This window comes from Euprymna scolopes, chromosome 22 (assembly GCF_053919585.1).
Source record: "Euprymna scolopes isolate OS-2025 chromosome 22, ASM5391958v1, whole genome shotgun sequence".
Lineage (NCBI taxonomy): Eukaryota > Metazoa > Mollusca > Cephalopoda > Sepiida > Sepiolidae > Euprymna > Euprymna scolopes.
Window position 1 is genome coordinate 113,529,757 of NC_136503.1, and position 72,089 is coordinate 113,601,845.

The following is a 72,089-nucleotide window of genomic DNA, read 5'->3' on the forward strand; positions in this document are numbered from 1 at the left end:
AAGAATCGGAAAAATTGGAGCTTTTTGGGGTATCAGATTTGGTATCGGAATCAGAAAAATGTGTGCCTATTTTCCAATGCCAAAACTGATTCCTTAAATTATCTTTTTTATTTGATTTTGGTTTAAGAAACATCTTCCACTGCTTTTTAGTAATAATAAGATAATGTATATTTATTAATTTAAAATTCCAGTAAGACTAAAATCTCTAGATCATCCCCTCACAAGTGTGTTTTTACGTTTCAGAAAATATAAGCACATTTAAGATGTGCTTTTTTTTATCGTAATCGGGACAAAATAACACTTTTATAGTTAAATATTTAGAGAATCAGAATCGGGAAAAATATTGAAATCATTAGTTGGTTGGTTGGTTGGTTGTTTTTGTTTTACGGCATATCAACCCTTTCCAGGTTATTTAATGCCGAATCCAGTGATTTTGAAGAAAAATTTTTTTAATAGAATATATATTTTTTTCAAGTCAGTTTTTATTTAACCCATAGTTGGGACCATAACAGGTACTACCACTCTGGGTCAGAGTGGACCTGGGAGCAATGGCAATTAAGGGGTGGCTCCACACTCCCCAAAGCCCGCAAGCTGAGGCCTCACCATCGCATATAGTTTAAGGTCATATCCAGGACCTATTGGAATCATCCCATCACTACTGTAAACTAACCTTTAATATATGTCCTGCATGTTTTATCTCAGACACCAGCCACACCTTGATTAACAATCCTATTTCTGGTTCATTTGTGTTCCTTGGTGAACAACTTCCTCTCCATTGTCTTTCTACTAAGCTCACTTCCTGTAACCTTTTATCCTGCTGATCAACTTATTGCTTCTTTTTGTTATCGTTGTTTTTTTTTGTTTTTTTTCTTCCTTGGATAGGGTGAGGAATGTTAATTGTTTCACACCAATTCAATAATCTGCAACGGTATTCATAAAGCTCATCACCTCCCCCACCACCATCAAATAATAATGAAGTTAAGACATGCTTAAAATAAATAGAGTTTTTATTTGTTTACAATTCCGCAAGAAATCGATCCATCTCCATCTGCATCGTGTCACTTAGAAGATATCTGACGAGCGACCGAACAGGAGCGTCGTCAGGTGGCACATCTTGGTCAACTATGCAGGGTTTGTTGGACGGATTCTTCGAGTTGTTGATGATAATGTTGCTAAGGTTGTAATCCAGAAGTTTGTCGATGTTGTCTATGTAGTCGTAGTATTTACTGAACAGTTGATGGGCCCTCCGCGAGATGTAGCTTTGTTCCGGAAGAAACATTGCGGGCGGAATAAAGCCAAAATCAAAATTCTAAAGATAAAAGAAAAAAGTATCTTGCAGCAAAGTAGACACATATCAGATACAGACTGTGACATTATATATCTTTTATGTCGCCAACGATTTCCATTAAAAAAAAAATCACAATTCATTTCATTAATTATATATGTAACGTTATACAGTTTACATACATAGTCGCTCACGCATGTGAAATATTTGAGTGGGCAAGTTGCGCTAGTACATTTTAGAGATTACAGTATGGGTTGAGAAACATAAAATGTAGTCAAGAGATCAAGGGATCAATGATGACTGAGAATCCAGGATCGTAAGAACGGAAGTGAGGATATAAGAAAAGAGAAGTGACGTCATCCATGAAAGTGAGAGAATGTTGCTAAAGAAGTATCTTTCAATTTTGAAAAAATCGATCATGAGTAGGGATGTGACAACAGCATATTCTTTCCATATTTTTGACTCTCGAGTGTGTATCCGTTGATATGTTATATGATTTTATAGAGAGTGATGTGGTTCTCGGTTGATTAACTGTGTCTAACTATGTCTAACTATGTCAGATATATACTCGAGAGTCAAAACGATGAAAAGAATATGCTGTTGTCACAGCCGTAATCATGAGACAACCGTTTTAGTATAGGCTAATGAACTTGTAATTTAAAAATCTGAACACTTAATATTCTCTCTCTCTCTCTCTCTCTCTCTCTCTCTCTCTCTCTCTCTCTCATCACAATCTTGACAGAGGAACAGCCTTTTATTTATGCAAATCGGTTCAGACAAGACATATAGCCATTTAATGTAATGAGCTTAAAATATTACATCAATATCAAAAACTAACCAAAGATAAGTGTTTGATATATAGATTCTGACCCAAAAAATAACCATTCTTCACCCTTTGTCAGAAACATTGCTCATGGAATATGAGGACTAAAGAACAAAATATGAGGAGTTACGAGGCTGTCAAAAGTAAACTCAATGTCCGATTTTTACTCTCTCTCTCTCTCTCTTTCTCTCTCTCTCTCTCTCTCTGCTTGATGTAATAAATCTATTATGTGATAAATAGCGTGCAACTCAATAAACCTATCGTTTTTCTATTTTTGCTTTTGTTTTTTACCTGATGTTTGTTGAATTATTAATTGCCTACTTTTAAAAGGAAATATTGTCTGGCGACCTTTGATTTTCTGCTCTCCAATTTTACAACAAATATGAACAGGTTTGCTATCCTCATATTCCATAGCAGGAGCAGCTGAAAACATGATACGGTTTTGTTCAGTGCCAGAGTCAACACGCTCGATAATTATAAAATGATTATGTCACGCACGCGTACCATTATTTATTGTGTACAAAAGCTGAATCTGGTTTCATTGAAAGCTGAGCTTCGTGTTGAACACTCGATTATTGTTTCATAAGAAGATAAGGGAAGAAAAAAATGTTATTTCGTGCGAAGGAAGGAAAATAGCGAAAAACAAGCAAACACAAATCGGCAGCCATTAAAATCATAAAAGAAAAATCTTTGCCCAGTTTGACTGTAAAGAGAAAAATATTTATTGATAAGTGTGTGTGTTTGTGTGTGTGTGTGTGTGTGTGTGTGTGTGTGTGTGTGTAATGGTTAGGGCTAGGACAACAGCATATTCTTTTTATTGTTTTGACTCTCGAGTGTGTATCCGTTGATATCTTGATGTGGTTCTCGGTGGTCTGTGTCGGATATATACTTGAGAGTCAAAAAAATGAAAAGAATACGCTGTTGTCATAGCTCTAGTTATGGGGGGGGGATGGGGTTAATATTCATGTTCCATTCTTCGATTTATTGATGAGTAGAGTTTTGAATATTATAAGGGTGTGGAGACTCCCCCCCCCCCCAAAAAAAAGGGTTTGATCGAAAAACAAATCTAACTAAAAAGGAAAAAAATATATATATATAATCTTTCAGATTTTTTTTTTTAGATGAGGATTAATAATTCGTATTCTTTGAATTATTCAGACTACTATTCTCATCTTGCATGTTATTCTTAAAACAACAACAAAAATATGTACATGTAATAATATATCGCCAGATCACCAAAGTTAAGCAACGTTGAGCCTGGCCAGTGCCACATGGGTGACAATTTTGGAAGGCGAGGCGTGCTGTATGTACCGCAAGGTAAAATACCAAGTTAAGAAACTGGCGTGGCCTATCCTTCTTTCGGGAGTAGATGGGACTCTCTTAAGCCATGACAGTATTCGGGTGTCGTCCTTGTATAGAGTGGGATGATGTGGTCAGAGTCCGAGTTAGTTGAATAAATCCACGTTGTAGGTAAATTCCAAGGAAAAAACTCTGAATTGTATTCTTTGTCCAAATAATACGTACATTTCCATTTTGAAAAATTATATTTTTCTAAATGAAATTTAAATAAAACAACTGTAGTAATATACCATAATAAATAATCTATATATCTATAAAAGTGAAATTGTCTCTGTGTGTGTTGTCTGTATGTGTACATTTTCCTACCAAACTACTCTGTCAATTTTCAGTCTACTGACTCGAGATTTTACATAAGGGGTATTGAGAGTTGGGAAAATCTTTTTAATCACTTTTTTGGCCAGATATTTGGCTGTCAAGGGATCAAAGTTCAACGATTTAACTTTTGAAAACTCTACCAAACTCCTCTGCCAATTTTGGGTCTAAACACTTGAAATTTCAGATTTAGGTTACTTGAACATGGATAAAACATTTTAGTTTGATTTGAGCCCAAAACAATAAATGTTAAGGGGGTCAAAATTGGGGTCAAAGTTAAAAAAAAATTGACCTCTGCGGTCTCTACCAAATTACTGAGCCAATTTTTGGTTTAAACATGTGAAATTTTACATAAAGTGTATTCAGACATAGGGCAAGCTTTTTAATCGGTTTTTGGCCGAAAATTTGGCTGCCAAGGGGTCAAACTAACAAACTATTTAGCCAATTTTGGGTCTAAACATTTGAATTTTTACATAAAGGGTATTCAGACATGCAGCAAGCTTTTAAGTCAGCTTTTTGACTGCCAAGAGGCAAAAGTTCAAAGAGTTGACCTTTGCAGACTCTACCAAACTCCTCTGCCAATTTTGGATCTAAACAATTGAAACTTTAGATGTAGGTTACCTGGTCATGAGTCAAACCTTTTAATATATATGTACATATATACATAAAGTTATGAACAGTACATAGGGCCCGAGCAAAGCCGGGTTGAACTGCTAGTAAGTAATAAAGTCATAAGTAACAAATATATAGTAATAAATAGTAATGATAATCTACATAAATAAAACAGTAGATGCATGTGTGTGTGGGAAAATATTTAACCAATAAACTCTTAAACTATTGGTTACATTACACTGAAATTAACAGGAAATATTAATTATACACCAAGGATTGTTTATAATGAGTAAAATCTTTGTTTGGATCGAGGAATAATAAATATTTCTATTACTTTTGCGCATGTGCAAATTCATTTATAGCTTGAAGTGTTTTAATTTTAAATCTTGCTCATGTATCTGTTGATAACTCAAATGGTAGGGAATGCAGCTGGAATGCTAAATGTTTTTTGTTTCGATTCTAACTGATGGCACCCAAGTCATCTTTTTTTTTAACTATTGGGTACAATGTAATATTCAATAGGTAATTAGCTCTATAATGATAAATATGAAATCTGCATCAATTTAAATATATTTAAATGTATTTTACACCCCCCCGCTAGTAAGTAATAAAACCTATGCATCTAAGAAATAAGAATCGATTTAAAGATCCTAATTTCATGGTAGAAATGTCTACATTAACTTATATTGTTAATATAGACAAAGTAATAATCAGTTCTAAGTGAAAGTTTTTTTGGAGGTTCAAGGTTCAATCCTCAGTGTGGGCAATACTAAGAAGGCAATTACGAATTACTTAAGACTTCATGGTTGACGGAATGAGAAAAAGTTACCCCCCCCATCAATCAAATAAAGGGTTTCATATAGATTCCCGAGTTTGATAGAAAGCTTAAGTTTAACAAGATGCATCTGAAGAAGGTTACATCGGCCAAAACGTTATGCAAATAACATTCAAATGAGAACAGTTGGATGAATAATCCAAAAATTTAGGATCATACAATCATTTGATAATTTGACTTCAACATTTCACTTGTTTATTCTCTTTCATGTAACTGGATGCCACATAAATACAATTTGGCTGACTGCTACGATACATCTAATATATAAAGTAAAGTTATTATGTTTCTCGATTCTTTATGATCAATAGCTTTGTTCCTACAATAATGTACTTGCAATAACCCTTATCCCTGAGTGGCTTCCGGGCCTTGATAAGTGGTGACCACTGTGTAAAAAAAAAAAAAAAAAAAATCAATGTTTGCCAGTTTTATTTTTTTGGGGAGGAGGTTGTGTGGAACATTGGTTCCTGTTCTTAGCAACAAAAAATATATTTTGATTTAATTTTTTTCAAAAATTTAAGTTTTGTCTACCTTGGAGTTTTTTCTAAAGCAGTGCCATCTTAAATAATAGATAACAGCTGCAGCATAAATGCTTAACATTATAAGAGATATAATCAGTCGAAATGGCTCAGTTTGGACAGCGTCACACTGAAGATCCAAACGTCTTGCTTTCAATCACGGATCTCAGCATCGGCTTTTTTCTTTTCTGTTAGAAATCTATTATTTACTATTAATGCATTATTTATTCATATAAAAAAAATATTTATTCATATAAAAAAAATATTTATTCATATAAAAAAATATTTATTCATATAAAAAAATATTTATTCATATAAAAACAATATTTATTCATATAAAAAAAATATTTATTCATATAAAAAAAATATTTATTCATATAAAAAAAATATTTATTCATATAAAAAAATATTTATTCATATAAAAAAAATATTTATTCATATAAAAAAAATATTTATTCATATAAAAAAAATATTTATTCATATAAAAAAATATTTATTCATATAAAAACAATATTTATTCATATAAAAAAATATTTATTCATATAAAAAAAATATTTATTCATATAAAAAAATATTTATTCATATAAAAAAATATTTATTCATATAAAAAAATATTTATTCATATAAAAAAAATATTTATTCATATAAAAAAAATATTTATTCATATAAAAAAAATATTTATTCATATAAAAAAATATTTATTCATATAAAAAATATTTATTCATATAAAAAAATATTTATTCATATAAAAAAATATTTATTCATATAAAAAAATATTTATTCATATAAAAAAAATATTTATTCATATAAAAAAATATTTATTCATATAAAAAAAATATTTATTCATATAAAAAAATATTTATTCATATAAAAAAAATATTTATTCATATAAAAAAAATTTATTCATATAAAAAAATATTTATTCATATAAAAAAATATTTATTCATATAAAAAAAATATTTATTCATATAAAAAAATATTTATTCATATAAAAAAATATTTATTCATATAAAAAAATATTTATTCATATAAAAAAAATATTTATTCATATAAAAAAAATATTTATTCATATAAAAAAAATATTTATTCATATAAAAAAATATTTATTCATATAAAAAAAATATTTATTCATATAAAAAAATATTTATTCATATAAAAAAATATTTATTCATATAAAAAAATATTTATTCATATAAAAAAATGGAATAACATAAAGAACTAAAACCCATGTATTTTTGTTTCTTTGTGAAGTATGATGTGGAGACACTTTGGTGATTGTCTCATCAGTAGGAGATGTGATTCTAAATGAGCTTTACACTCACTGAAAGATAACCCCATCTGGATATTTATCTGTGGATTTACCCAAAGACAATGTCTATCAAAACAATTTCCGGGCTATTTCTGAAATAAAAGGGGTCATCACAGACAAAAGTCAGGACAGTTTCAAGAAAAGTGCACATCAGAATTGTTGACAGTTTTGCATATCATATCCGAGTGTGCTCATTGAACGGCTATAAAACAAAATCTGTTGAGCATTCATAGCTTAAACTTGGTGGATAAGTCATGCAATTAGCCACCATCACTGCCAAATTACCATTCTGACACCGTTTTGGCCAATACAACTTCTACCCTTTAGATAATTCGTCAAATTCAAAGAATTTGTGCAGAATTTCAAAGTGAGTCTTCTAGAGGTTAAAGTCTCAATCTTCAGCACCGGCGATACTAAGAATAAAATTATGAATTACTTAAGACTTTTAAAAGATACCCCTCACTTTAAAACAACAACAAAAACAAACAATGTCACCCATGAAATCTATAAATATAAACGCGAAAATGTATGTATGTATGTATGTATGTATGTATGTATGTATGTTCGCTTTTTCTGTGTGTCTACAAAAGGATTTTTTCAGAGAAGCGGTCGCTCGCTTCACAACTTTTTAAAACTTTTTATATCACATATAAATCGTAATATCTCACAGTTAACAACGAAGCTCACCTGTCTATTTAATTTGCTCGATTTCAGAAAGATAAATATTCAACATTTGTCGCTCGCCGCATGTGGGTTAGTCTTTTTCCTATAACATCTTGGGGGGAAAAAAAGCGTTCAGCAGTAAATGAAATCCCACAGTCAAACTTGGCCTCATTAACTCATTAAAACGGGCACCTGCTAAATCGAAGTAATTGAATAAATTCAAACGTGTTTCCATTAGCATGTCGCGGTGGGGCAATGGTTAACATCGCACGTTTTTTTTTTTTCACACTTTAATTTACAACTTTGCCTCAAGAGTTCGGGTTCGATCCTCATACTTACTTTTTTTTTAACCTCCCCCCACCCCCGGAGTTTCCACACACACTTCCAAACACCCGGGCAACGCCGGGTACCCCTCGCTAGTTTATAATATAAATCTCACCTATCTATTTAAATGTATGTATGTCGGCCTAAAACTTTTGACAGAGTTTATAATATAAATCTCACCTGTCTATTTAAATGTATGTATGTCTGCCTAAAACTTTTGACAGAGGCAACAGATTTTCACGAGATTGGTATTATTTTGAAGCTCGACCCTTTGGATGACAAATATCGAAAAATTGGCTAAAAAAAATTAATTTCTTCACCCTCAGCTGCGCACTTTTCTACAGGGAAGGGTCACTTTTTTTGACAATATTTTCAAAAGTCATCGCCTCTTTTTGATTGTCTAGAATTGATTTAAATCTTTGCCACTCCCGGTTTGGTGATGGGTGCAACAGCAAAGACGCCACGTTTTATTTTTCACATTGTTTTCCTCCTTCACGGTATGAGTTCGAGCCTGCCTGCCTACTACCACGTTTGTTTGTTTTTTTTTGCACCTCCAAACACCCGGGCACGTTATCTATATATATAAAGGCGTGTGTATGTATGTACGTATGTTCGCTTTTTGTGTATGTCTGTAAAAGGCTTTTTTCCGAGAAGCGGTCGGTCGGATCACAACTTCTTTAAACTTTTTATATCACATATAAATCATAATATCTACGAGTTAACAACGGAGGTCGCCTGTCTATTTAATTTGCTCGACTTTGAAAAGATAAATATTCAATATTTTTCCGTTGCCACATGTGGATTAGGCTTTTTTGTATAATAAAAGCGACACTAATTCTGGCGATATTTTTCCGGTCGCAATCGCCAGAAATGTCCGAAAGCAATCAGCTTTGATCAATGTGGAAATTTTCCTTATATCAGACAATTGCTATTCAATTTGGACAATCCCCTTGTTATGGGGAGCTGGTCCCCACTCCCCAACATCTTGGGAAAATAAAAATAAAAAAAAGCGTTCCTGCAGTAAATGAAATACTACTACCCCGCAGTCAAAGTTGACCTCATTAAGTCATTAAAACGTGCACCTGCCAATTCTAAATACTTAAATAAATTCAAACGTGTTTCTGTTAGTATTTCGTGGTGGCCCAATGGTTAATGTCGCACGTTTTTTTTTCATACTTTTCCAACTTTGCCTCAAGGGTTTGGGTTCGCCCCCCCCCCCCGGGAGTTTTGATTTATCCAAAACCACACACACCTCCAAACACCCGGGCAACACCTGGTACCCCCCCCCGCTAGTCTATAAATATAAAAGCGAAAATGTATGTATGTTCGCTTTTTGTGTATGTCTGTAAAAGGCTTTTTTCGCTGGATATTTTGGTCGGCTCATTCCTTCTTAAAACTTTTTATATCACGTCTAAATGATAATATCTAAGAGTTACGAACAAGGGTCGCATGTGTAGTTAATTTGCTGGACTTTCACGTGCTATTTTTTCCAGAATTTTAGATCGTCGCATGTATCTTTCGCTTTTCAGTATAAAAAAAGCGAAACTAGATTCGAATCGGTACTTCCCGGCACTCGCCCAGGGATTTGTTCCCAGGCGGTCCCCATTAGACTATCGTGTCCAGCGTTAGTTCTTGTGGGTTTTCTTCGAGGAAGCATCTCTCTTGCTTCCTTGGTCTGCTTGCCCCCCTTTTTTGGGGCCACTAACTGTCTCTTTTTTGGATCTTTTGCAGGTTTTGGGTTCTCTTTTCGGGCTGACTTTAGCAGCTGGCCGAGCTATGTAGGGTGTGGTTGTGGGTCAAACCCAATGGAATCACCCTCTAGCTCAAATCAGCGGGTCTAGCTCCGGGAAGAGAATGAGGAAGAGGAGGGTAGCTGGTCCAGGCTCCAGCGCAGCAATGCCTAGCCTGGGGTCCGGTTCTCAGAGGAGGCCTTTGCGGTCAAATATGAGCGCTGGACCAGGGTCCACAACTGTTTCACCCACTCCCTGCAGTCCAGGCTCCGCTACTCCGCCTAGCCTGAGTTCTGCCGTCCATGTCCCTGACACGGTCGTCGGAACAGGCCCCATAAAGAGCCATGCCCTTAAGGCCAGTACGAGTGCTGCTCCCCCCCCCCGCACTCTAGAAGCAGAGTTTAGAGCATTAGGCTACTCTGATAGTTTTGATGTTGCCGTCCCCAGCAGCAATAGGGCTAGGCCAGCTGGGAGAGGTGATCCGGCTCGGTGGGAGAGACCCAGGGCTTCAACTGTCAGCCCCCCGACCCAGAGGAGGAGCGTACCCCCGGGGCCGGAATTGAAACATTTGGGTTCGCTCGAATTCTCGCATTTGAGAACAGCAGCGGCATTTGAGAGCAGCAGCGGCAACAGCAACTATGACAGTTGCGATGACAATATTAGGAGCAGGAAATCAGCCCAGGCGGGAGTTAGATGATCGTGCTCCAAGAAAAGGAAGACGGGGGCCGCTCGCCCTGAGCACAAGAATGGGACAGTTGGTGCCACTGTGACATCACCAGCCGAGAAGCCTTCTGATTGGCCGGTGCTTCCAGGCACCCAGGAATCCCTGGATAACACGATTTTTCCCAGACAACGAACGCCACCACCGTCTATTAGGACACCCCCAAACACGCTGGTGTGACCGGCAAAACAAGAAAGAACTTGGGGGCCCCAGTCTCAGTTGGCACCTGAGGACTACCACCAGTTATACTACACAACGTATAAGGATCTGACGTAGCCAGACTAGAGAGAAGGATAGTATCTCTAGTCACCATTGACATAAAGAAGAAATCGTTGACTGGGGTCTCGAGGGAAGTAATGGCTCAGATGCTGGGGGAGCTTAGTATCGCAGCAACGTACATCTGTAGAAGAGCATAGAATCAGATTACCAAGGGAGTGGTCACGCTTCTTCAGAAGAAGGACGGGTGTGTCGGGGGGCTAGATGACTATAGGCCCATCACGCTCTTAAATGCGGATGTCAAAATTTTGGCCAGAGTTCTTGCGAATCGTTTGCAGGTCGTTATCACTGACTTGGTCGAACCAGATCAGAATTACGCTGTGAAGGGGAGATCGATTCAAAACAATCTGCACTTGATTTGCATGATCATAGAAAACTTAGAAGACGACATCGAAGCCGCGCTGATCAATTTGGATCAGTCCAAGGCGTTTGACAGGGTAGATTATCACTTCTTGGTATCTGTATTGGAGGCTGGCGGTTTTGGGCCTGACATCCGCAGATGGATCTCCATTCTGTATGCTCGGCCGACGTCAGTTGTGCAGGTAAACGGGGTGCGGTGTGATTGTATGCCTTAAGAAATGTAATATAATTTTTATGATAAATAAAGGCACTTCCCGGTGGTCTCCGGAAACCGATGTAAATGTTTGGTCAATGTCGGCTTTTTTTTTTTTTTTAGCATCATATCAAACAATTGCTTTCGTCTGGACACTCCCCTAATAAAAGGGGAGCTGGTTTTCCCCAAAGTTCGGTAAAAACAAACACACCGAGTTATTGACCTCATTAAAAACTGTCCCGCAGAAAATGTTAACTGCTGAATAACTATTGCTTTTGTCGTCGTCGTAACGCTCGCACAAAATGGTAACTTTACTACTTCCACTAGACGTCATTTAGTCGGGCACCTGTCAATTCTCTTCTTAATTAAATAAATTCAAACTTCTTTCAGTAACTCATTCTTGCTGGCCGACCGGTTAACGTGTCATGTTTTTTTCACATTTTATTTTCTAACTTCGCCGCAGGACTTTGAGTTCGATTCGACCTAATTACCAAAACAATTTTTAACCCCCCCCCCCTCCCATGTTTCTTTTTGATTTAAGAGCACACACACCTCGAAACACCCGGGCAATGCCGGTTACCCCTGCTAGTTCATTAATAAAATTCACAAATCCTTTCTAGAACCCAACCATATTTCATACAAAATGTTTTAATCTCTGTCTGACTGAGAATACACAACGTTTCATTTTTGAATGTTCAAAAGTTTCTTTTGTTAAATGATATAGACGGGTGGGGTGACATCATATCATCAGTATGAGGTGGAATTTTGAATAGGTTTCATACTTACCAGACTGTAACGCCCCCAACCCAACCAGATTTCTATATTTGGAGTTATCTCAAAGATAGTATTTATGAAAACAATCTGCAGACTATTCCAGAACTGAAGGAAACCATCACAGCAAAAATCAAGGCAGTGCCAAGAGAGGACTGTGTCAGAGGTATTGACAATTTTGCATGTTGTATTCAGATGGATTTATTACTGAATGGCGATTTCTTTTACACAGGAGTCACCACTTATCAAGGCTGGAAGGTTACTCGAGGATAAGGATTAATGAGTGTAAGTGAGAATTTGGTATGATTTGATTATTTAAGGGGACAGCTCAGTAAGAACTTGTTCCCATTGGACTTGAAGGCAACCATATTGTTGTCAGCAGGCCAGCAGAACAAAGTTCCACAGGCAGGCAGTTTTAGGAAAGAAGCTTTTTGTTCATGGAATCCATGTTTCAATTTAGGCACAGATAGAGAAGGGGGAAACTGTTGATAGTGGTTGTAGCTAGACGAGTGTTGTTTTTGTGAAGGTTTAGCAGGGTAGGACCATGGATTGGAACTCAGATAAGCACTTGCCATGAAAATAATGATCAAACAGAGACAAGCAGAGGCAAGTTCGCAGTGTCTCTTCTGTGGGAAAGAAGTTGCAGGGAAAAGAAAAGGGCATCATCTACTAGATTTCAAAGCCAGTTTTGAACTTTGTCAAGTTAGGATAGGGTACTCCAAGCAGGTCATACCCAAATGTGACAAAAGTACTCTATCGTAGGATATACTTAGCTCTTATACTGGTAGAGCATTGCATCGGCAGTGAGATATCTACTAGAGTAGTAGAATGATCCAACCATTTTTCCGACGACCTTGGCAACAGATTTGATGTATATGCTCCATTTCAGGTCAGAAGTGGAGATCAAACCCAGAAGCTTGTCAAAACATAGTGCTTCCCCAAGACAAGAGCAATTCATTTCAATTGGGGCCAGATGGGGGTCAGAGCATTGATGATGGAAAGAGACAAGTTTGGTTTTAGATTCATTAAAATTAACCAGCCACCTTTTCCTCCGTTGCACCATATGCTCAGGATCAGAAGAGAGGGAATCAGGGAGACCTTGGTCCTTTCTGACCTTTGAAGTGTTGCCATAGATGGTGGTGTCGTCTGCATAAATATCTATGAATGATCTAAGAATGTGATTTGTGAGATCATTGATGACGATCAGTAAGAGAGTTGGACCCAGGATGAAACCCTGAAGATGCCAGCATTGGTACTATGAGCTTCTGATTTCTACCCATCAATCACTACTCTATCAGAAAGAAAGGATTTAATAACTGAGAGGACATTTCCAGCAATTGCGGAGCTGGAAATCTTAAACAAAGACTGATGGACATTCATAATTGACACTTGAAGGACAAGTCAGACGTAGAGTGAAGTTTATTTGTATCATATATAGTTACATTACAGACAGGATTGTGAATTTTACTATGGCATTATTACGGGGATTATCACACTATAATTAAACTGGCATTAATAAATATTTCAGTGCTCTTCCAATATGCGATATAACAAATGTTTTCGAACTTTAACTCTGAACATTCCATAGATCACATTCTGGAAGAGCATCAATATTTTTATTTTATTCAAACTTACCATCTGTGAGTTTCGGTCTTTTGTCTGAACGTAAAAAGAATCGACGCTGTTTCCAAATTCACGAGGAATCATTTCTGGCCTTTAATAAAAACAAAAAAACAAACAAATTAATTTTTTAAAAAGTCACAAAGAAGTGAAGAATAAACCAGAAAAAAACATAAAACAAAAAACAAAAACATTATTTACATTTATCAAAAAATACAAATTAATTGAAATTAAATAAAAAATATAACCAGAAAAAAAAATATAAAACAAAAAACAAAAACATTATTTACATTTATCAAAAAATACAAATTAATTGAAATTAAATTAAAATAAACCAGAAAAAAAACATAAAACAAAAAACAAAACCATTTTTTACATTTATCAAAAAATACAAATTAATTGAAATTAAATTAAAATAAACCAGAAAAAAACATAAAACAAAAAACAAAAAAAAAACATTATTTACATTTTTCAAAAAATACAAATTAATTGAAATTAAATAAAAAATAAACCAGAAAAATAAAAAACAAAAACACAAAAAACAAAAACACTATTTACATTTATCAAAAAATACAAATTAATTGAAATTAAATGGAAAATAAACCAGAAAAATAAAAACATAAAACAAAAACAAAAAAAACATTATTTACATTTATCAAAAAATACAAATTAATTGAAATTAAATGAAAAATAAACCATAAAAATAAAAACATAAAACAAAAACAAAAAAAAACATTATTTACATTTATCAAAAAATACAAATTAATTGAAATTAAATGGAAAATAAACCAGAAAAATAAAAACATAAAAAACAAAAACAAAAACAAAAACATTATTTACATTTATCAAAAAATACAAATTACTTGAAATTAAATAAAAAAATAAACCAGAAAAATAAAAACATAAAACAAAAAAACAAAACCTTATTTACATTTTTTCTCTTTGGAATCTTCATAAACATTTATATTCACATTATCATAAAATTAGAATATTTTAACGTTTTTAGAGACTCTTCTAGTGGAGCTGTGGGAATTGAAACTCCCAGGCTAACTCGATTGTCGCCCTTTAACTCTGGTAACTGGAGAGCAACACAGCCACGTCACTTCCTTTTTCTTATATCTCTCCCTCTTTTCCACTGAACTCTCGACACGTCAAAATGTGACAGAGTGCACTCCTTGCTGGCATGGTCATGCCAACCAACTCTCCTGACTAACCGCAAGTAACGTTACTCTTTTCTAAACGAACTTTTATTCTTACTATCTATATCCTTATAATTTCTCATGTTAATAATTATGTAAATAAATCTGCATTCTTTCACTAATATATATCAGTATGTTTTCATCATCATTATGCGACCCTTTGCTTCTCAATCACGTTACCACTCATTTCATTTAACATGGAGGATGGGATTCCAATTACATAAATAGGCCATCCTGTCCTCCACAGAGCCCCTTCTCCAAAATGATTGTGCCATGTTGGTTCACAGAGGGAGAAACGAAAATCATTTACTTTACAGTTGTTGTAGCTAGACGAGTTCTTGCTGTAAATGTTTTATAGGGAGGAACCATAGATTGAAGTTCAGTCGAGAATCTACCATGAAAATAATGATAGACTAATGACAGAAAGACTAGTAACGTCTTTTCTGTGAGAAAGAGGCTGTAGGGTGGAGAAGAAATCATCCCCTACTAAATTTTGAAGTCGGTTTTGTACTCTCTCAACATAGGAAAGGGAACTCTGAACAGCGTGTGGTAACAGTACTCCATCTTATGACATATTTGACTTTTATATAAGTCAAATATTGCATCAAGAATGAGATTCTTTCGCAAGCGGGAGAAAGATCCAGCAATTTTTCCAGCAACCTTAGCAACAGATTTGATGTAAATCTCCTATTTTAGATCTGGCGTAAAAGTCAGTCTTAGGAGCTTATCAAAGCAGGGTGATTTTTTTTCAAAAAGAGAGCCATTTATTTCAATTTGAGGAAAGTGAAGATCAGGGCATTGGTGGTGAAAAGAAAGAAGCAAATAACCAGTCACTTTTTTTCCACTTTTGTAAGCACATCCGGGTCAGCTCTTGTGCAACACCTTATAAATAGTGCCACATGTGTGCCGACTTTCACCAATGACATTTTCTTTGTCATAAGTAGATCACATTCGTTGTTTTAATGTTGAATATGTTGTGTTATTGTGAACGAGAGGAGGTCGGTATATAAAGCAAAAACAGATTGATGAAGAAATCCTAATAAAAAACAGTTGAATTTACACACACACACACACACACACACACACACACACACACACACACACACACACACACACACACACACACACACACACATACACACACACATGTGCATGTAGCAAAAAACTTGAAAAGAACTATTCTCATTATTGATGAAACCGTTCAGAATGACTATCACCTCAACAGAGCTCAACGTAAAAAGATAGCATAATTTCATGGCCTTAAGAATGATTATGTCATGGTAGAAGCAACTAGCCTAATAAAAAAAAATCTTTAAAACCAAAATTTATTGGCTTATACTGTTGTTGGGATTCTTTTTGTCTCAAGCAAAGGAAAATAAATTTCATTAAATGCTTGATTCATTCTGCTTTGATGATTAACTCTGAATCCCTGATTGATGTGGAGATTCAGTTTACCAAAGAGGTTATTATGGATAATGGTTACCCTATAGTTATTGAGAGTTCAAATATCAGCGTCAAGATCACCAATTTTCATAAGTCAAACTCTTTATCGGTCCTCAAAAATGTGTGATGTACTTTAGTTAAGTAATGTTTATGTGAAATTTGCTAACTAAACTTAGTTAAGTAATGTTTGTGTGAAATTTACTAACTAAATTTAGTTAGGTAATGTTTGTGTACAATTTGCTAACTAAATTTAGTTAAGTAATGTTTATGTAAAATTTGCTAACTAAATTTAGTTAAGTAATGTTTGTGTAAAATTTGCTAACTAAATTTAGTTAAGTAATGTTTGTGTGAAATTTGCTAACTAAATTTAGTTAAGTAATGTTTGTGTGAAATTTGCTAACTAAATTTAGTTAAGTAATGTTTGTGTGAAATTTCCTAACTAAATTTAGTTAAGTAATGTTTGTGTAAAATTTGCTAACTAAACTTAGTTAAGTAATGTTTGTGTGAAATTTACTAACTAAATTTAGTTAGGTAATGTTTGTGTACAATTTGCTAACTAAATTTAGTTAAGTAATGTTTATGTAAAATTTGCTAACTAAATTTAGTTAAGTAATGTTTGTGTGAAATTTGCTAACTAAATTTAGTTAAGTAATGTTTGTGGGAAATTTGCTAACTAAATTTCCACAGCTGTACGTCACTGTTATCAGGCTTCGAACCGTAGAATTGTGTTTTCTACTTGACCCTTATAAAAATCCATGCACAAGGATGTTCTCCCATCCCGCCATATTAGTAATATAATGTATAGATTAAGATGTCTGTGTGATGCCCAATATGTGGGTAGGACGGTGCAAAAATTTGAATCCAGAATCAAACAACACATTACCCCTCCTGTAATACACCAGGATTAACTAAGCCAGGCATGTCAAATATGCAGCCCGTGAGCTGCATGCAGCCCGTAAGAAGCAGTATTGCGGCCCACAGACAATTTTAAGCAACCTGGAAAAATCAAGGAGAAAAACGAAAAAATCAAAATAATAGGGGAGTTCAAAAAGTAGTTAAAATTTCTTATCTATCCTCGCTTTAGGAAAGTCTTTTTTGATACTGAACCCACATATCGAACGCTTACAACGTCACAAACACAACTGTCACAAATTCTTATTACTTCCATTAGTTTCCCTTTCTTACACAGGGTACCTTTCTTAGCCCTACACAGACTTCCGGTGGGGTCATTCACTTCCTTTTCTCCATCACGCCAACATGCTGCCCCAGCGGTAGGTTATCTTTTTTCACTCCCACTTCGACATTCTGCACCGACGCTGTAAGTCCTTCTTTTCTTTCTTTTTTTGGTATTTGTTTCTCTGAGGGCCCACTAAAGCTAAATTACCGGTGATAAGACAAAAACTTGTCCCTTCGAAAAATTAAATTTTTTGCTGCTTGTGGGTTTTGTAAAATTAAGTTTTGTTGCAATTAAAATTATAAATGGTTTCTGCTCACAAAGTTGAATTTATTTTATTTTTCATTAATAAATATTTTTTAGGTATTAATCAGAGAAATAACAGCAACAATGACAGTAACGAAAGCAATTCTATCCACAAAATTATTTTTTCTTTTAAAATTAAAAATTCTAATTGTTTTTATATTTTTAATTCGTTACATTTGTCTTAGTTTTAATTATTTCGTTTTGTTTTTAAATTTTAAATTCGTTCTTATAAAGTTAATAAAAAGTTATTTCATTACATTGGTTTTGTTAGATTTTTTTTCGCCTCGCACTAGTGAAAATTGACAAAACGTAATTTTACAAAACCCACAACCAGCAGAAAATTCAATTTTTCGAAGGGACAAGCTTTTTGCTTTATCACCGGTAAATTAGCTTCAGTGGACCGTCAAAGAAGCAAATACATTTTTTTTCTTTTTTTTTTTTTTTACAGAATTTATTGACTTTCAATTTCTTCACATCGTTATTTGGACTCACATTTTCATTGTCTTGGACTTTTAAGCTTTTCCCGCTTCTCTCTCTTACCCACTTGTCACACTATAACTGTATTTCTCTTTTTTCTTTCCTTTTCAGTTTTTACCTTCTTCTATTCTCAATAAACCTATCGATAAGCAAATTGTCTTCATAAAGTGATAAATCAAAAAAATGTGTCCATGACGTTCTAAGCCTTTGATTGATGGTTTCAATGTAAAGAATAACTTTCCCAAAGCAATGATAGATAAGCAATTTTAACTATTCTTCGAACACACCTCTTATTCTGTATTTATTTTATCTACTTTTACGTTTCCTGTCGTGTAGGCCCTATATCTATATTTCTTTTTACTATTGTGTACTTTTTATTAAAATTGACTTTGATAACTAAAAATATGTATTGGGTAATACTGTGCAGGGGTCAGGTTCCTTTGTGATAACTGCTTTTATTGATATTTTAAATTTTTTGTTGTGTTTGATTTTATTTTGACTTTTTAATTTTCCAGATTTCACATCGTTTTTAAAATGGCTAGTGCTTCTGCGACTAAGAAAAAAAAGAAAGGTAAATGAAGGGCGATTGTTTCAAGAAAATGGGAACTACAGTATTTTTGCACAGAAGTGAATAGAAATATACATTGTTTAATTTGCAATAATCATGTTTCTATGCCAAAGGCGTATAACCTGCAAAGACATTATGAAACGAATCATCTGTCTTATAATAAATATGAAGGCCCCCATGCGCGTTTCAATGCTCAAAGAATTGGTGGTTAACTTGACACAGCAACAGACCTTTTGTACAAAAAGTCAGAAAGTAAATGTTGCTTCCGTTACTGCAAGCTATGAACTCAGTCGATTGATAGCGGATAGCGATTTATGGGAAATCATACACCGAAAGAGATTTTGTGAAACAATGCCTTATAAAAACGACCGAAGTTGTGTGTCCAGAAAAAGCACACTTGTTCAAAAATATTTCCCTCGCCAAGAACACTATTGCTGAATGGATTGATGAAATGTCAAGTGATTTGAATTGTACAGTTTTCAATTACAATTGATGAGACTGTCGATATCACTGGGATAGCACAGCTTGCGGTCTTCATCAGGGTCTGTGACAATAAATTCAACATTTATGAAGAACTGATTGCACTAATCCCTATGCATGACACTACAACAAGCCAGGACATCTTTGAGAACGTTGAACGGATTCTGCATGAATATGATTTAGATTTAAGCAAGCTTATATATATATTATTCCTTATTGGAATTTTTTATTTTTTAGATGAGCATTGTATGTTAATTTTATTTTATTTCGGACTACTAGTCTCATCTTATCTTTTTTATTTGGTGCACAACGTTTCGGCCAACTTCCTCTGGCCTTCGTCAGGTGGTAACCGCGACGGATAGGAACTTCGAATCTCCTAACTGCATTCTCAGCCATCACTGTCATCCGTAGTTGTTGTCGTCTCACCACATTTTTGACCAATTACCTCTGGCACGCTTTGGGTGGGATTGAAACCGCTATCTTCAGACAATGTTTATCTGGAACCGTAGAGATTCAACGTCTCTATCAACTGCGCCACGGGCCCCGAGAGGAAGTTGGCCGAAACGTTGTGCACCAAATAAAAAAGATAAGATGAGACTAGTAGTCCGAAATAAAATAAAATTAACATTAAGCAAGCTTGTATGCTTGTCTACTGATGGTGCAGCGAATATGGTTGGCAGACATAATGCTGTTGCTGCCAAGTTACAAGCAAAAATAAAGAATTTGCATCCAGATTTATCATTTCCACATTTCTACTGTATTATTCATCAACAAAATTTGTGTTCAAAAATTTAAAAATTGGATCATGTGCTTAGTTTAGTCATAAAGACAGTGAACTACATCAGAGGTCGTTCTCTCAACCACCGTCAATTCAACCAGTTGTTAGAAGATATGGATAATCAGTTCACCAATGTTCCATTCTACACAGATGTACGCTGGTTGTCAGGTCACAAAGTGTTGAAATATATAATAGTTATATAAAGATTTTATTTGTTAAGGCAAGAAATAATCACTTTTTTGGAGATGAAAGGTGGAAACACAGATGAAATGAAAGATGAAAGTTGGCTCCATTAGACATTACAGCAAAATTAAACGATCTCAATTTGAAATTACAAGGTAAAAACAAGCTCATCACTCAGTTGTATGATGACGTCAAACGCTTCATTACAAAGTTGAGATTATGGAGTCACAAGTCTCAAATGAAAATTTAATTCATTTTCGTACGTGCAAAGAGCTAAAAAATAGTACTAATACTAAGCTTTGCCAAATATGATAGTCACCTGGAATTATTGTTAAAGGAGTTTCAAAAAAGTTTTCGTGATTTCTCATATTTTGAGCAAGAGTTTGCATTATTCACAGCACCGTTTACTTTGATGCAGTCAGATTCTTTACTCAGAGCAAAGTATTTTGAAGTGGGAATACCTGATATCTTTTCATACCTTCTGAAAAAATTTATAAATTTCAGACAGTTTGTCACACGGATTGTGGTAATGTTTGGTTCCACCTATTTGTGCGAACAATTATTATCCTTCATGAAATTTAATAAAGACTTTTCAGAGAACTAGGTTGACTGACAAACACTTATCTTCTCTTGTAAAGCTCGGAAATACACAGAAACTTGAGCCAGACGTACCAAAGGTTGTCAAGAACAAGAGGTGTCAAACCTCAGGACAAAACACGAAACATGCTTGAGTACTTGATAATAAATGTTCGTTTTGAATTATAATTTATGTGCGTTGCATTTGTTGCATTCAAATACATGTTGGCTATGTATTTGCTTTTTAAATTTTTGTTATATCGAAATAAAGAAAAGATTTATATGTCATGCTAATTTCCTTTTGTTAAACTACAAGTACTTTTAACTTGTCTTTATCCATTTCTGAAATAGAACAGCGTCACAATTTGCACATGAAACATTTTCAAATATTTGTACTGGTGTTTTTGTTTTCTTAATCTTATTCATCCAGAGAAAGTTTCAAAATAAAGATGAAACGTTGATGAACACATAACTCGGTTTCTTCCTTTTTATTTCTCTCTCTCTCTCTCTCTCTCTCTCTCTCTCTCTCTCTCTCTCTCTCTCTCTCTCTCTCTCCCTTTGTTAAACTACAAGTACTTTTAACTTGCATTCTTGAATATGACCAAACTATTGCATGTTTCTAAATTACCGGTAAAAAAAACATATTCAGCAATGATTTTTATTTAACGACTTTGATTAATATTGCAGGGGTGCAGCCCTCATGCCAACACAAACTGATTCCTGTGGCCCTAAGTTGCTTTGAGTTGGACATGCCTGGACTAAGCGATTTAAATTGCTTACTTAACACAGCTGGGTCAGCTATTACTGAACACCTTATAAATAGTGCTGACTGCGTGTTGGCTTACACCAGTGACAGATTCTGTATCATATCACACTCCATCTTAAAGTCTTGAAAACGATTTATATTAAGTTATTAAAACCCTCCTTATGGAAGCAACAGGAATAGCTTCTTGAGCTTAACGTGATCAATTTGGGACTCACCTCCTTTTGGTTTAAATGTGTCACTGGTCTTCATCTCATTACGATATTTTATTTTTTCAACAGTAATCTCCCTTTCACGATATTTACTCTACAGAGTGTAAACAAAATCCGGCTCAGTAGATTTTATTTTTAATTTTCTAAAAGAAATGTTCTTATTCCTTGCTTTAATAGACACACACACACACACACACACACACACACACACACACACACACACACACACACACACACACACACACACACACACACACACACGGGGCAATGTTGGCAGGTGGTTTAGCTGCCCCATACCCAGCATTACAATCTTCAAAGGAAGAAAAAAAAAATATATATATATATACAGTGATGATCATATTTATTGGCACGGTAAAATAAAAGTTAAATTTTGTCTAATAAATTCTAAAAAAGGGATTAAATTAAAGAAAATAACAAAGTATATTATGTATTTTTAACTGGCCTTTCCGGTGCAGCAATCGGATTTTAGAAAAAATAAATAACAAAGGAACAACAAACATAATTGCAAAAAACCCTTGTTCAAAATTATTGGCACGATTTATTTAATAATCAATTGTATAGCCTTTGGCCTTGATTACCTTCCTCAGTCGCTTTTCATAGTTTACAACCAAGTTGTTGCACTCTTCAGTAGTAATTTTAGCCCACTCTTTCTGACAATAATCCTCCAATTGAATAAGATTCTTAGGCTTCCTTTGCATTACCCTCAATTTTAATGTTCTCCATAAATTTTCAATTGGATTAAGGTCTGGGCTTTGTGATGGCCACTCCAAAACATTAATATGATTGTCCTCAAGCCATTTCTTAGTCAGTTTAGCCGAATGCTTTGGGTCATTATCTTGCATGAACCACCAACGACGACCAAGTGAGAGCTCTTTAGCAGAATCTTTCAGGTTTTCATCCAATATTTTAACATAATCTTCCTTTTTTATGCTACCTGTGACCTTAACAAGTCGCCCTGGTCCAGAGGCAGCAAAGGATCCCCAAAACATCAAACTGCCTCCACCGTGCTTCACTGTGGGTATGGTGTTCTTAGGCAGGAAAGCTTCGCCAGATTTTCTGTAAATATAAGACACTTTATTATGGCCAAATAACTCTATTTTCGTTTCGTCAGTCCATAGAACACGTTTCCAGAATGCAACATCTTTATCAATATGACGTTTTGCAAAGGCTAGCCTTGCTTTCAGGTGCATAGGCTTCAATAAGGGAGTCTTTCTCGGACGACATGTTTTTAAACCAGCTCTCTTCAAAACTCTACCAACTGTATGTCGAGATACATTCACTCCAGAGGTGCTCTGTTCATCAACAATCTCCCCAACAGAGATCCTTGGGTTTTGTTTTACTTGTTGAACAATTTTCCGTTCATCTCTTGGGGAAAGAATCCTTTTTCTCCCTCTACCCTCTAAACTCATAACGTGGCCTTGCGATTTGAACTTGTTTATTATGGCTCTAACAGTGGATTTGGGAAGGTTTAGCTTCTTTGAAATCTTATCATAGCCCTCCCCATTGGTATGGCATGCTACAACAAGCTTCCTGACGTCTTCGCTGTGTTCCTTAGTTTTAACCATGGCGATTGAAAATTATAATTTAGTCACTTATAATAGTTTAAATAAATCGCTATCTAAAAATTATCTGAAAAAAATTATTCACTGAATTAGCGTTAAACAAGCATAATATGGCTATAAAAAAGTTCAGAAAGCACGTAAACCGGAAATTGATTGATATTATACTGATACTAAAAGAAAAACAAAGCCGTGCCAATAATTTTGAACAAGGGTTTTTTGCAATTATGTTTGTTGTTCCTTTGTTATTTATTTTTTCTAAAATCCGATTGCTGCATCGGAAAGGCCAGTTAAAAATACATAATATACTTTGTTATTTTCTTTAATTTAATCCCTTTTTTAGAATTTATTAGACAAAATTTAACTTTTATTTTACCGTGCCAATAAATATGATCATCACTGTATATATATATATATATTAGTGATGAGACGATTCCAATATTTTTCCCGATTATGATACAATTACCGATTCCGGTTCCAATTCTTTATAAATCTCTAAATATTAAACTATATAGTTGTAGTTCCACACTTTCAATACTTTTATTGTCGTTGAAATTGCGGCATAATCACGTTGACACACTGGTTCCCGCTGGATCACCGAAGTTAAGCAACGTTGAATCTGGTCAGTACTAAATGGGTGACCATTTAGGACTTCCAGGTGCTGTATGTGCTCTCTGCTTATCTCGGCATTGTTTCCAGTCGTCGTGGACTTCTCCATGCCACTGGACTCAAACAGTGCCGATTCAGGAGAGGTGTGGTTAGAGATGGCGCAATCTCTGCCACACAGTTACATGCGCAACTGCCCCTACAGGGGGTATTCTTTGTCTTTCGAGATTGAACTGAAGCATCGTCGTCGTCATTGAAATTGGTGAACATTTTCACTTTACAGTAGCCACCAAATCCTATTAGATCTGCCAATTTCTTGGAATATTATTCTCTATCCATTAACACTGTAGCATTGCCTTTGCATGCTAATAGTAGTATGATATGATCACTTCATAGTGGCTTGATAGCCAATACTTCTTACAGTCCTGGATATAACCTTAAACTATATCTGATAGTGAGACCCCAGTTTGCGAGCTTTGGGGAATGTAGAGCCACCCTTTAATTGCCATTGCTCCCAGGTCCACTCTGACACGGAGTGGTAGTACCTGTTAGGGTCCCAACTATAGGCTACATAGAAACTGACTTGAAAAAAACAAATATACTCTATTAAAAAATTGTTCTTCAAAATCTTTGGATTCGGCATTAAATAACCTGAAAAGGGTTGATATGCCGTAAAACAAAAACAACCAACGAACCAACCAATACTTCTTCCTTTGAGAGGTTCAGTTTTTGAGGCTTTGAATTCTCGATTACTTCTCTCACTTTCCCCCTTAATTCATCTCCTTGTGCCTTAGGTTTATTCAAGGCTGCCTCCTCTATTAGAGCTATCGGATCTAAGTATAGAATCTGCTTGATGGGTGTGCTGAAGTTGAAACCTTTGTTTAGTACTGATTCCTCTAAGACTTCGTGGCTTAGTGGGGGATGCCCTTTTCTCTACCCTGCAACCTCTCTCCCACAGAAGAGACGTTGCGAGCCTATCCTTGTTTTATCGTTATTTCCATGGCAGGTGCTCGTCTGAACTCCAATCTCTGGTCCCCCCTTGCCAATCCTTCACGAAAAACACCTGTCTAGCTGAATCCACTGTGAAAAATTTCCCCCACTCTTTATCTGTGCCTAAATCAAAACGTAGATTCCATGAACAAAGCTTCTTTCTTAGAACTGCACGCCTGTGGAACTCTGTTCCGTCTGCCTACTTTCCACCTGATTACAACTTGGATGTCTTTAAGTCCAACGTTAACAAATTCCTAATGAACCGCCCTCTTAAGTAAACACTTCATTAAATCTCCACACTAATGTACTGTACTTGCAATAACCCTTATCCCTGAGTGGCTTGACAAGTGGTGACCACCGTGTAAAAAAAAAAAAGAAGTTAGCTGACGTTTATTTTTGTTGACGACTCTTATTGGTGAATAGTGAACATGGAGTCTCATGTCCTTAGCTTTCAGATTTTCCAAATTTATTTATTTATTTTTTTAGATTTAACCTCTTTAAATTCTTTCTCTTATATGATATGTCCAGGTATTCTTGGATGCGGGTTTTGTAATAATAACATGATATACTTTCCAGGAAGGGGGTGAGGTCGTTTGAGATTTCGGTCTAAACCTAAATGTAGATTCCATCAACAAAGCTTCTTTCTTAGAACTGGACGCCTGTGGAACTCTCTTCCGATTGCCTGCTTTCCAGCTGACCACAATCTGCTTGTCTTCAAGTCCAACGTAAACAAATTCTTGATGAACCATCCCCCTAAGTAATCCAATTTATAAAATTCCCACTACTTATGTTTACTACGCTGTAATCACATTGACTAATGTATACCCATTAACCCTTATCCTCGAGTGGCCTCTGGGCCTTGATAAGTGGTGATTCCTATGTAAAAAAAATTGATGTTTATTTCATTGGCTGTTATGGATTCTGTCTCAAATGAGCTCATGACCTACTCGTTTTGCAATCCTTTGTATTCTCCTGGAGCTGACCGGTAGTTTCAACGTTAACCCTGGTGGCACTAGCTTGAGATCACGGCATCAGCATAATATCAGCATGTTAATGAATATTTCAATAAACTGGCAGATCCAATAGGATCTGGTGGCTACTGGAAAGTGAAATAAGAATTCGACTTTATGCCGAGGCAGTGATGCTGAAATTGGTGAAATTGCCTATTCATCAATCAAATTACCTGCTCTAGTTGAGAACCTGATGCACTGGGAGGAAGCTCACGTGCCTCCCACAGTGACTTATCCACAATTCATTGTAGTCTAAATTACACTGTAGAGAACCTACGGTTTATTTTATAAAATTATTTTTATATAATTACTTGAATTAAAGTTTAAAATACAAAAGTCAAGTACAATGGTTCAATTGTGCTCTAAGCAAAAACATTCATTTCAAATGTGCCTTGTTTTACCAATGAACTTACTGTTGATTTTATATGCCGGTCCCTTCTGCTTGTGTAGTGATAAAGCTTCTCAAATAAACTTGTGATGTTAGGCTGTTAACTTTGGTCAAAATTGGACTGTTCTTTCTTTAATAGGATTTCTTCAATTATCGACTTTTGATACTTATTGTATGCATTCCGATACAAAACCTATCTACGAACACTCCCAGGCACATAAAGTACATTTGTAAGAAATAAAAAAAAAAAATTGGCCCAGCCATTTTGGAGTCCATTGAGAACATGCACACAAAAACACACACACACAGAAATAAAGGCTTATAATGATATTTTTTATAAATAAATATTAATTATTTTTACTTACAGACACTAAAGTTCCATGCTTATGCAATCATCAGTGGAAGAAGTGATAATCACAAAGTTATCTTTGACTCTGAAATCTGATATTCAATCCCTTGACTTTTTTTAAAATTTAAATTCACTCCAAACAAAGCAGATTGCTACTGAGATGTTAAGAGCTACTGTAAATTAGCGACCAGATATACAGGGACATCCTAAGTGATGAATTGTGCAACATGATGTTTTTTCACATTACATTTAAATTTTTGCATATTAGTACAGTCAAGGAAATAGGAAACAGTGTGGGAATTCCAAAAGTGAGCAGTTTGAGTGAAGAAACTATTAGAATATGGGGATCTCTACAGTGAAGGGCTGATTATCAAATTGATTGGGAGCACAAGTGCAGTATAATATATTGTAATATATAATAGATCATGCAGATTCACCTTCATTAATACAATATATATAAGTTTTTATTTCTTATATTTTATACTTGCAATGTGTTTTTACTTGCGTTACCATGGTCAAAAGGAAGTTCGTGTTGTATAATATTTCGGAAAATTTCCATTCGTCAGATATATGTTCAAATTTAGTTCAAATGTACAAACATTAGATTACTTTTTAAACAATTTGATAAGCGTTCAGGGGAAATATGGATGCAACTATTCTGAAATGGATCATATGTATCCCCACCTCTGCTAAAAAAGAGGGTACAGAAGTTTCACTTCCATAAAGATCTTATAACGGATTTTGTTTATTACAAACCTTAAGTTGGCATCAGATGCTCCTTTTTGTTCGTCAATGTATTCGATTCTTTGGGTTTCTACATCTTCTTGAGGGTTCACTTCGTTTATGATTTCTTGAGGTTGTTCTTCAAGCCTAGTCTCTTCAGCAGGTGGAGGTGCTTCCTCGGCTGTTGCCTTTTACATTTCAATTAAAAAGAAGAAAAAAACAAGTGAAGCATACATGGTTTCCCGTGAATGCACAGTGAACGAGGCATAAAAAAATGACTAAGTTCAGCATTTGCTCCTCCCCAACCCCATTTAGCCCCCAAAGTCCCCATGGGGGCGTCAAACCCTGGTGAAAATAAACAAACAGTGCAGTTTTAGTCCTTAATATATGTAAATTTGAGTTCTGCACCATGCAAAAAAAGAAATGACTAAGTCCATCATTTGCCCCCCCCCCCAACCCATTTAGCCCCAAAAGTCCCCAAGGCCTTAACATATTTAAATTTGAGTTCAGCAACATGCAAAACTGCTAAATGGACATACACAGAAAATTTTGGACAAATATGGTAAAATAGTCCCAAAAATGGAGTCCTAAAAGAGCCCCTGGGGCACACCCAAGAGTTATCACGAAGTATAGACAAACAAAATTATATAGAAATCTGTTAGTTACAACTTTTTAGAAAGTTTTATAAAAATCCAAGGCATCATTTTTTTTATTTTTTTAATAAGCACAAAAGTGTCAATTTTAGTCATTTTAACCCGAAAGGTATCCCTAGGGGAACAACTGATTTTTCCCAGAAAATCCATTCTGTTACTTTTTTACTCATATCATGTTTAATGTTTGTATTAAATTTGAAAAAATTTCAAGGCATAGTTCTTGAGAAAAGTGCAGACAGACAAATGGACGAACGGACAAGGGTGAATTTACAGGTCCACCCTCCTTTTGTCGGGGGACTAAAACAAAAAAAAAAGAATTTATATCTAAATGAATAAATGCAAACGTTTTTTTTTGTCAATTATCCTTACTATATTAACATCAAAACCACTTTTTTTAATTGCATTTTCACCCCAAACAAGGCACAGTGCCACTTTGATATAGAGGGCTACTATATGGCACATAATTTGCAGGAATACTATATAGGGAGTTGAGCGGCAAGATGTCTGTTTACATTACACTTGAACTTCTGCATGTCCGTACAGTCAGGGAAGCTGGAACCCAGAAGAGAATTCTAAAGTCTAGCAGTCCTAGAAAATAAACTATTAGAGTAGAAGGCTTTATAGCATCAGGGGATCTCTATTGTGTAGGGGTGGGATTTTGCTGCTTTTTTGGGTTTGTTAGGAGTATTTATGTCAAAAGGAGTACAATACGATTATTTGATTCTGGATGCCTCTGTTCAGGCTCGCAAGACAATGGATACCTCTGGTAAGGGTAGTTGCACGTGTAATTGTGAGGAAAGGATTGCATAATCCCTAACCACACCTCTGGCCCTGTCGGTGGGGCATTAGAATATGCCGACTGCCCCCCTGCAGAGGGTAAAAGTCCCTCAATGGGGGTCCTGGATATGACCTTAAACTATATCCAGTGGTGAGGGGCCCAGCTTGTGGGCTTTGGGGAATGTGGAGCCACCCTTTAATTACCATTGCTCCCAGGTCCACTCTGACTCGGAGTGGTCCCAACTATGGGTTGAATAGAAACCGACGTGAAAACAACAAATATATTCTATTATAAAAAATTTTCTTCAAAATCTTTGGATTCGGCATTAAATAACCCAAAAAGGGTTGATATGCCGTAAAACAACCAACCAACCTAACCACACCTCTCCTGAATCGGCACTGATTTAGTGGCAAGAAGAAGTCCAGGACGACTGGAAAAAATGCCGGAATAAGCAGAGAGTACATACCGCACATAGAATTCCTAAAGTTTAGTACTGAGCAAGTTCGACATTGCTTAACTTTGACAGAAACTGGTGCGTCAACGTGATTATGCCATACAGGACTCTACATTGCCAGTGAACTCTACATTTGCGAGTGATTTTTCAAAGTGGCGATTAGAAATAATGAAATGCTTATCTTTTGGCGATTGTATTTCTTTCACTGACAAAGCTCACTCATTACTGAGTGAAAAATATCTTTTCAACATTTTTTTTAATAAAACGAACAAAGTTATATTGTTTAAACAATAAAAGTTTAATAGAACAATATACTCTTTTTTTTAACGAAGGCTGTTTAAAAAAAACATCTTAAAAAATTAGAATGTTTATACTTTCAAGTATCAACATAAAATTTGTTGCATATTTAGAATTACACTTATCAAAAACACGCACGCACACACACACACACACACACACACACAGAAACATCTTTATGATATACATATTCGTAACAGAACGAAAATGTCATATTCTAAAAGTCATGCGGTTTTGGCTAGTAAACAAAAATATTTAGTTGTCAAAGGTCAACTATAGATAAATTTGTTCGTAGAGCCCTGCCGTATATATTTGATTCTATTATACAACTTAACATATTGTAATGCCGATTGATTAGCAGAGAGAACTCTGGAAGTAACAAGGAAACACGTCCCACCCCTTCTTTCTTTCCTGTTACCGTTCACTCAAACATAGACTATCTTCGCCTGAAGATAACTGCTGACAGACCTTCGACAGCCGGAAAAACTTTCTATGTTTCCTTCCTTCACTTGAACACTGCCTAACTTTCCTCCACCCATGCCAAACAAGAAATCCTTCCATTGTTGTTGTGAAAAAGGTTGCTTTTTTTTTTCCTTTTGTGTGACGTTTTTATTACATAATACTAATATATAGAAGTGAGTCTCATTTCTACATTAACATTTAACATCAAAACTGTTTATGTTTATTCAATTTTATGATAAAGCATAAGATTTTTAAATACCGCATATAAACTTTTCTGAATTTTTTAGATGGGGATTGATTATTCGTATTACTTGAATTCTTCGGACTACTATTCTCATCTTGAGTGTCATTTTCACAATGTTTCGGTCGATGTAACCTCCAACCTTCTTCAGGTGTATCTTTTCGAACTCAGGAATATTTCTGTTGGACTCAGGAATTTAGATGGAATTTTGAACAAAACCCTTTATTTACTTCATGGGAGTAGCATGCTCTCGTTCTGTCAGCCATGACTGGATAAAGTCCTAAATAATCCGTAATTGTATTTTTCTACAAGGACCCATGTCACAGTGGTTAGAATAATTGGAAAAATCAATTGTAAAAGTGATATTCTCCTGAAGGTTGAAGGTTCGAATTTCAGTGCGGGCGACCGAAAAATACAATTGCTTAGAACTTCTATCTATTCATGGCAGTCATGTGTGCAGACCGATGATCACGTTAGAGAAGGACAAAGATAGATGTGTTGCACAGGTGGTCCAAGAGTGATAGGAAAAGATGCATGCTAAACATGGCTGGACAGGGACGGAGTACCACATGTTTAACACGGCAGTTTCTTGTTAAGCACATCGGAATACGAGAAGACTTTTGAACAAGAGACAAGGCGTTATTTTGGAAAGTACCTGTAAATAAATGTCTGTTGTTTCAATTGGAAATGAAGTGAGTCGAATTCTTCCCGTTTGCTTCTCTTTGATACCTTGCGATGGTGTCTATATGTTAAAACGTGTGTAACGTTACATGTATGATGTCGACTGCAACACATTACTGCTGTGATGAGAGACATCATGCTATAACTCTTGCAACAAACAACCAGATGCCACAGACAACGTTACAGGACACGCTCTGGCCATATTTGTTCATGTGGTGAAAATTCGTCCCCTGCATTCTACAAAAGATAATTATTGCTTTGCAAATTAGTAAAGGAAATTGTGGAATTATATCCACCAGTCCGTTACAAAATCTGTAAAAGTCAGTCAAATACCTGTTTCATTGCGGACTCTTCTTTCTCTTTTTTCATCGCCTCAATCCTCTGAGCCAACGTCATGCCATCTCCGCCCTTATCTCGTTTCTTTTTCTTCTTGGGCATTTTTTACTATGTTGAAACCTGAAATACAAATATTTCTTAATATTAGGTTGGTGCAAAAATAATGTCGTTCTTTTAATGTTCGACTTCATGCCAAAAAACATTATTTTTCGCACCAACCTAATACAACATTAAATAATCAAAACAGAGTTATTTATTTTATCTCCATTTTTCTATGACATGAGATAAATCCTGTTTATAAACTTTGGAAATGAGGATTGATTATTTGGATTATTTGGACTACTGTTCTCATCTTGAGTGTTATTTGCACAACTCAGGAAAATTCTGTGTAGAATCTCAAGTTCAACAGAAACATTCCTGAGCTTGACAAGATACACCTGAAGAAGGTCGGAGGTTACACTGACCGAAACGTTGTGAAAATGACACTCAAGATGAGAACAGTATTCTGAAGAATCTAAAGAATATGGCATAGAAGTTGGAAATATTTTATATATAATAGTGATAGGCCGATTCCAATATTTTCCCCGCTTCCGATACAATTACCGCTTCCGTACTAAATTCCCGATTCCAATACAATTACCGATTCTGATTCTTTATAAATCTCTAAATATTTAGCTATATAGTTGTTATTTTCCCCGATTTCCGTAAAAACAACAACAAAAAAGAGTTAAATATGCAGATATTTTCGTAAACGTAAAATTACACTTGTGAAGGGGTCCGGGATATGACCTAAAACTATATCCGATGGTGAGGCCCCACCTTGCGGGCTTTGGGGAGTGTAGAGCCACCCTTTAATTGCCATTGCTCCCAGGTCCACTCTGACCCGAAGTGGTAGTACCTGTTAGGGTCCCAACTATGGGTTAAATAGAATCCGACTTAAAAAACAAATATACTCCATTAAAAATCGTTCCTAAAAATAACTAGATTCGGCATTAAATAACCTGAAAAAAGTTGATATGCCGTAAAACAAAAACAACCAACCAACACTTGTGAAGGATGAGCTATAGATGTTAGCTTTAGTGGTATTATCAAATTAATAAATATTTTTATCATTATTACCAGCAATGGAAGATTTTTATCATTATTACCAGCAATGGAAGATTTTTATCATTATTACCAGCAATGGAAGATTTTTATCATTATTACCAGCAATGGAAGATTTTTATCATTATTACCAGCAATAGAAGATCTTGTTTTAACCAAAATCAAATAAAAAAAGACAATCCAAAGAATCGTTTCGGTATTGGAAAATGGACAGCAATTTTTCCGATTCCGATACCTCCTAATTCGTCAATTTTTCCAATTCCCAATTCCGATTCCGAATAATCGTCCCAACGCTAATATATATTAATCTGCAAGCATCTGTAAGCAGCTTTAAGCATTGCCAATTTGCATATTTATTTCTTACACAGCTATAATAAATTAATATTTTGTAGTATACATCTGCAATTTGCATATTTATTTCTTACATAGCTATAATAAATTAATATTTTGTAGTATACATCTGCAATTTGCATATTTATTTCTTACATAGCTATAATAAATTAATATTTTGTAGTATACATCTGCAATTTGCATTGTCACGTTTTTTTACTTTCCTACTTATTTGTATTATTCGGATTACTGTTCTCATCTTGAGTCTTATTTGCACTACTCGGGAAATTCCATGTAAATTTTTAAGTTCAACATAAAGATTTCTGAGTTCAATAAGATACACCTGAAGAAGGTTGAAGGTTACATCGACCAAAACTTTATAAAACTGATACTCAAGATGAGACCAGTAGTCTGAAGAATCCAATTAGATGAATCCCACACAATTACAACATCCTATGGGGAGTGGTATTAAAAGAAGTACATCAATAGGTCTCACTTTACTCAGGAGTCCAGTATTCAAACTCCTCAGTCTAATATTTACAGATAACGTGAATTGGAGCAAACACATCGCATCGAAGATATTGACAAATCTACTGCAAAGAAAGTGGCCTCCCTGTATTGAGCTAGAAAAATTTTCTCACCTGCCGGTACTTCATATGTTCTACAAAAGGGATATATTTATTTCAGCTGAGTGGTCTTGGGTACATATCCGAGTAAGTTATTATGTTGTACCTAATAAATAATAGTGATTTCTAAAGTAAAAAGGAAAAAAAAAAGAGTATGACTTGAGTGCCATCAGATAGAATTGAAATTGAAACCAAAATGTATAGCGCCCCAGCCTTAGTCGTTACCACTTAAACTATCGTTTAATATTTCACACACGGCCGCCACAACCCCCCCTCAATGTAAAGAAAATTATCTCCTTTTTGAACACTTCTGTGTCTTACGTAAGCAAATACGATCGTTTTCTTCAAATTCTATTTTCTATTTTCTTTAATAAATAATTTTCTACCTCATCGATTTTCGTAATTTTTTGGATATAGTTACCTTAAAAATATGAGGAATACCATTGTTTTCATGTGAAATTCAGTTTTACGATTTCCGAAATTTCGTTCTGATAGTGAAGAAGCGCCAAAATTTAATCAAAATTGTCTGATTTCTTGAATTTGGGTCAAATTTTAAATGAAGGAAGGAGTCAAAATGTTCTTACATTTTAGGTATTGACCATTCATTTTGCTCTCGAATTCATAAAATTTTTATGCCTGAATATTGTGACTAACCCCCCCCCCCAATTTTTAGAAAACTTTAAAAAATGCTTTTACAAAAGAACATGGTTCGACTGAAACTGAAATTTATTCGATACTAGCAAGGAGACCTGACGTTGCCCAGGATTGAATGATGATCAATGAATATTTCATACTCTTATATTTTTATTGTCATCGAAATTCGTGAAATCGCCCGAGAGGAAGCTTCACATGCTTCCATGCAATAACTTAGTCCGAAATATATGTTATTCTACATTGCATTCTAGAGAACCAACTGTTTATTTTATAAAATTATTTTATATAAACTTTTTTCCAGTTAACGAAAAAAAAAAAAAAAAAACATAAAGAAATTTACGTATGGGTTTGAACCTACAGACCACACCATGCAAAAATAAATAACAAAAATAAAAATAACAAAAAAAAAAACACGTAAATTTTCAAGTCTTATAAAATTCTTTGCGGTTAATGAAAAAATAAAGAAATTTACATGCAGAGTTTGAACCTAGAGACCACGTCGTGCAAAAAAAACAAAACAAAACGAAAAAAAAACAATAAACACAGTATCATAGGCACCGCCAAAACTGGGGGGGGGGGCAGGTCAGTACTTTTTGACGGACCGTCTTTTTAAAAATCTACCAAAAATCAGGTAATTATCCGATCAATACGAAATTTTCAGCGATTATTAGGAGAAGAATGAACTTTATAACAGTGTACTTATTTTTCATAAACGATATTTATATATATATTTTTTTTTTTGCTTACAAAACCTCCCCTTGTTTTGAAGTGGGAACAAATATGCTTAAAATAATCATCTGAAACTGAACACAAGATATTGTGTTGTTGTAAGGGACAGAATTATAGATTAAAAAAAAAAATTGTTTGCATACCTTATTTTGACGTCTGAATATCAGAACTTCGATTGTGTTTAATTATCCCGCTTTTGAGTTTTGAAGTGTGAAATTCGGTGAATATGTTAAGTAAAATAATTAATTTAAGTTAAGCAAAACAAAAAAAAAATTTTTTTAATATTTATACGAAAAAAGCCATTTTAAAATTTTTGATGAATAAATTAACAATTTTTTTTTAGTGAGCCAAATAATGCATGACCATTATTAAACAGGGCATGCTTTGAATAATCGATACAAAAAAAAAAAAAAATTCGATAAATATTGTGCCCTTTGTGTTAAAAATAGCATCATTTTTTTCGATCCCGTTTGAAAACGTTTGCCGCCTTTCGACTACGGTGGACCAAATGCGTTGAAATAATTTTTTTTTATTCTGCTTTAAATTGCCCCCCCCATTTTGGGGAGCCTGGCCCCCACACACATACGCATTAAAAACCAAACTCATACAAATGGTCACCCATCTGATACTGGCCAGCCTCAGCTTAATAATACATTGAAACTTTCGTCACTGAAAAATAAGTTTTTTTGGCCTGTTTGGTCTTCCATAGTTTTCTTCTTATCAAACGCAAACGTAAACAGTGTCGATATAGACTCTAGATCGACGCGAAATATCTGGTTACCTATATGAATAAGTGGAATTATTTGAAATTCAGGTACTTATATTATAATATTTTTGCATATTCTCTTAGAAAATCATCCTAAATCTTAGTTAGACAATAAATAAATAAATTAATTATTTCAAAAACCTTCTTTTTTTTTTAATATTTATGTACGTTTTTTGTGCAAGACAAAAAATGTCAATTGTTAACTTTTTGGCAAAATTTAACATTTAAAATTTAATTAAAAATAGTAGAAAAAGTTTTACATTATTCTGTTTTCTATATGATAAAATTCAGGGTTTTATCTTTCTGGAAAAAAAAGTTACTCAGAAATAATGGATTTTAATAAATGTAATTTCGTTTTAAAAAACAACAACAACTTGATTTTGCGGCCATTTTTGGCGATATCAACTTACCCACAGTAGAATTTTCACATCCCGTTGTTCTATCATTGTTGCTAAGCGACGACATGGAAAAAATGGGTTTACTGATGATAAATTAGAATAACGGTTTTGATTATCGGTAATTATCGAGGGTATTTTGAGACAAAACTTAACTACGATCACTCCCAAACTTATACACTAAAGTTCTGTAAATTTTAAAGAAAATCTGTTCAGCCGTTTCAGTGTCTATAAGGAATAAACTAACTCACACACGCACATGCAGACAAAGTTGCATTTATATAATTGTAGAGATATAGATCAGTTAAAAATTCTTTGAGAAATTCTACCCCCCCTAAGATTTACTTTTTTTCTGAGAAGTAAATTTATTGCTGATCGCCTGAGGCGCCCATACCAGGAAATACCAACAAATATTAGGCCAACCTAGTGCGCTGCACCTTATTATTATTATTATTATTATTATTATTATTATTATTATTATTATTATTATTATTTATTTACGTTTTTGACTCATATTTTTTTTAATATTTAATTTGGGTTTGGAAAAAACGATCATTTTTTATTTTAAAAAGATTTTTAACAAATAATAAATTTAAAAAAAATATCATCATGCCAGTTCGTCTTAATTGTTTGCCTTTTATTCAATTTTTTTAGTGTCAACCAGTGGTCGAGCCTGATTGTCTGTCGCTAAAGGTTACTCAAATCATGTGCCTGAGTCACACGGATAGAGAATCAGCAGAAGCAGTTACCATGCCTTGTCGTTCATTTGTCGTGCCGATATATCGTACATAATTAGTAAAGCACTAACCCAAACAATTAATATACATATATATATATATATATATATATATATATATATATATATATATATATATATATATATATATATATATATATATAGAGAGAGAGAGAGAGAGAGAGAGAGAGAGAGAGAGAATAGAAAAACTCATTTTAGATTTTATTCTTTTATTTTTATAAATTTCAAACTCAAACTCAATTGATGATTCAACGAGTCACATTTGAGAAGTTTTATTACCACACAAGCCGAAAGGCCCGACATATAAAATCAACAGTAGGTTCTTTGATATGACAGTGGCACATTTGAAATGTTTCTGTTTAGAGCACAATTGAAGCATGATATTTGACTTTTACATTTTAAACTTTAATTCAAGCCATTATATATAAAAATAATTTTATAAAATAAACAGTGGATTCTCTACAGTGCAATGTAGACTAAGGTTTATTGTGGACTAAGTCACTGCGGGAAGACATATGACGATTCCTTCTGTGATGGAACCTCAACTAGAGCAAACAATCAACCGATTTCGATGACGATAAAAATATGGGAGTGTTAAACATTCGTTGATCATCATTTGATCCCAGGTAACATCGGATCTCCCTGCTAGTGTACATATAAATGTGTATGTTTTAAAAAGAAGACGTCTTCTTACCTTTGGACAATAATAACAAAATCCGTATGGACACGGCGGCTGCTTAACGGAGACAAAATGCAAATGATCGAACGCCTCATTTCCACTTAAGAATATCGATTGATTTCATCAAAAGAAAAGAAAGACTAATTTATGGCTACGAACACTAGCCGCTTACTTGTATTACACACAGGTTTTTAAATGGTCACTGATAGCAACGAGATACATATAACCGTTTGTGTTTCATTCTGAAAATAAATCATCAGGCTAAATTCCATATATTTTGTGTTTTGGCATATTTTATATTCCTTGCGTGATAAGTTTTTATGTAGATCCCCCACATGAGAAGGGAGGAGAGGCCTAGGTATAACTTTAAAAGACATCCAGTGGTGAGGGTCCATTTGGAGTGGGGGAACGTGGAGTTCGCCCTTAGTTACCGTTGTTCCCAGGTCTACTTTTGCTCAGAGTGGTAAGGTCTGATAGGGCATTTGGAGATTAGGCTGTCTGAAGGTATCTGTTTCCTGGCAAAAAATGCACGAAATGTTCTTTTTTTTTTGCCTTTCCGTTTGCAAATTCAAAAAACAAAAAAGCAACAATTTTCTTGTACAAAACAATCAATTCGAACACCATCAATAAATATTGGAAGACATAAAGAACATGAAGCATAAGAACTATTTTTTAAAATTACTGGATGCGGTATTAAAGAACCCAAAGATGGTTCATATGCAAATGAGCCAAAGATGGGTCATGTGCAAATGACCCAAAGGTGGTTTATATGCAAATAACCCAAAGATGGGTCATATCCAAATGACCCAAAGGTGGTTCATATGCAAATGACCCAAAGATGGTTCATATGCTACAAAGCAAAAATGACCAAACCAACCAGATGTAGATTATGTCATGATCGCCATGAGGTTTCTATTTACTTGCGTCCCCATGAGGACAGAGTTAGACACAAGGTTGGTTTTTAATATGGGGGAAAATTCAACTCCTCCCTTCCTAAAAGCATTCTGGATTGGAACAAAAATAAAAAATTGCCTCCGTCTAGAAGGATTTCTCCTTTAATGACCGAGGACAGAAATGCTGAAGTGTAACACCAGAACAGATACTATATTTTGCTCCCAACCTAAAGGTCATTTGACCGCCAAAATGTTATTTTTTTTATAGATGGACTCTGCATGGGAATCGATCGATAACTACAAATGATATTGAATATTTAAGATATTAATAGATTATTTATATTGTATGGACTCCATATCCTATCGTATATACTTGCACTGAGGATTGAACTTTTAACCTTGAGAAGAGTGTAACTTACAATTGAATTTTACCAGGTACTTTATCTGTTACCGTACTTTGGGGTAATTGTGCCAAATCCGGTGGTAATTGTGCCAACTAAAAAAAAAGTGCTCTCATTTGAGCTCAACAGTTGAACATATCCCAACTCAGAATTCAAAACTCAAATCTCTTGCATGCGAGGTGAGTACCCCTGCCACTTAAGCAACCGTATTACGAAAGAAAGTCTATTAGCTAATACAGATCAAGCAAACTGTGGCGAAATCCGACTTCTGAATGTACCTACTTTGTCTCAAACAAGGGTTGTGGTCATCCACAATGTCTCACAAGTAGGATTTTTACACTCGCTCGTACGATGCCATCCAACAAGCTAACCTAGCGAGCAAATTAATATTAGAATCGTGTTTCTATCTTCCCTGACTATATTAATCTGCAGATGAGAACAGACATCACGCGGTTCAACACCTCACAGTTCCCTGTTAGACACGATCCTAAATAACAGCCGCCTACGTTTCAAGTGGCATATATCTTGTTTGGTGTTAAAAGGAGTAAACATTTAAAAAAAGAAAAAAAATTGGGGGAATAAACGCCCTCGGCTACATTGACAGTAAAGGCAAAATCCCAGAATGCGCATTCACAGCTGGATGCGTGGGCGTCTAAAATAACGTTATTTATTTGTTTGAATAATAAAAATAGAACATTAGATTTTTATACAAAAGTGCTTGTCGTCATTATTTTTTAGCACAGCAAAAATACAACACAACAGGTTTTTTCCTATATATTTTAAACACTTATGATACATGCTAAAATATTCCTCAGTTTTGGAATTGAGTTATGATTTTTTAAAATTTCTATTTTAATTATTCTAATTAGTCGTAATTTGCAATCAATTCACCGAGTCATCAATCTCTTACTATATAAGTTTGTAACTATCACTTTCACCCTCTCTCACTGTATGTTGTTTGATCCCCTTCCATTCTTATTTTATACAGTATCTGTCCGTAAAGGGGCTAATTTCAGATTTTGTCTTTATTTTTTTAATATTTAACTGGTTTTGTAAACTCACTTTTTGTTCATTCAAACAATCTAAACAGAGCACTTTGGGTGATCCAACGGGTCATATTTTTTCTAGTTTTTACAGCCCTCCATCACCGATAGTCGTTTACGCCCCCCCTACCACCAATGTTATAATTATTTTAAGCACTATCTTCACAAAAACCATGTATTTGACGATGTCTACAATCCTTATCATCTACATCAACATAATAATTCTTTTAACTAGCCCTAAATACCTACACCTCATCAATATTCTTTTGCCCATCAAAACCTCCAACAATATTCTAATTCTAACTAACACAAAATACCTCAACGTCTATCAGCATACTTAGTTTAACTAGACCCAAATGCCTCCACCTCATCAATATTATTTTGCATACGACAACCTCCAGCAATATGCATATTTTAACTAACACCAAATACCTAGGCAATATTACTTTTATCCACCACCTCTACCAAATCACCATTTATTTTTTCTTTCTACAACCTCCTACTAATCATTAGTATGCTGCCACAAAACTCCCAGCAGCATACTCATTTTAACTAGCATCAAATCACTATTAATTCATTCTATCTACCATCACCAGCGTAATATTTATTATTTTAAACCTCACAACCTACAGCAACATCTTTTACTAACCACTGCCACCAACCAGCAAGATCAGTTTCAATATATCAATACGCCTTATGACTGTTACTCACAGCTGTTATACAACGACCCATAAAAATAAAAAAAGCTAAAAACAAAATTAAATAATAAATCAATTAATCAACAAACATATGAAACCAATCCACATAAAAAAGATGCCAAAAATAAATAAATATAATATATAATAATAAAGGTATCCTTCTTTGTTTTTGGTGTCCATTCGATTATAAAGATGGCCGCCATTTTATTTGAAGTGCTTATATTGTCAAAATGTTTGATTGAAAGATTAATACAATCGTTAAAGCTTATCTCCAGATCATCGCACATCAAGTGAAACAGATATTTATTTTAAAACTCTTTTCTTTCTTTCTTTTTATGGCGGGAGGCTGTAAAAACAGCCAGTCTTGTGGCTGAAAGAGTCGTGGCAAGCTCAAACAAGCGAAACTAGTTACTGGATTGATAAGTTGTGGCAGCACTCCTGGCTTTAGATAGTATGCAATTCTATATAACATAAATTGTGTTGTATTTCTGTCGTGTTTAAAACAATGACGACAAACACTGGATGTAGAAAAATATAATATATTGCTTTATCCTCAATTCATTCATTTTCATGTACAAAAAATTAAATGGCTGCACCTTGCACGCGTATTTTAGTACTAGCTAACATACCCACTACTTGAAAGACTACTATAATAAAAATGTACAGAAGATACATTGTGCTGCCTTTTTACTATGCTTAAAGGAATGACAACAAACATTGATGTATAGACACATAATTATCTATAATATAAATCTCACCTGTATGTATGTATGTATGTATGTATGTATGTATGTATGTATGTATGTATGCATGTATGTATATATGCCTGAAACTTTCGATAGCGACAACGGATTTTCATGAGATCGGTATCATTTTGAAGCTCGACCCTTCGGACGGCAAATATCGAAAAATTGGCCAAAAACATTAATTCCTTCACCCTCAACTGGGAACTTTTCTACAAGGAGGGGTCGATTTTTTGCGAGCCATTTCTGCAAGTCATCGTATCGGTTGGGTTGACTTTGCCTAATTTTAACGTTCCGAACTTCTGGTCACGTCATGGAGTAGCGGTAAGACGTCAGATTTTCTTTCACTTTCTTTTCCACCTTTGCGTCACGGGTTCGAGCCTACCTGCCTACTACAACTTTTTTTTCCTTTTTCTTAACACACACCTCTACCCCCCCCCCCGGGCAACGCCAGGCTCACAGGCTAGTATCTAATAAAAATTAAAGTATAAATTAATCAACAAGCATACGAAAACCAATCCACATATAAAACAAACAAGCAAAACAAAACAAAAATAAAAGATACACAAATAATTAAATATAATATATAATAATAAAAATGTTCTCCATTGTTTTTGGTGTCCGTTTCATTATAAACATTGCCGGCATTTTATTTGAAGCACTTACATTGTCAGAATGTTTGATTGAAAAGATTAATACAATCGTTAAAGCTTATCTCCTGATCATCGCCACATCGTTTCTGATAGGAGCCTTGTGGCTGAAAGGATCGTGGCAAGCGCAAACGAACGCACTGAGTTAATGGTTTAATAAGCTGTGGCATCACTCCTGGTTTCAGATAGTGTATTTTGACGACAGTTATGTCTTTGAAAAGTGCCAAAAACATTGCTAGCAACTAATATAAATGTAGCTAAATTTATCAAATGAAAAAGATGAATAAAAACATGAATATTATGAATGTGTCACCAGTTAGCAAGTGCTAAATTAACAACAAAAAATTTGGGAATGGCATAGTAACCGAACAAAACATTACTAAACAGCAAAAATTTTATAGATATGAAAAAATATACTTTCAAAGACCAAAGATTGTTGCAAAGTTTTCAAGTTATAGCATAAAAAGTACGAAAAAGCGCCACAAAGTTAATTTCAATTCAAAGTGTCAGTGTGTGTGTGTGTGTGTGTGTGTGTGTGTGTGTGTGTGTGTGTGTGTGTGTGTGTGTGTGTGTGAGTTTACCTTCTGCGTTGCTGAGTCGTTACTGGAGAAACAGTAACAGACTTAAAGGAATTTCAGCTTGGAGCAATTGACGTTCCTAAGATGAGCGTTACTAATTATGAGAGGCAAGAAACGCTGTAGATGTCATCTGAAAGAACTCTGGTTTGTTTTGGAAGTAAAGCAGGAGGCGAATCTCAAGGAAGTGGAGAAAGAAAGAAGGTAGCTATTCGAGCCATTTGTTTTTTGGTGTTCATCCAAATCGCATCTTGATGTAAAAATTCAACGCCAGTTGCTATGAAAGAAGTGAAACTGAAAGAAGAAGAAGAAGAAGAAGAAGAAGAAGAAGAAGAAGAAGAAGAAGAAGAAGAAGAAAAAAAAACGTAAGCTTAACAAAGAAAGAAAAGGCGTAGCTCATATCAGTTCAGTAATTTCACCTATGTTCGTTCGTCTCGGGCATTAATTTCTAATCTACCATAAAGTCAGTGTTTTTCCTTTTCTACTCGTTGTTGCTCCATTCTTTCTTTTTCTTTCTCATTTTTTCTTTCCATCGCCTTCTTTTTAATTGTTAAAAGCAATGTTTGCAAAAGGCGGAAATGAGGGGAAAAAAAAACAATGGCTTACTGTAAAATGTTTTTGACTCCTAATGGGGGTAGTTATTTATTTGGTGTCCACCACACCAAAATGTGGCACAAGGCCGGAAGGTGAAGATAGGAAAGCTCCCTTAAAGGAGGGGCACTCTTGCCTCATCAAAAATTGCCTGGTCACCCCCGTCAGCATTCCCCGGTAGGAGCGCCTAAGGCGACAAGCAATTAACTTGCCCCACCGGAAAGCTCAGTGGCAAGGCCTGGGAGGGTGGACCTCCTAGGTATTACCCAGGCGGTGTACCTCAGTCCGACAGGTGCTGGGCCGGTTCCCGGCCCCTCACCTGTCGGGCTGAGTATCAAGTAACGAATCCTTGACGAGTACTTCTACCCTGTCTCCCTGCAGCCGAAGCCGTTAGGAGACACATCCCCATCAGACGAACTAATGGGAGTAGAGATTTATTTGCTGCCCACCTCAGCAAAATGTGGCACAAGGCCGGAAAGTGGGGATCCAGCAGGCTCCCCTAAAGGAGGGGCACTCCTGCAATTGTAAAAATTGCCTGAGTAACCCCGTCGGCATTCCCTGTTCGGGGCGCCTCAGGAAGTAAGCAATGAACTTACTCCACCGGAAAGCCCGGTGGCAAGGCCTGGGAGGGCGGACCTCCTAGGTATTACCTAAGCGGCGTACCTCAGTCCGATAGGTGCTGGGCTGATTCCCAGCCCCTCATCTGTTGGGTTGAGTGTCAAGAACGGATCCTTGACGAGTACTTCTACCCTGACTCCCTGCAGACAAGGCCACTAGGAGACCTTCCCCATAAGATGAACTGGTAGGTGTATGGGTATTTATTTGCTCCCCCACCAAGCAAATTAGGCACAAGGCCGATTTTTAATGTTAGAAGTGAAGGGGAAATGGGGACCAACTCCCCAGGGAGTAGGGGGAAAGCTGGATAGTGACAATTGGTATGAAGGGTTTCCCCTACATTGACCAATAACTTATATGTGGGGTTGCCTCCACATATGATCTTTGCCTGACACTTGTTGCCCAGGCCCCGAAGGACCAGGAACTGGTGCGTGTATGAGACGAATTGATTCGCTAATCATTTTTATAACCAACGGCTGTGTTAAACAACCAATGAAAACCTTTCAAAATTATTATAAAAATTGTCGAATTTTGGATTCAATCAGTTCGCCGTTAACTACGCCATGGACCGCATTTTATTCTTGGCCGCCATCTTGGTTACTGCCAATTACTGATCTGAACTACACCGCCATCTTTGTTCAACATAATGTCTCAAAACTTAACACTTACAATTATGTCCGCATAAACGCATCACACAATCAAATTGCAATAAAAGAAACGAATCCAGGAGTACGTCCACACTCAATATCGAGCAAGATTCGGTACAAGTTTGTGAAATGATTCATTGAAATAAAAACCACCAAGTTCGATAACAGACAGCGAGTTGATCCCAGCTAACGTCAGTGTTAACATGACAGAGTGTAAAGAAAACAGCGACATTGCGAACGGCATGTTGTATTTCTACCGTGCTTAAATGAATGGAGACAAACGTTGATGTATAATGATAAATGGGTTCATTCTCGACTCATCTTCATCTACAAACGATAAAATGCCTGCAATACGAACGCGTTTTGTTATACTAGCTAACATACCCACCTGACGAGAGTTAATAATATTAATGTGAATATACAGAGGTTGTGTTGTGTTTCTGCCGTGTTTAAAACAATAGCGACAAACACTGATGTAAAAAAAGAATATAATATATTGATTTATCCTCAATTCATTCATTTTCATCTACAAAAGATTAAATGGCTGCACTTTGCACGGGTTTTAGTACTAGCTAACACACCAACTAGTTGAAAGATTCAAATAGAATAACCATGACAGCGAGAGACACTGAAAAAAAAATCAATAAAACAGAAAAAAGAGAGACAAAGGATAAGACAAGAAAAGAAAAGTGGGAAGAGAAACAATTACACAGAAAATTCGTAAGCATGACAAAAGATAAGAATAATGAAAACACTTGGACATGGATACGAAAAGGAAACGTAAACAGAGAAACTGAATCCCTAATAACTGCAGAATAAGATAATTCGATAAGAACCAACCACATCATAGCAAAGATCAGCAAAACACAAGAAAACAGCAAATGCAGACTCTGTAGACAGAGAGACGAAACGATAAACCATATAATAAGTGAATGTAGCAAACTAGCCCAAAAGGAATACAAGAACAGGCAAGATCAAGTGGGAATGGGCAATACACTGGAAATTGTGCAAACAACTGCATTTCGAATGCACAGACAAATGCTACAAGCATAAGCCAGCAACAGTAATTGAAAACAAGAATCACAAAATCCTATGGGACATGGACATACAAACGGATAACCCATCCAAGCAAGAAGACCAGATGTTGTAATAATTAAAAAAAAAGAAAAGTCCTGTCAAATCATAGACTTTGCTGCTCCAGCTGACCACAGGATATATATATATATATATATATATATATATATATGTTATGTTTGCAGGTTGAACCAAATAACATATAAGGCAATGCAAATGAAGACTCAACAAAGGTAGATCAATAAGAAGTGTATTAGGAAAAGTATATTTACAGTATATTTACATAATGGTTGTCAGGTAAGAGAGTCTTGGCTGAAGAACATATCTGCTCTCGGCTCGGCCTTCGGTGGCTTCTGGTTAACACACACTCAGACTAACCGAGTCTTGTTATTTATGTTATGTTTATATTATCCACATATGTAAATGAGTGGGTGCCATCACAACAATATATATATATATATATATATATATATATATATATATATATATATATATATAAAGGAGAAACGGAGCAAATACACAGAGCTCGCTAAAAGGGATATGGATGATGAAAAAAATCAAGATAGTATCTATAATAGTAAGAGCACTAGGAACAATTCCGAAAAACTTTGAACAAAGAATGGGAGAAATTGGAATCAGAGGAATGGCTGGAAAGATACAACGAATAACAATAATGAAAACAGCGGAAATATTAAGTAAAAAAACCCTTGAATGTGGAGCCTAATACACGAGCCACATGTGCGGGCCAGATGAGCTGCTGCAGAGACAAAACACAACGTGTTACATGGAACCAAGAACAATGAAGCTGCATATGTATAAGTTCTCTATCCTTTCTCCTATTACCCAATCAGCCCCCCCCGAAGAATGATGCCAAATAGCCAAGAAGGCTAAAGGAAGATGGAAAAACCGAGGAGAGAGCTAGCGAGAAATCAATGGTAAGCAGCTGTTACGATGATGCAAATTCATTTGCAAATGTTATTGAAAGAGGTGGAGAGTTCTGGAAATCTGGGGAGACTTGTTGTCAACCAGATTCCAGGGAACACCACAGGTTGTTCTCAAGGAGAGATTCTTTAAGACCTGTGTGAAAGCTCTTTGTGAACCAATAATAATAACAATAACAACAATAATAATAATAATAATAATAATAATAATAATAATAATAATAATAATAAAGTACATCGTGTTGTCTTTCTGATGTGCTTAAAGGAATACTGGCAAACGTTGATGTATAGATACATCTATATATATAAAACAGTAGCGTTTATGCGTGCGCGCATGTGTGTGTGTGTGTGTGTGTGTGTGTGTGTGTGTGTGTGTGTGTGTGTGTGTGTGTGTACATCTCTCTTACAGCACACACCACTGGACCCATCATGACCAAACCTAACACGATGGTCTCCGACCTAGGGATGGTGCACATCATTTTTAAAGGTCAAGGTCAAAGGTTAAGGTCATATTTAGTGCGGCTCTTCATAAACTCCATCACATAGGAATGTTGTCCACCAAGTTAGGGTCCGCCACCTTAAACACTTTAAGCAATAGTTGCTCTTAAAACATCCACTTACTGCAAGGGTGCCCACGAGCGTACAGCAAAGTCCCGTGTGAAGCGCGGGTATCTTTGCTAGTAATGATATATAATAGAAATTAAATTATAAATCAATTAATGAACAAGCATACGAAAACTAATCCACATATAAAAACAAAAAAACAAAATAAGATTTTGTTTTTGGTGTCCATTTCATTATAAACATGGTCGGCATTTTATTTGAAATGCTTACATTGTCAGAACGTTTGATTGAAAAGATTAATACAATCGTTATAGCTTATCTCTTAATCATCCCATACCAAGTGAAATAGATATTTATTTTAAAACTCTGTTCTTTTTCCTTGCGGGAGGAGTAGCCAGCCTTATGGCTGAAAGGACCGTGGCAAACTGAAACAATTACATTGAGTTACTAGCTTGCTATATTGCGACGTCGTTCTTGGCTTCAGAGAGCGTATTTTCACAACAGTAATGTCTTTGAAATATACCCAGAACAGTGCTAACAATTAATATAAATGTTTTTTTTTTTAATTTTTTTTTTTTTATTACATTTTCACCCCAAACAAGGCACATTGCCACTTTGGTGTAGGGGGCTACTATCAGGGGAAACATCTACTGGGGTACTATGTAGGGATTAGGGCAGTGAGATGTTGGTTCACGTTGCACTTGAACTTATGCATGTCAGTACAGTTGGGGAAGCAGTGACCTGGAATGGAATTCCAAAGTCTAGCAGTTCTGGGGAAGAAACTACTAGAGTAGAAAGATCTTTTACATCTAGGGATCTCTACAGTGTGGGGGGTGGGATTTTGCAGCTTGTCGGGTCTGTCGAGGGTGTTCACGTCGTGGGGGCACAAGTGCTTGCAGTTCTTCAGAGCATTCACCATTATAATACTTGTAGAACAGGCAGAGGGATGCAACGTTTCGACGATGGGACAGAGGCTGAAGCTTAGATGCCAGTTTAGGGCCTATCAGATTTGCGACTCTCTTTTGAACCCTGTCAAGGAGCGAGAGACTAGTAGCCGATGCACCGACCCAAATATGACAGCAATACTCCATACATGGGCGAATAGTGGCCTTATAGAGGTACAGGATACTTTCGGGTGTTAGAAGTTTTCTAGCACGGTAGAGAGAGCCCACCTTCCTTGCAGCGGCCCTGGCGATGCCCTCGATGTAATTGTTCCAACTCATGTTTCCTGTGAATGTTAGGCCAAGGAGCTTGAGAGACGTACTCTCAGATAAAGAGTCGTTGGCCATTGCGATAGGTGGTAGAGAAGGTTTCTTGTAATTATTGAATGAAACCAGTTTTGTCTTGGTGGCATTGAACGTTACCATCCATTTTTGTTCCCATTCCACTACTGATTGGAGGTCATCCTCTAGTGTTTCTGCCATTACTTTAGATATATGTTCATTTGTTTTCCTGTCGTGCCTGCTATGTCATCAGCATATATACCCATCTCAGAGGCAGTTTTGTCGGGGAGGTAATTTATGAATATCAGGAACAGCAGAGGTCCAAGGATAGATCCCTGGGGCACTCCCGCATTTATATCATATTGTTTAGATGTACAACCGTCGAGGACAACCTGGATTTTTCTCTTATCTAAGAAGGATTTAATTATATTAAGTATTCTACCAGTGATACCGTAAGATCTAATCTTCCTGAGGAGACCCTCATGCCATACCCTGTCAAAAGCCTTAGATATATCTAGAGCTACCGCTCTGCCCTCTCCCGCTTTGTCCAGTGAATGGTATATGCGTTCAGAGATTACAGTGAGGATGTCTGCTGTGGAACGGGCTTGTCTAAATCCATATTGATGGTCGGTCAGAAGTTTAGCATCTGTAAGGTGCTGGACTAGAGCATGGTTAATTAAGGTCTCAAATATTTTGGCAAAAAGTGGGAGGAGGCTAATAGGGCGATAATTTAATGGGTCAGTTCTTTCGCCAGAATTCTTGAATACTGGTACCACAGAAGCAGTTTTCCAACAGCCCGGAAAGCAAGATTCATTAAGGCATTTGTTGTAGAGTTTGGAGAGAACTGGAGCTACTTCGGCTGAGCACTTTTTTAATAGCACAGCTGGGATGAGGTCGGATCCACATGCTTTGGAAGTGTCAAGGTTTTTTATGATAGCATGCACCTGAGCAGGGGTGATTATCAGATCGTCTAGCGTGGCGTCTGTCCGGAAATTGAGGTAGTGGGTGGTTTAGAGGGTCCAGTGTGGAGTTTGAGGCAAACCGACTGGCAAGCATGTTAGCCTTCTCGGTTGCTGAGCAAACAACCTCGTGATTGTTGGTTAGTGGGGGAATTGTTGATTTCCCATTATTTACTACACTGTTGTAGATTTTCCAGAAGTCACGAGTTCCTAGTTTTTGTGCTTCGATGCGTTTTTTAGTGGTTTCCGTAAATTCCCTCTTAGCTGTCGCTATTTCTTTCTTAACGTTACTTCTAGCTTCTATGTACTTCTGTCTGTTTGAACTGGACTTATGTTGGTTAAACCTGCGGAATGCATGCTGCCTTTGAGCAATGGCAGTTGCGCAAGTCGAAGTAAACCATTGGGGAGAGTGGGGCTTGCTATAGAATTTCCGCATGGGAACATGCGCTTCGATTGCAGTTTTGAACCATTCAGTGGTCTCGGTTGCACACTGTTCAGCAGGAAGAGAAAAAATATTTCCCCATGGGGCGTCTCTGATAAGATCTTTGATAGCTTCCCAGTCAGCCTTTTTATAATATCTCGTTGTTTTGAGCACTGGCTCTTCAGTTTTGGGTCTAGAGTTTAGGGCGATTTCAACCATTATCACCGCATGATCAGCGTTCCCAAGTGGGCTGTCGGCTTTCGTTACACAATCATCAGGAACTGTGGTCAAAAACAGATCTAATAGTGATGCGTTTTGTTCTTCCTGATCAGGGAAGCGGGTTGGAAAAGTAACAATTTGCGATAGGGAGTGAGATACAGAGAAGCTATTAGTTGCGCTGCCTGCTGCATCTGTGTAAGTAGAGGATCCAAGCCAGTTTTTGTGATGGACATTAAAGTCGCCAAATACATGTACTTGGGCACTAGTGTCGAAGGAGAGTGCTGTGTCTATGCTGTCAGATACTTTGTTTATTATGGTGCAGTCTTGGGTCGAGGGAGAGCGGTAGAGAAAGTAAAAGTAGCTAATGTTGTGTTGCATGATTAGTCTAAAGCACATAAAGGCTTGATCATCCATTTCTAGGTTTGTTTCTCTAGTCAAGGGAAGGGTATTACGAATGTAAACTCCAAGTCCGTGCATATGTCTGTCAGAGTCCTTACGGCAGAGTGGGAGATATCCAGGCATGTTAAAGTAGTTAGAGGGGATGGAGGAGTGTAGGTTAGTCTCACTTAGTGCTAAGATATCCGGGGTATTTGTTAGGAGAAATGCTTCAACATCAGCTAAATTAGTTCTAAGCCCACGGATATTTGTGAATGCACGCCTCAAGGGAGGAGGCAAGTTGGATTTGTTTGACCCTAAGCCTGGTTTAAGCTTATTCTTTGATTGTACTGCCATCATGTTTTTTAACGAGTTTCAGTTGGGTTAGGGGAAGCCGAACAGAAGGTTATGCAGAATATCACACATGCATCACAAGTAGACCATCAGCTGACCCTCCATCAACTAGGACTGTGGCCTCAGGAAAGCCCACCGGGGATGAGTGCAGGGTCCCTTTCCATGCGCGCCATGGCACTGCAAACATCCCGATATTATTCAACTGTTGATGGAGCAGCCGCTCTAAGCGCTACCAAAGAGTTAGGGCTCCTGTACTACCAGTCGGAAACAGCAGCCAGTAACTGTCAATCCGGTACCCTCAACCCATCAGAGGAAGGTCAACCCAATCTAATTGCTCAGGCATATGTGGTACTCAAGCATTCTCAAGTGCCCAGCTTTAGGGGTGGGGTGTGTCGGGAGTGGGGAAACGGCGTTCATTGCCCTAGACAAGAAACAAGATCCACCAATGTTGCTAAATTTGGCAAATGAAAAAGATGAACAAAAACATGAATGTTATGAATGGGTCACCAATTAACACGTGCTAACTTAACAACAGCAAGAAAAAAAAAACGTGAGTTAACGAACAAAATATATTTGTATATCAACAATTTTACAGAGATGTGAAATATAATTTGAAAGACGAAATTTGTTGAAAAGTTTTAAAGCTCTTGGATAAGAAGTAGGAAAAGCGTCAGAAAGTTTGTTTCAAAATTTCATTGTGTGCATGTGTGTGTGTGTGTATGTGTGTGCGTACGTTTATGCCTGTGTGTGTATGTGTGCGTGTCTGTATGTGTGTGTGTGTCTGTCTGCGTGAGAGAAAGAGGGAGAGAGAGAGTTTACATACTGGGTGGCTGAATCGTTACTAGAGAAATAGTAGCAAGCTTAAGAAATTTCAGCTTAGGGCACTTGAAGTTTCTACGATGGGTGTTGTTGATTGTGAGAGTCAAGACACGTCGTGGGTGTCATTTGGTTTACTTTGAAATTGAAGAGGAGAGCAAATCCCAATGAACTGAAGAAAGAGTTAGCTATTCACACCATTTGCTTTTGTAGTTCACCCGAATCTCATTTCGATGTAAAACTTTATCAAACTGCCACGAGAAAAGTGAAAAAAGAAAGAAGAAGAAAGAGCAAACGAAACAAAGAAAGAAGGTAACTTTCCTATGCCGATTTGTCTTGCACATCATTTTCTAATCTATCACAAAATCACTGTTTTTCCTACTCGTTGTTGCTTCAGTCTTTCTGTTTCTTCTTATTTTCTTTTCTTTCTTTTTTCTACTTTTCCATTGTTAAGAAGCGGAAGTGACAGACACAAAACAATGGTTTACAATTATGTCCGCATAAACAATGGTTTACAATTATGTCCGCATAAACAATGGTTTACAATTATGTCCGCATAAACAATGGTTTACAATTATGTCCGCATAAACAATGGTTTATAATTATGTCCGCATAAACAATGGTTTACAATTATGTCTGCATAAACAATGGTTTACAATTATGTCTGCATAAACAATGGTTTACAATTATGTCCGCATAAACAATGGTTTACAATTATGCCCGCATAAACAATGGTTTACAATTATGTCTGCATAAACAATGGTTTACAATTATGTCTGCATAAACAATGGTTTATAATTATGTCCGCATAAACAATGGTTTACAATTATGTCTGCATAAACAATGGTTTACAATTATGTCTGCATAAACAATGGTTTACAATTATGTCTGCATAAACAATGGTTTACAATTATGTCCGCATAAACAATGGTTTACAATTATGTCCGCATAAACAATGGTTTACAATTATGTCTGCATAAACAATGGTTTACAATTATGTCTGCATAAACAATGGTTTACAATTATGTCCGCATAAACAATGGTTTACAATTATGTCTGCATAAACAATGGTTTACAATTATGTCCGCATAAAGAATGGTTTACAATTATGTCCACATAAACAATGGTTTACAATTATGTCTGCATAAACAATGGTTTACAATTATGTCTGCATAAACAATGGTTTACAATTATGTCCGCATAAACAATGGTTTATAATTATGTCCGCATAAACAATGGTTTACAATTATGTCTGCATAAACAATGGTTTACAATTATGTCCGCATAAACAATGGTTTACAATTATGTCCGCATAAACAATGGTTTATAATTATGTCCGCATAAACAATGGTCTACAATTATGTCTGCATAAACAATGGTTTACAATTATGTCTGCATAAACAATGGTTTACAATTATGTCCGCATAAACAATGGTTTACAATTATGTCCACATAAACAATGGTTTACAATTATGTCTGCATAAACAATGGTTTACAATTATGTCGGCATAAACAATGGTTTACAATTATGTCTGCATAAACAATGGTTTACAATTATGTCTGCATAAACAATGGTTTACAATTATGTCCGCATAAACAATGGTTTACAATTATGTCCGCATAAACAATGGTTTACAATTATGTCCGCATAAACAATGGTTTACAATTATGTCCGCATAAACAATGGTTTACAATTATGTCCGCATAAACAATGGTTTACAATTATGTCTGCATAAACAATAGTTTACAATTATGTCCGCATAAACAATGGTTTACAATTATGTCCGCATAAACAATGGTTTAAAATTATGTCGACATAAACAATGGTTTACAATTATGTCTGCATAAACAATGGTTTACAATTATGTCCACATAAACAATGGTTTACAATTATGTCTGCATAAACAATGGTTTACAATTATGTCCGCATAAACAATGGTTTACAATTATGTCTGCATAAACAATGGTTTACAATTATGTCTGCATAAACAATGGTTTACAATTATGTCTGCATAAACAATGGTTTACAATTATGTCCGCATAAACAATGGTTTACAATTATGTCCGCATAAACAATGGTTTACAATTATGTCCGCATAAACAATGGTTTACAATTATGTCCGCATAAACAATGGTTTACAATTATGTCCGCATAAACAATGGTTTACAATTATGTCTGCATAAACAATAGTTTACAATTATGTCCGCATAAACAATGGTTTACAATTATGTCCGCATAAACAATGGTTTAAAATTATGTCCACATAAACAATGGTTTACAATTATGTCTGCATAAACAATGGTTTACAATTATGTCCACATAAACAATGGTTTACAATTATGTCTGCATAAACAATGGTTTACAATTATGTCCGCATAAACAATGGTTTACAATTATGTCTGCATAAACAATGGTTTACAATTATGTCTGCATAAACAATGGTTTACAATTATGTCTGCATAAACAATGGTTTACAATTATGTCCGCATAAACAATGGTTTACAATTATGTCCACATAAACAATGGTTTACAATTATGTCCGCATAAACAATGGTTTACAATTATGTCCACATAAACAATGGTTTACAATTATGTCCGCATAAACAATGGTTTACAATTATGTCCACATAAACAATGGTTTACAATTATGTCTGCATAAACAATGGTTTACAATTATGTCCGCATAAACAATGGTTTACAATTATGTCTGCATAAACAATGGTTTACAATTATGTCTGCATAAACAATGGTTTACAATTATGTCCGCATAAACAATGGTTTACAATTATGTCCACATAAACAATGGTTTACAATTATGTCCGCATAAACAATGGTTTACAATTATGTCCGCATAAACAATGGTTTACAATTATGTCCACATAAACAATGGTTTACAATTATGTCCGCATAAACAATGGTTTACAATTATGTCCGCATAAACACATGATCAAATTACAATAAAATAAACGAATTTTGATTAACCATTCTGAGAGTATCCTTTACCCCTCCGACAAGATTCGGCACAAGAGCTGACCGAGTAAAATAAAAACTAACAAGCCCCACAGCAAATAACTTCAGAATGTCACCATGACAAAATGGTATCGATAACAACGACCTTTCAAATAACAGGTTTTTTCTGGCTTAAAGGAATGGCGACAAACATTGAAATATAACCGTATCATCTCGTATTGCTTCATACTCAACGCACCCATCTTAATCTACAAACGATAAAATGGCTGCAATTTGCATGTGTGTTTTGGTTGGTTGGTTGTTTTTGTTTGACGGCATATCTACCCTTTCCAGGTTATTTAATGCCGAATCCGGTGATTTTGAAGAAATTTTTTTTTATAGAATATATTTGTTTTTTGCAAGTCGGTTTCTATTTAACCCATAGTTTGGACCCTAACAGGTACTACCACTCCGGGTCAGAGTGGACCTGGGAGCAATGGCAATTAAAGGGTGGCTCCACACTCCCCAAAGCCCGCAAACTGGGTCATCACCATCGGATATAGTTTAAGGTCATATCCAGGACCGCATGTGTGTTTTAATACTAGCTAACATACCTACTAGTTGAGAGATAATAATAATAATAATAATAATAATAATAATAAACAACCTTTGGGTGTGGAAACTAACACACAGGAGCAACAAGCGCAGGCCAGACAAACTGCTGCAAAGCACATGAAGCACTAAATGGAACCAAGAACACTGAAGCCGCATATCTATAAGTTCTCTAACCACAACCCCCCCCCATCCTCCCATTGTCACATCACTTCCCTCCCCCCAAAAAAGTGAGACCAAATAACCAAGGAGAGTCAAGGAGGAAGGAAAGACCGAGGAACTGACCAGGCCTCTGCCACGGATAAGTGAGAAGAGAACTGGAATCTTGGGGAGGCTTATTGTCACTCAAATTCCATTGAAGACCAATAGCCGCTGCCAACGAGAAATCAATGGCAAGCAGCTGTTGCGATCATGCAAATTTATTTGCAAATGTTATCGAATGATATGGAGAGTACTGGAAACCTGGGGAGACTTGTTGTAACTCAGCTTCCAGGGAACACCACAAGCTGTTTTCAAAGAGACATCTTTGATGACCTGTGTGAAAGCCCCTTGTGAACCAATAATAATAATATGAGCTACAGGCACAAACTGGACATACAGAAAATGCTAGAGATGTGAAACACAAAAGAACATCAAATGGAATCATGAAAACTGTAAGTTAATCCCCTCCTGCACCTCTTCCCCCTCCCCAGGTGAGATATAATAATATACAGAAGATAGATTGTGTTGTATTTCTACCGTGCTTAAAACAATGATGACAAATACCGATGCATAGAAATATAATGATGTATCTTTATTGTTGGTAGTGGTGAATGAGTGAGGGTTGTGGAGAAACATGTGATGAGTACGAATATTACTTGCCTCAAAAACGTCCCACGTGTCTGCACGTCTTGTAGAGTTAGGCCACTGAATAATAGAAAAAATAAAATGGCGACGGCCAGATGATTTTGTCTTCAATGGTCGTTCAAACTAACGCCGAAATCTCGCCAAAATCGTGACGATCTTATGCAGATTAAACAATCTTGAGTTGTATGCATGTATGCAAACCGATTGAAAAATAGGAGAGTTCGGGGTTGAGGAAGGCGAGCTGTACACACGTGCTACATTGAAGCATGACGTATTGTTGGAAGCTGAATGAATAGAGTGAAGTTAAGAGATGCTACGAATTATGCCCGACTCCGGAAAAGAGGGTGCTGTCAATTTCTATCACTTTCAGAGGTTAACAAGAATTGAAGGGGTGTATTTTTTCAATACTGATCGCCAGTCGACTTATATTATATTAATTTCGGGTTGATATTATATAACAATTTTTGTCACTTATGTATCCACCTTTAAATGCCATTCTGAGATTTCGCCTTCGCTGACAATGTAATTATGCTCTCAGGGCGTTAGTTTAGCAACGTTGTATTCATGCCTGTAACTAATCTTTGGATGAGGGGAATCCTTGCAGAGAGCTTTAAATCAATGAACAATTATTTTATTTTCGACAATCAATTATGTTTTGTTTCCTTTGACCAGGTAACATTTTCAATACACCTGAATATCCAATATTTGTGACTGGTGTTAATTCATCTTATAGAAAAATAAATGAAATAGACATCTTTATGAAATAGTTGGAGGTTTTGTTGTATTTCTACTCTGCTTAAAAGAATGGCGACAAACACTGGTGCTTAAAACTAGAACGATATATCTTTATTGCCGGTGGAGGTGAACGAGTACGGGTTAGTGAGAGGGGCGAAGGAAGCACGGGAATTGACGGAGGTTTATCTCTCAAATTCGATAGCTAGTCGACTCTCTCGATCTCAGTTTGCTCTCAATGTCAATATATTAGCAGCACGAACATTTTCAATAAGTCAATACGCCTTATGACTGCTGCCCGCAGTTGTTATTACAACAACCAGTGAGAATAAAAAAACTAAAAAGAAAAAAAAAACGGAATAAATTTATTTCGTAACAGATTATTCTTGTCGACAGATGAACGTTGCAGGTGTGCTTTTTTTTGCATCACATTTCCTAAATTATTTTTAATCGTTATACCTGTGTCAATTTTTCAATTTGCAACTACAACTATGGTTTACAATTACGTCCGCATAAACATGCCACATAACCAAATTGCAGTAATAACTGAATTTTGATTAACAAAATCTGAAAGTTTATCTGCATGAGGCAGTATAACAAGTCTTGCAGCCAAGCGATTGTGATAAAACTAGCAAGCGTGTCAACCAACAGATAATTTATCCCAGTCAACTTCAGAGCGTCAATAGAATATAACGATATGTCAACGTAACTAATTTAGAATTGCATGTTATAGTGTGTATAACTATTTGCATTAATTTGATGCTGTATCGTAATCTTCATCATTTAAGGTATTTATTTAGTGGCCGAATATTTTATCTGTAGATAATCTTTGCAAGTTTTTTTTCCCATCAAATCCCAGATATTATATCTTCTGAAGAGTTGTTTCTGTGTTAACTTTTTTTCCGGCCAGGTTCGTGTCTGCATCAAATAGTTTTTATTCCTGTCTGTTGCCATTTCCAATACATCAGACATGATGTTTAAACAACATAACTACTTAAGAATGCTGAAAACATTATAGAGCGTAGATAACTAAGTATATTGGTCCTATGCTCGTCTTGTTTCTTCAACAGGAAAGGAGCCGTATTTATGGAAGGTAAAGTTTTCACTCTAACATTTAAAACAACTTTATTGATCAACTTTTTAAGGAACGTGACGGTGGTTAAGTGGTTAACGACATGAACTTATGATTCAGATGTTCCAAGTTCGAATCCAGTTTGTTCCACAAAATCATTTTCACTTAGGATGTTGGCAACCTTCACGTGGTCCCTCCCATAAGTACCTAGAAATCTAGAAAGAATTCTGACAAAAAAAAAAAAAATAGTGTAGAAATCAATGCCAACAAAAGAAGCTATGGATTCATACAATGATGATGATGATGATGATGATAATTTACATAATAGTGGAATGGAAAACACTTTCTGTCTAGCGAGTCTCATAATTGGAATGGCATTAATTTTTCAAGAACTGAAGTTTTAGAAAAGACAACGTTTCAGTCTCACATTTAAAACAACTTTATTAACGTGTTGAGAAAAGATGAATGGAAAGAAAAGTGTTAGTAAAAGAATAAGTCCATGAATATAAATGAAGACAAAAAGTTAGAAAGTTCTGTTCGAGGAGAAAAAAGTTCATATATGTGTACCGTACACAGGTCTTGAAATCAGAGTCCAAGAATAGACATGATGGATTATGTATTTTCTTATCAAAGCCGAACCCAGAGCTAAAGTGTGTGTGGAGGGAAATGGATCTATTGCGTCCCAAGAGAAAAGTTTTAGTGGTTAGTTCGAGCCATGTGGAGTTGCTGTCGTTACGGTGTCATTACCAAGAAAAGAGGAAGTAAGTCGTATATCAACCTTTTTTATCAACTTCTATCATGTATTCATCTCACCTGAGAGATAACTTCTGATTCAGCAAAAGTCGGTTTAGTGTGATTCCAATTCTGCAGGACCAAGGATCCCATTCATACAGAATCGGCCATTTTGTATTTATCAATTGTCTATATAGGAATCCTTTTCTTCCCTTAAGGAACTTATTTTTTATATGAAATGCATGTAAAACATTTTTATTTATTTATTTTTGTTTAAGTAATTTCTTCCGGAAGTGATCTGTTGGTTTTCTAATGAGCTGCATGAACTAGAGATCCTGGTAATTATAGGTTTATTTCTGGTTGTTTCTTTGTGCACGAAACAATTGTAAAGTTTTTCTCACAACTTCCCCTGAACTATGTTCATGTTCCGTTCTATCTCCTTTGGGATCTTCCGACCACTTGGTAGTATCAGTTAAGATAAAAATGAAATGGAATAAGTCTTCAGACATACCTCTCCACTGTACAGTATATCAATACTCTAAGGCTGACTGGGATAGCTTCCGTACATTTACATCTGATCTACCTCTGCATTCCATGTTTAAAAAGAATGTGTCCTTTATAGTATCAGACCTTACCGAATGGTAAATTGTAGGTATAGACCGATTCATACCATCGAAAAAATTCCAACAAAAACCTAACAGTCAGCCATGGTTCTCTCCAGAATGTGCTGCTACTATCGCACTTTTTCCGTAGCTACCAATGTAATAGATGTACTGAGACTAAAGCTGCTTTAGGACAGCCAGCAACCACTGTAAAAGAGTAATAAAAAATGCAAGAGAACTATATGCTCAGTCTGTTAAATCAGCAGCTTGGTTCCCACCAGTTCTGGCAAATAGCAAACAGGATCCTGAACAGAAGCATGCGTTCTATCCCAACCATCATCAATGGACCTGAGGTCATCTCGTCAGCATCAGACAAAGCCAAACTATTTGCCAAGAACTTTGAAGCTAATTCTACCCTATGCGACAAAGGCCATCAACTCCCCATATTTCCTCCTATAACAGACAACACACTATGCAACATATAAATATCTGTGCGTGATGTCACCAAGCTAATCAAGAACCTTGATTCCAGTAAAGCAACTGGCCGTGACGGCATCCCAATTTAGTGTTGAAAAAGCTTCAACCAGAATTTGCCCCCATACTTACAAAACTGTTTAAGCATTGTCTTAAGGAAAATTGCTTCCTAACACCCTGGAAAACCTCATCAGTTTGCCCTGTATTTAAAAATTCAGGTGATAGGTCATCTCCGTCTCAATACAGACCAATAAGCCTCCTGTGCATCATGAGTAAGTTGCTGGAATCCATATTAAATTAAGAAGTAGTCAACCACCTCAGCAGAAATAACCTTCTTAGTGGCATGCAATATGGTTTCCGTTCTGCTAGATCTACAGCAGATGTGCTAACGGTTATATCTAATAGGATTAGTGAATCTCTCAACAAAGACTTCCTTTTTAGGGTAATTGCTCTTGACATATCGAAGGCCTTCGATAAGGTATGGCATAAATCTTCACAAGATTTCCAGCTACAGTATAACTGAAAATGTTTTCTCAATTATTAAATCATTTCTCTCTGATAGGCTCATAGAGTAGTGGTTGATGGGCAGAAATCAGAAGCCCACAGTATTAATGCTGGAGTCCCTCAAGGGTCCATCCTGGGCCCAACTCTTTTCCTGATCTACATCGATGATCTCCCAAAACACATGCTTAAATTATTCGTTGACATCTATGCTGATGACACGACCATCTATGGCAACACATCAAAGGTCGTAAATGACAAAGTTCTCTCTGATTCTCTCTCCTCTGATCTTTAGCATGTAGTACAATGGCGGAAGAGGTGGCTGGTTACTTTTAATGCATCTAAAACCAAGCTCCTATCTTTACATCATCAACGCTCTGATCCCTATCTGGCATCAATTGAAATGAATGGCTTTCGTCTTGGGGAGGTTTGATGTTTTGACAAGCTTCTGGGTCTGACCTTTACTTCTGATCTGAGATGGAACACGTACATCAAATCTGTTGCCAAGGTCGCTGGAAAAATGGTGGCATCATTCTCCTACTCCAGTAGATATCTTACTCCTGATGCAATTCTCTACCTATATAAGAGCCAAGTATGTCCAAGAGTGGAGTACTGTTGCAACATCTGGACAGGATGTGCTAGAAACACCTTAAAAGTAAAAAACACTTTATCCTTCCTTGCCAAAGTTAAAAATAGATTTCGTAGCCTAGGGGGAGGGATGCCATTTTCTATTCCTTGTAACCTCTTTCCCACAGAAAAGACATTGTGAGCCTGTCTCTGCTTTATCATTATTTTTATGGCAAGTGCTCATCTGAGTGCCAATCTTTCACAAAAAAAACACTCGTCTATTTTCCCCACTCTTTATCTGTGCCTAAATCAAAATGTAGATTCCATGAACAAAGCTTCTTTCTTAGAACTGCACGCCTGTGGAACTCTCTTCTGCTTCCCTGCTTTCCAGTTCATTACAATATGATCGTCTTCAAGTCCAATGTGAACAAGTTCTTGATGAGCCGTGCCATTAAGTAATCCAGTTTATGACTAACAATTACTACGATATTGTTCTATTGACTACCATACACTCATTAACCCTTATCCTCGAGTGGCCTCCGAGCCTTGATAAGTGGTGACTCCTTTGTGAAAAAAATATATATATCTCTACAATTATATAAATTTATATAAATGTAACTTTGTCCGTGCATATGTGTGTGAGTTCGTTCCTTATAGACTCTGAAATAGCTGAAAAGATTTTCTTTAAATTTACAGAACCTTAGTCTATAAGTCTGGGAGTGATCTTAGTTAAGTTTTGTCTCAGAATACCCCCAGTAATTACCGATAATCGATAATTGAAACTGTTATTTTAATTTATCTATAATTAGTGATGCCATTTTTTCCGTGTCATCATTTAGCAACAATGATAGAACAACGGGCTGCGATAATTCTACTGTGGGTAAGTTTATACCGTGTGGTTTTTGGGTTTTTTACATGACATGATCTGTAGGTTCAAACTCCGCATGTAAATTTCTTAATTTTTTTTCATTAACTGCAAAGAATTTTATAAAACTTGAAAATTTACATTTTTTTTTTTGCATGACGTGGTGTGTACGGTTCAAACCCCACATGTAAATTTCTTAATGTTTTTTTTTACGTTAACTAGAAATAACTTTATATAAAATAGGTTCTGTAGAGTTCAATGTAGAATAACATATATTTTGGACTAAGTTACTGCATGGAGACATGTGGAGCTTCCGCCCGGGCGATTTCACGGATTTCGGTGACAAGAAAAATATAGGAGTGTGAAATATTCGTTGATCATCATTCGATCCCGGGCAACGTCGAGTCTCTCTGCTATTATATATATATATATATATATATATATATATATAGAGAGAGAGAGAGAGAGGGAGAGAGGGAGAGAGGGAGAGAGAAGGAAAAATTAACAGAGAAAGTTATTATGCTTCAAAATCTTTGAGATAAGTATTGATAATTTGTATTATTTGGATTATTCAGACTACTTCACAAACGTTTTGGTCGATGTAATCTCTGACCTTTTTCAGGCACATTTTATCAAACTCGACAAATTGTACAGAATGTTGAATTAAACTATGCTGATGACACGACCATCTACGGCAACACATCAAAGGTTGTAAATGACAAAGTTCTCTCTGATTCTCTCTCCTCTGATCTTGAGCGCGTGGTTCAGTGGGGGAAGACGTGGCTGGTTACCTTTAATGCATCTAAAACCAAACTCCTATCCTTACATCATCAACGCTCTGATCCCCATCTGGCATCAATTGGGATGGATGGCTCTTGTCTGGGAGAGGCCCCGTGTTTTGACAAGCTTCTGGGTTTGATCTTTACTCCTGATCTGAAATGGAATACGTATATCAAGTCTGTTGCCAAGGTCGCTAGAAAGATGGTGGGATCCTTCTACCGCTCCAGAAGATATCTCACTACTGATGCAATTTTCTATCTATATAAAAGCCAAGTACGTCCAAGGATGGAATACTGCTGCCATATCTGGGCAGCAGCTGCTAAAAACAGCCTATCCTGCCTTGACAGAGTACAAAATAGACTTCGTGGTTTAGTGGGGGATGCCCTTTTCTCTACCCTACAACCTCTCTCCCACAGAAGAGACGTTGCGAGCCTATCCTTGTTTTATCGTTATTTCCATGGCAGGTGCTCGTCTGAACTCCAATCTCTGGTTCCCCCTCGCCAATCTTTCACGAAAAACACCCGTCTAGCTGAATCCACTGTCAAAAATTTTCCCCACTCTTTATCTGTGCCTAAATCAAAATGTGGATTCCATGAACAAAGCTTCTTTCTTAGAACTGCACGCCTGTGGAACTCTGTTCCATCTGCCTGCTTCCCACCTGACTACAACTTGGATGTCTTCAAGTCCAACATTAACAAATTCCTAAATTCGCCCCCTTAAGTAAACACTTCATCAAATCTCCACACTAACGTACTGTACTTGCAATAACTCTTATCCCTGAGTGGCCTCCGGGCCTTGATAAGTGGTGACCACCGTGTAAAAAAAAAAACAATCTGATAAAAAGAAAAATATGGACCATCATCATCATCATTGTTTTAACATCCGTTTCACATGTTGGCATGTATTGAAAGGCTTTAAGAAATGGACTTTCTAACTAACCTTATTTATCCCTCTTAATCTCACTCGTTCTTTCAATGTGGCCATAGCATCAAAGTCTCCTGTTTCGTACATACCTTCCTATACTGTCCTGATATTACCTTCCAAGATGAGAACAATACTCTGAACAATCCATCTTCTATCTATCTATATATATAAAGCGCAAAATGTATGTGTGTGTCTCGCAAAAACTTTCAACAGAGGCGACGGAACCTGACCAAACTAGTATCGTTTTAAACCTCAAACCTTCGGACGACAAATATAAAAAAAATTGGCCCAAAACATTAATTCCTTCACTCTAAACTCGGCTGTTTTGTACAAGGAGGGGTCGATTTTTGCGTTGCTATTTTAGTAAGTCATCGTTCCCTTTTCGATTGACTCCGGTTAATTCTGACGTTCGTGATTTCCAGTCGCGCTATGGAGACATCAACTAAGATGTCAGGTATTTTCTTTTTTTTCTTCCTCCGTGTTATGGGTTCGAACCTGCCTGTCTACTACCACTTTTTTTCTACTACCACACCTCTGCCTACTGCTGTTCTGACCCACCTCCACCCCCCGCTACTCGCACTTTTTAATCCCCCCCCCCGGGGGTCCTTACTACACCACCTACACACACCCGGGCATCCCCTGCTATTTTTGTTTAACCCCCAATTCAGGGCTCTTTACTACACCACCTAAACACCCGGGCAACGCCGGGCAACGCCGGGCAACGCCACTAGTATAATATAAGTGTTATTGTTATGACTTTTTTATTTCAACAATGGAGATTCTCAGAGAAGCTTAAATTCATTCTTTCAGAAAATGTCAAATAATGATTTTTTTTTTATACTAGATTTTTGTTTCAGATTATTTTTGGATTTTACTTTTTTTCTTTTCATTTCAACCCGTTTTACAGTCAATCAATGAGAGATCAATTGTAACATCTGGATGAACAAAAGATCTGATTTATTTATAGCAGTTTGTTAAGGTCTGTCTACCTACCTATTTATTTACCTATCTATCTATCTCAGTAATTACTTATCTTCCTCCCACAACGGGAAGATGCGACACAAGGGTCGGGAAAGTGAGATTAAAAAGCCAGCATCCCAAAGGTAGAGGACTCTGTCCTGCAAAAAAATAATTATGCAGCTTTATCAGCATACCCCGGTAGGTGCACCCAAAATGATTAGCAGTAAACTAACCCCTTCTCAAAGAGAGAAGGCAAAACCTGGGAAGGTTGACCTCCTAGAACTGCACAGAACTAGTAACATACCTGTTGTAGACCCATGCTAGGGGTCACAAATGAAAGAAACCACAAGTAGTGTAAAGTGTATAAAATATATGTATTTATCATAAAGAATACAGGAGCCACTAAAGGGGTATGAGAGGAACGTGTTCGTAGCATGCGGTTAAACATGGTATGAATTTCTCCATCTAGTCTCTGCAACCAGTGGTATTCATAGGACTGGTTGATTCCACTTAGTTCTCAAATAGGGGTTATTTGTACCCCCCCCTCCCGAGCTTTTCATTCCCCTGGAATGATCAGATAGCTCTTTTTTTTTTTTTTATCTGGGATTGATCTCTAACGGGTCGATCATTTTCCTTTTTCTGGAGGACCGGCGTTGTCTGGCAGCTTGTGGTGTTATCAAGTCGAACGTGTCATATATCTTGTCCATTACCTCTTCTTGTTCAGCAGGAGGTTGTCTTTCGTCATCTGTGATACGTTTCCGAATTTGGTTCAAATGTTTCTTATGAGTAAATCTTGGACCTTCGATAATGTAGACCATCCGCCCGATCCTTTTCTGGACCTTTCGTAGTTCCCACATCGTGCTATTATTTTTGTGTACCTGGAAAAATACATTTTGATCAGGTAAATACCTCTTTTTGGGAACTATAGTATTTGCCAGTTTCACCTGTTTTGCCAAAAGTTTCTTGAAGACTAGCCTAATTTTCCTTGCGAACATTAACTCTGCCGGCGACATTTTCGATGGAGTGCTTTCATTTGGTGTAATTTGGTAAACTTGTAAAAATTGCTGTAGCGCCTTTTCTGAGGGCATTCCTTTAGCCTTCTTCAGGGCTCTTTTCAGCGTGTTTACAAACCTCTTTGCCTGACCGTTCGACTGGGGATGATAGGTTAACGTCATTATGTGGTTAACCTTTTAAAATCTGCTGAAGTGAATTGTGTGCTATTTTCTGACACTAGACAATCAACCACATCAAACCTTGGATACAATTCGTGAAGAGCACTGATTGTAAAATCCATCATTGGACTTTTACATCGAAATACCTTAGGCCATTTTGAAAAACTGTCTACCATTATTAAATAATAGTTTCCATCCAGTGGGCCTGCGTAATTTACGTGCATTCTTTGCTATGGGTGGTCTGCTTTTGGCCACGGGCTAAACTGTATTGGGGCGTTTTTGCAACCAATGCGCATCCCTTACACGATTATTCTATATTAGTGTCCATACTCTTTCAGTAAACATAGAACCTCATGAGGCTCTTCATTCGCATAGCCCCAGGGTGCCCCGTATGGAAATCCTTTAGAATTTTCTTTTGTAGTGTAGCTGGGATTACTACTCTTTCTCGGTACAACAATACCTCATTGCACATAGAATAAGCTTCCACCGCCGATTCATCCAATTGAATTTTTTGTTTCATTTCTTTGATAAAAAACTATCTTCTTCAGCCTCCCTTATTATATCTTCCAAAGTGACCGGTAGTTTCTTGATCGTATTACATAGTATTTGTGTATAGTCCTTTTCACTTTGTAGTGACGCTATTACTGTGTCTTCCAGCGGTTCCCTTGATTTTGGGATTAATCGCAACAATCTATCTGTGTGACTTAACTTCGCAGGTGTAAGAAATTCCATACTGAAATCGTAATTCAGTAGAATGGTCCCCCATCTTTACAGTCTGTTGGTTGTGTAAGTTGGCAGACTTTTTTTAGAGCCAAAGATGGTTATAATCGGGTTATGGCCAGTTTGCAATTTAAATTTTCGACCGTGTAAAATCGGTGGAATTTTGTAACCCTGAATATGACCCCCAGAAATTCCTTTTTGATTTGGGAGTAATTCTTCTCGGCAGGAAGTAAAGTTCTTGACACATGGGCGATCGGCTTAGTGGACGCATCAGGCATCTTGTGTAGAATGCACACCCCGATACCATAAGAACTTGCATCAGTTGTGACAATAATCTCTTGTTTCGGATTGAAATGAGCCAGGGATAAATCTGACGTTAATACATCTTTTAATTTCTTACACACTGCCTGGCACTCAGACGTCCAGTTTCATTTTTTGTCCTTTTTTAATAGTACATTCAATGGCGCACGCAATTCATGCATGTTCTTAATAAACGTTTGATAATAGTTCGCGAGCCCTAAAAAACTCTCCAATGTAGTTACATTATGAGGTTTTGGCATGTCTTTTCTAGCTGTGGACCTCTCCGGATCGGGTTTCCTCCCATCCTTATCTATTATATGCCTCAGGTATTTAATTCGTTCCAAAAACAATCGCATTTCGCTTCCTTCAATGTGAAGCCGTATTCTTTTATTCTGTCAAACACTTTAAATACATGATCTCTATGTTGTTCAACATTTTGACTATGCATAAGAATATCGTTCAGATAGCCTATTGCGAAATCCAACCTGCTTAGCAAAGTATCAATTACCTGTTGGAAAATTGCAGGTGCTAATTTTATACCAAATGCTAATCTGCTGAATTTATAAAGTCCTTTGTGCGTTGAGATACACAAAAGTTTCAAGCTATCTGCCTCTACTGGTATTTGTAGGTACACCTTGCTTTCTATTTTGGAAAAAAAATTTCCGCCATTTAATTTAGCGAATAATTAGTCTGGGTTTGATAGCAGGTAGTGATGGTCCTTGAGCGCCACATTTAATCCAGTCGAGAATTCCGCGCATACCCTAATCTCTTTAGATTTTTTTCACGTATATGGTGGGGGCTGCCCACTCACTATAGTTAATAGGGGTTAAAATCCCAGTGTTAACTAGTCTTTCCAATTCTTCTTCAATTTTTTCCCTCAAAACGAAAGGGTACGCTCTGTGGCTTTTTGAATATTTGTTTTGCTTCATCCAGCAATTCGAATCTCACCTTTATCTTAGTGCAGCATCCCAGCTTTTCAGAGAAAACACTTGGGAAAGATTTTTTGAGATCTTTTTTGAGTTCGTCAGATTTGGCCGTTAGGTTTTCGACTTTGTAACAAAAATCACTAATTGGCGATTCCCATAATTCAATTTCCTGAATCCAATCGGTCCCGAATAAGTTGTTGCGTTCCTTAGAACGAACACTTAACTTTTTTGTCGTTCTTTTTAGCGACACATTAATAAATAGCTCACCTTCAAAGTTTATTTTTTCACCAGTTACCGATCTTGCGACTTTATTCGTTTTTGTCATCGTGGGCTTTCCTATTTTCTTCGGCATGTGAAAATTTATAATTGATAAATCTGACTCTGAATCGAGCAGCAGTTTCACTTCTTTACTTTTGATTCTCCACCGTAACATATTTTCCTGATGTTCTCTGTTGGTGAAGGGTCCATTTTTGCAGTTTTTACGTAGCTCTTTTTTGCTACTTTTGCTCTGCAATATAAGACCTTGTGCCCTACTCGCTTTCATAGGTCACATGTTATTTTCCTTTGGTACTAACATGCATTGTACTCATGAGGTCCTCCATATTTTGCTATAAGGGGTTCTAGAATTTTGTCTATCCTGATAATTTTGTAATAGGTTCTTTTTGTGTCTTTGTTGGTAATTGCTGGCAGGGGGTGTCCTTTATTTTTTAAGTATATTTTTTAATGTGAGCGATACCTGCTTCCTCTAGGTTTTGGGAATCTTGCTTTATTGCCACGAACCACTGACAATCTTCATTTTCTGAAGCGTCAAATCAGGTTCTAATTCCAATTTATTTTAGAGTATGATGTCTTATATCGGCGCCTTTTGTGGCTATCAAACTTTTGTGAATATTAAGCATTTGAAATTATCCGCTGTTAATGATGACAATTTGGAATTGTCACTGTGCTTATTAACTATAGATGCAAAAGTTGTATAGTCTGACTCTCCTTACGTGTAATATTCATGCATTTCCCATCTTTTATGAGAAAGGCTTCTTTTTGGACAGTATAACTCCATTAACAGCTTGACTGCCTCATCAAACGACAATTCGTTGTTTTTTCTTGGTAAAATATAGTCAACGAATTTGTTGTGTTCGATGTACCTAACTTCTGTAGCAATAAACAAACCTTCTTTTTATCCGTCCATGCACTGCAATCAATCTTAAAAAGGTCTTCAAATCTTCTGCCATCTGCCTCAAACGTTCGGTTTTCCTCAGGAGCATAGTGAAATGTATCAATAGCTGACGAGATCGCATTTTGGGAAAAAGCTGTGCTGGTTTCTTCCTCTGCTGTCCTTATTCACTAAAACTTGCGTTATCAAATCCATTTTTTTTTTTAATCTAACTGGTTTTGTTGCTCTAAATGTAACTTTTTTATCCAATATGGTTCATTCATTTCTTTCCTTTCTCTTTCCTGTTTTTCCTCAAAGTATTTAATTAAATCTAACTGCTTTTCCAATATTTGTTCGTTCATTTCTTTCCTCTTCCCTGTTTTTCTCGAGGTATTTCATTAAATTTAACTGTTTCTCTTCGTTTTGTTTTCTGTATTGCCAATTGTTCTTCTCTGGCCCTTTTCCAAGTTTTAATTGTTGATTTTGTTGGAATTTCACCATTTTCAAAATCTGTTTTGCAAATTCATCCATTTTTTTTAAAGGGTTTAGTTTAGAATTTACTTAATATGACAAAATGAGGTTTTTTTTCAGAAACAACACAATTCGTTGATTTACTTTTCCTATAATACCAACTCTATAGAAAAAAAAACTTTAAAAAATTCGTACCTGGTTATTTAACGAATATTTCTTTCATATATTTATTTCCTCGTGTGACAATTTTTCTGAGAAAATAATTCGGTGTTTGCATTTATACAGAAAGCAGTAGATTTCGTTTGCCATTTTTCAATTTTCGTAAGGTGTAGGTACTGAGTTCAATTCCTTGTTGATCCTATACATTATTTTCCTCTTTTTTCCTTAAAGAGAATTAGTTATTTATCTGTGAAAGAGAGTTCATAGCATTCATTTAATATTGGCTATTCTTTTCGATTTCTGTGCGAAAAAGAATGTCCTTTTCTCGTTAACACTTTGTTCGTCATGCTAGCAAAATGTTTTTTTTTCCTTCTTCAACGTGCAGTCCTGTCAACCAGTGAAAAGTTTATTTTAATCAGATTAAAATTCGATTTTTTTTTTGTGCGAATACTCGCTTTAATTAATAAAATAAAAAATATATCATTTACTTTTGCAGGCGTTTTTTTTTCCTTTTCCCAACGCTAATGCCTTTTAACCATACGACGTATTAGCAAGACATGCTTTTTAGAAGGACAAAGTATTTTTTTTCCAACATTACTTGTCTTTATAGAGATGGAAATTCTTTTTTTAACTAACTGAAACTTGGTCTCGCTAATTCAGTAGTAATAATTCTAACTGCAATTGTCTTGAGTTCTGTTTCAACTCATAGTTTACACTTTTAGTAGCTTTTTTAACAGCAAGATAAGGTTTTTGACGACGGTATTGGTATTCATAGGACTGGTTGATTCCACTTAGTTCTCAAATAGGGGTGATTTGTACCCCACAACAATACCTCAGTCAATAGGGAAGATATCTTTTAAAAAATGGTCGAGATTGTTGGCTTTAGTGTTGAGATGAAAAATTCCCTGGCTCATATTTTTATATTTCTTTCTGGACATATGAGGGAATTCAAAACATAAAATTTCAAACTGTTTAATTTGTTGTTATTGTTGAGTTGGCTTCTTCCTTGGCCTTCACTAGATCTCAAATCAGGGTGACTAACGTACAGTGATCCTGAGTCACTTGTTATTTCATAGTGGACCGGAGAATTTAGATAAGTCCTCTTCCATGGTTGTTGTTCAAGCCTCAGCTGTCCACTCACACGCTTGCACCATCCAGACAGTGGGATACGAAGGATTACGTAACGAATTAGCCCTCCCCCCTCTCTGTCTCTCTCTGAGCGATGAATCACACGTCCAAACCATCGAAGATGTCGCTGCAACAAGACAGATAGCAAAGACTTAAAGTTGAAGGGTTCTTTAGGGGGTTTGACTCTCTCCACCTCACAGGCTTGTGTGACATCTTCATGCGGTAGGAGGGAAGTAAATATCATATATATATATATATATATATATATATATATATATATATATATATATATATATATATAGTACTAAAACTCTGTGTATCTTATTTTATGAGTTTTTGTTTGTTTGTTTGTTTGTTTTGCTTGTTTGTTCCTGTGCACACTGGCTAATGAGTGCATGTAGTCATTTATATTGAACTTGGTCTCGCTAATTCAGTAGTAATAATTCTAACCGCAATTGTCTTGAGGTCTGTTTCAACTCATAGTTTACACTTTTAGTGGCTTTTTTAACAGTTGAAATGTATTTTATCTTAAATTTGCCTATATTTGTGTATTAATATATATATATATATATATATATATATATATATATATATATATATATATACATATTTATATATATATTATTTATCTTTGTTCTCTTATTGCAGTCTTACTAAAAATTGAAACATCTTTACATTACTTAAGAAAAAAAAAACAAAACTTCCATGGATTAATATGGGAGGGGAGACTATCTTCAAATTCTATTCTAAACTGGGAATGGGCAAAGGACTTATACTAAGTAGATATAGATAAGTCCCTCTTACCATTTTTTTTTTTTAATGGAAAGTAGATAGTGCAATGGATGTGTTATCGGCAGCTCCAGTAACTCTCGCTTCTCCTTTTTTGTCCCTCAGTCCTCATTTCTAATGGGTGATGTTTCTGACAAAGGGTGAAGAAAAAGCTGCTTCCCAGGTCGGTAGTACTTCATGAACAGTAGTCTGGGATGTCGGAAACTTTCTATGTCTATCCTTGCGGCCATGTCACTAGTAAGGGTGCTGGAGGTAAACGTTTTCATCTGGGCTGACGTTAACCGCTTGATAGTCAGAGACCCGAACCTTGGAGTAACCACTAAGGAGGCGGTCCTATCAGCAGGTGCAAAGCACAGGGGCTGCTGTATTGCCATTTGGTGAATGGATTCTGGACCATGCAGTACTCGCTGGTGGGGCCTCTCGATGCCATACTAGTGGGTAATTGTTACGGCTTTACCTTATCATGTGCTACAAAAAAAAAAAAATTTCCCGTTTTTCCTCTCTAGTTTATAATTTGTTGATATTATTTTCATAAGTATGTATACACAAATTAGAATTAATAAATTTACCAATTATTAAATATAACATTTTGGTAGAATATTCATAAATTAATTAAAATTGTTAGTCCGAATAGTTGGGTTTAATGACTTTGTTTGATAAAAATTCAATATGGCGTAATGGAAAAATGAAAAGGTATTTGCAGCTTCTCTTCCCATTTTCGGATTTTAATCAGGTCAAATCACACTTCAATTCCCTTTGACGGATTGATTGTTGATATTTCTTCTGATAAGTTAATGGCATAATAGATTTCTTCTGATAAGTTAATGGCATAATAGATTCACTGATTGATATAATAATTAAGTGATTGATTTTGTGCTACAAAACAGATACTGTCAAGAATTGTATAAGTCAACTGAATTAAAGGAATAAAGTATAAGATGGTCAACATCATGAATTTTGGAATCACTTTTTGTCATTTATTCTCTATATTGCTCTGTAATTACATTGAGCTTCTTAAGTAAGGATTGATATATATTATAAGAAAATATATTTCCACAGAAATATATATATATATATATATATATAAAGGAACTTTCTGTGTGTCAGTTCGTTCTCTATGGACTCGAAAACAGCTGGTTTGATTTTATGAAATTTCACAAGAAGGTGCATTATGTGTCTGACAGTATTCTTAGATAGGTTTTGTGTCGGAATGTCTTTGATAAGTATCGATAATCGATAATTGAAATAATCTAATGAAAGAAAGAACAGGCGATTTTGACCAAAGTTAACATCTTACCATTATCATTAGCCATTATCACTGCAAAAAAAATACCAGGCATATAAAATCAACAGTAGGTTTTTTAATATGCCAGGGGTGCATTTGAAATGAATGTTTGTTT

General features: G+C 36.0%; 1 protein-coding gene across 1 annotated transcript; it reads right to left on the reverse strand.

Moving 5' to 3' along the window:
- Positions 1-989: 989 nt before the first annotated feature.
- On the reverse strand, positions 990-37,574 carry LOC145243790 (uncharacterized). The gene is made up of 5 exons (XM_080106827.1): positions 37,471-37,574; positions 31,413-31,535; positions 27,547-27,701; positions 13,724-13,802; positions 990-1,309 (listed from the first exon to the last, which is right to left on the reverse strand). The coding sequence occupies exons 2-5, from the start codon at positions 31,515-31,517 to the stop codon at positions 1,016-1,018; spliced, it is 633 nt and encodes a 210-aa protein (XP_079962953.1). The 5' UTR covers positions 31,518-31,535; positions 37,471-37,574; the 3' UTR covers positions 990-1,015.
- Positions 37,575-72,089: the final 34,515 nt, after the last annotated feature.

Bases quoted from the DNA above. Each gene is read 5' to 3' on its own strand.
- LOC145243790 (XM_080106827.1), bottom strand. From the start codon at position 31,517: ATGCCCAAGAAGAAAAAGAAACGAGATAAGGGCGGAGATGGCATGACG. The intron at 13,803-27,546 runs GTTTGTAATAAA...TTTTTATTAAAG, and splicing joins GCATCTGATGCCAACTTAAG to GCCAGAAATGATTCCTCGTG. The intron at 1,310-13,723 runs GTAAGTTTGAAT...TTTTATCTTTAG, and splicing joins AAGACCGAAACTCACAGATG to AATTTTGATTTTGGCTTTAT.